The sequence below is a fragment of the Nicotiana tabacum genome, chromosome 7, assembly GCF_000715075.1.
Source record: "Nicotiana tabacum cultivar K326 chromosome 7, ASM71507v2, whole genome shotgun sequence".
Taxonomy (NCBI): domain Eukaryota; kingdom Viridiplantae; phylum Streptophyta; class Magnoliopsida; order Solanales; family Solanaceae; genus Nicotiana; species Nicotiana tabacum.
Genome location: NC_134086.1, coordinates 149,802,954 through 149,875,042, shown reverse-complemented (window position 1 = coordinate 149,875,042; position 72,089 = coordinate 149,802,954). Strand labels below are relative to the sequence as shown.

Below are 72,089 nucleotides of genomic sequence, written 5' to 3'. Positions count from 1 at the left end.
CTTGTAGTTGATGTTCAGGCCTTGGCCAATCAGTTCGTGAGGTTGGATATTTCGGAGCCCAGTCAGGTATTGGCTTGTGTAATTTCTCGGTCTTCCTTATATGATCGCATCAAAGAGTGACAGTATGATGATCCTCATTTGCTTGTCCTTAAGGACAGAGTTCAACACGATAATGCCAGAGATGTGACTATTGGTGATGATGGGGTGTTAAAGATGCAGGGCCAGATATGTGTACCCAATATAGATGGGCTTCGAGAGTTGATTCTGGAGGAGGCCTATGGCTCGCGGTATTCCATTCATCCGGGTGCCACGAAGATGTATCAGGATCTGAGACAACATTATTGGCGGAGGAGAATGAAGAAGGACATTGTAGGATTTGTAGCTCGGTGTCTCAATTGTTAGCAGGTGAAATATGAGCATCAGACACCAGGTGGCTTGCTTCAGCAGATGGATATTCCAGAGTGGAAGTGGGAACGGATCACCATGGACTTTGTAGTTGGGCTCCCGCGGACTTTGAAGAAGTTCGATGCTATTTGAGTGATTGTGGATTGGCTGACCAAGTCCGCGCACTTCATTCCTGTGTGTACTACCCATTCTTCAGAGCGGTTGGCAGAGATCTATACCGGGTGATTGTTTGCTTGCATGGTGTCCCAGTTTCCATCATTTCAGATAGGCGCGCTCAGTTTACTTCGTAGTTTTGGAGGTCTGTGCAGAGAGAGTTGGGTACTCAGATTGAGTTGAGCACAACTTTTCACCCTCAGACGGACGGGCAGTCCGAGTATACTATTCAGATATTGGAGGACATATTGCGTGCATGTGCCATTGATTTCGAAGGGTCATGGGATCAGTTTCTACTGCTCGTAGAGTTTGCTTATAACAACAGATACCAGTCGAGTATTTAGATGGCTCCATATGAGGCTTTGTATGAGAGGCGGTGTAGATCTCCAGTCGGTTGGTTTGAGTTGGGTGAGGCTAGGCTATTGGGGACAGACTTGGTGCAGGATGCTTTAGAAAAGGTAAAGGTAATTCAGTAGGGACTTTCGTACAGCGCAGTCGAGACAAAAGAGTTATGCTGACAAGAAGGTTCAGGATGTGTCATACATGGTTGGTGAGAAGGTTATGTTAAAGGTTTCACTAATGAGGGGTGTTATGATATTTGGGAAGAAAGGTAAATTGAGTCCTCAGTTCATTGGGCTTTTTGAGGTGCTTCGGAGGATTGGGGAGATGGCTTTTGAGTTTGCTTGCCACCCAACTTGTCGAGTGTACATCCAGTATTTCATGTTTCTATGCTCCGGAAGTATACTGGGGATCCGTGTCATGTTCTAGATTTCATCACGGTTCATTTAGATGGTGATTTGACCTATGATGTGGAGCCAACAACTATTTTGGAACGTCAGGTTTGAAAGTTAAAATCAAAGGATACAGCTTCAGTGAAAGAGCAGTGGAGAGGTCGGCCCGTAGAGGAGGCTACCTGGGAGACTGGGAGGGAGATGCGGAGCAGATATCCTCACCTATTTGAGGTTTCATGTATGTTTCTTGACTTGTTAAAGGACGGGCATTTATTTAGGAGGGGGAGGATGTAATGATCTGGCCGGTCATTTCATGAGTTACCGCTTTGTTTCCCGTATTTTTGCTTCTTATTGCCTTGTTCAGCTGTATTGTGTGTTATCGGGTTGGTTGGCTAGGGTTCGGAGAGGTTTTGGTAAGGTTTGAGACACTTAGTCTCTTTTGAGTAAGCTTAAGTTGGAAAAGTCAACTGGATGTTGACTTATATGCTAAAGGGTTCGGATGTGAGTTCCGATAGTTCTGATAGCTTTGGTAGGTGATTTGGGACTTAAGAGCGTGATTGAAATGTGTTTTGGAGGTCCGGAGTAGATTTAGGCTTGAACTGGCGAAATTGGAATTTTGGCATTTTCCGGTTGATAGGTGAGATTTTGATATAGGGGTCGAAATAGAATTCTGAAAGTTGCAGTAGGTCTGTTCTATCTTTTGGGATGTGTGTGCAAAATGTCAGGTCATTCGGACATGGTTTGATAGACTTTTTGATCGAAAGTGGAATTTGAAAGATTTTGGAATTCTTAGGCTTGAATCTGATGCAAATTTGGTGTTTTGATGTTATTTTGAGCGCTCCGAAGGTTGGAACAAGTTTGAATGACGTTATGGGATATGTTGGCATGTTTGGTTGAGGTCCTGAGGGTCTCGGGTGAGTTTCGGGTGGTGAAACGGACCAAAATGCATAGTTGAGAAGTTGCAGATTTTTTTGGCTTTAGTTGTTGCAGGCTTTTGGCCTTCGCATTTGCAAGTGGTCCCTCGCGTTCGCGAAGGGTCAATTTTTGAGGTAGGATTCTTGGCCTTCGGGCTCGCGAAGGAGGTCCCACGTTCGCGAAGGGCTAGGGTCTTTGAGCATCGCGTTCGCGAGATAGCAGACGTGTTCGCGATGGTTTAGGCTGCGGAGTCATCACGTTCGCGAGGTGGTCATCGTGTTCGCGTAAGAGGGATTTTGGTCAACTTAAGTTTGTGCTTCGCGAACGCGAGGCGTTGACCGCGTTCGCGAAGAATGATCTGAAATGACTGGGCAGAATGTTTCAAAGGCCTATTCTAGAATTTTAAGCCTAAGTTCCTCCATTTTTGGGCGATTTTGAAGCTTTTTAAAGAGGATTGAAAAGGGAATCAAGGGGGTGTCACACCTCTTTTTTCTACCCGCGGAAGGGGTATACGGGAGTTTTTTCCAATTTAAGTGACAATCAAAATGAGATTATTTATTTAAAATTCATAGTCGCCACTTGGGATAATTTATAGTGTCCCAAGGCACCGGTTTAAAATTCCGAATCGAGTAAGTTGACTCTATTTACGGTTTGCGAACACAGAAATCCGGTAAGGAATTCTGTTAACCCGGGAGAAGGTGTTAGGCACTCCCAGGTTTCGTGGTTCTAGCACGGTCGCTTTGATCACACTTGGCGTAAACAAATTATCTAATTACTTATTTTAAAACCTATGTGCATTTGCCCCTTTTTATTATTAAGGAATTATCTTAAAACAGGTCATGCATACGTGTACCCATTTGTTTGGCGCGTCAAAAATCATGTCACGCGAACATGTCCACAATTAATAACGCTTTATTATTAAGAAAGTTTGGCCGAAGTTGCGCGAAAGCATACTCTTGTTTGTGTTTAGAAATCGTAATAATGTCACGTGAACGTATCCATAATCACAATGATATATTAAACAATCCTAAAGCAACTAGGAGAATTTGTCATTTTTATCTCTAGGTTATGAAATTAATACAAGGGTAGTGTATGGTTAAATCGGGGATGGCACACCTCGGACTAAATTAAATTAGTAGCCTATGAAATCCAATTTTATTATTAAGGAAGTTTGATCGAAGTTGCGCAAATGCATACTCCGAATTAATTTTTAGAATCGTAATTATGTCACGCGAATGTGTACACAATAACAATAACAACCTTTTGTTACTATTAAGATTGTTTGGCCGAAGTTGTGCGAACGCATACTTCGGTTTACATTGTCACTGAGAGAGCCCCACAACTATATTTAAGAAAGTATTTAACCTATATTGTGCGTATATAAAGTGACAATGTAAAAGAAAATTGACTCTATTATTGTCTGTATTACCACATCAATTGCAATTTACCAAGTTATACCCAAAAATGGTCACTTGTACAGTTTTGTTCCTTGATATAGGATAATGCACATATTCAATCAAATATATTGCTAATTTAGCTCCTAGTCTCCAGAATAGAGCACAACAATCCACTAGAGAACTAAATCAGTGCATCAGTGCAAAGCATTAACAAAGAACCATTGTAAATATATACTGCTCACTATAAAAATATTTTTACCTAAAAGCGTGTGAGAAATTAGCTTCATAATTATCAAATAACTACTGCTTTTCCAACAATACTTTTCAAGCTCAATCAGATTTCTTATGGATGCAAACAAACATTTTGTTATGCCATAAGGAAAGAAGAAAAAAAACGTCAGCAAATACTTTTAGGGAGTCATAGCCTATTTGGAAGAAAAATGAAGTACCTCAACCTAAATTGAATATAATTCATCTTTATGACCGATTCAGCCAAGTAACAATGTCAACAAAATAAAGGTCAACTGAAAAAATTGAAAACCGGTTTTCGAAGATCGATGTCAAGATAATTAGTACATTAAACTATGCACACATCAATGAAAAGGAGATCTGAAATAACAAATGAACAAAGTTGGAATATAACTTTAAATAAAGCAAGGAAATCTGAAACATGGACCACAAACCAGAAAAACAACTCACCAGTGATGAATATCATCAGGATTCATTTGTGAAGATTCAATTAAAATCATAGCCATTATAGGAATCAAACAAAGAGTCAATAAATTAGAGATCAAATAATGGTAACCTAATTTAATGTACTTCAAGTTTACACTCTGAAGGAAATCCGGCAACCTCCGACTCTGCTGGATCTGAACTCCGACTGGTTCAGCAGCGGATTGCCTCCCAGGTTTCCTAGGCGTTACCCATTTAGGTTTTAGCTACCCCTTTCTAGACTTAGGCATTTTTTCCTGAAGAAGATGAAATCTGATGGGGGTCTGCCCGATTTTTTTGTTCTTCGTCGCTGCTCTCTGTTCGCCTGGGTGTGTGTGTGTGTGGTCATTTGGAGGTGAGCAGTGGTGCTATGTTACAGGGGTGGTCGTTTGGTGGTGTAAGGACGGAGAAGAAAACTGGTGCGAGGGGGGGCCTTTGCTTGTGCCTTAGCAATGAAGAAGATCAAGGAGCAGGGGTCCGTTTTTTCTCTTCTTCTCCAAGTGAAGAAGATGAAGTTTCGAGGGGGGGGGTCTTGTGTTATCAGCGGCAGATCTGATTTTGAGGAGTCTAGGGTCTTAGAGTCTAGGTTATTTTTAGACTAGTTTTTGGTTATATAGACAGGTTTTTAGGTTAAAGGGGGTATGAGTTTGGTATTATTCGGCCTTAAAATTGGGCCAAAAACTAAGAAAAATGGACTAAAAGATTAAGATGGGATAAACTAACCCAAAACTAACTCTTCCTTCTAAATATACAATAAAAATATAAAACTAATCTTAATTAATTGAATTAAACTATATTAAAACATGAAACTACTTTTGTGTTTTCAAGATTATATAAAAATAAGAATAAGGTACTATTTCTTGTATATTTTTTATTTAAATTTATAAAAGATATATAAACTAAAAGCAACTAAAAAGAAGAAATATTTTTGTAATTTTTCTCTTTGTGACGAAATAAAGTAAAAGAGTCAAAATTAGTTGAAATAGCTATATTAGACCTAAACTAAATATTTTATACTAAAATGGGCAAAATCTCGGTTAGGGTCAAAAATTACATGTCTACAGCTGCCTCTCTTTGACTAAAAATATAAAGTATTTTCAGACAAAGAACGACTAGACAGGTTTTTTTTGACCCGACCCTTATTTAGGGAGACCAAGAACTAAGAGAAAAGAGAATGTGACCGAGCCTTGATATCTGAGCTGCCTACATATCCTTGGATATAAAGGAATCAGACCACGTGTAGTTTAAAAGTGAGTGAGATGATGGAGTATACCGAGGTAGAGAGCCGGTCGAGGTGTCGTTCCGTCGTGGTTCTGGTATGCGGTCCTGTTATTACATCAAAAATAAAAAAATAAAAAAGACTAACTATGCCTGTCAACTATGAGTTATAAGATTCCTATCTATAAGTATTCTGAAGCTTGATCTTGAGTCTTGAATGGTTCTTTATGCAGACTTTGGATTTGAACCTGGACGCTTGCTAGTTGCAGGTGTTAATTCATTCTTCTTCAGCTTTTCGGATCAAGATCGGACATGTGGTGCTTGTGACTTCAACCACATCTTGAGCAGTTCACATCTTTCTCTGCTTCTGTATTTTGGATTCACTTCTCTTTTTTTTCTTCTTTTTCCCCTTCTTTTTATATTCTGGATTGAGACTACTTCTGTTGGTTATCTCGAACTGTTGGCTCGCATTCTTGCCGCGAGCTTCTTTTGTTGCTGACTTGAATTGCATTCTGAAGTGAATTCCCTTGTTTTTCAGGTGGGTGCCTGATTGCCAAAACTTGAACTGTCTTCCTTCGAAACTTGAACTACCTTCCCTTGTTCTCCAGGCGGGCGCCCGATTGCTGAAACTCCAACTGCTTTCCTTGACACTTAAGCTGTTTTCCCTTGTTCTCCAGATGGGCGCCTGATTGCTGAACTTTATTCTGTCTTCCTTCGAAACTTAAGCTATTTTTCCCTTGTTCTCCAGGTGGGCGTCTGACTGCTGAACTTGAACCGTTTTTCCCTGAAACTTGAGTTGTTTTCCCTTGTTCTCTAGGTGGGCGCCTGATTGTTGAAGTTGAACCGCTTTCCTTTGAAACTGCTCTCCTTCAAAACTTGAACTGTCTCCCCTTGTTCTCTAGGTGGGTGCTTGATTGCTGAAACTTGAACGGCTTTCCCTTGTTCTCCAGGTGGACGCCTGATTGCTGAACTTGACCTGCTTTTCCTTGAAACTCGAATCATTTTCCCTTGTTTTCCAGGTGGGCGCCTGACTGTTGTACTTAACCCATCTCCTTTTGTTACTTGAAACTATTTTTCCTTGAAGCTTGAACCATTTTCCCTTTTTCTCCAGCTGGGCGCCTGATTGCTGAGCTTGACCCGCTTTCCTTTGAACTTGTGCCATCTTCCCTTGTTCTCCAGGTGGGCTCCTGATTGCAACAAAACAGACAAAACAAAAGAAATTTTTCTTCCTAGTTTGATATTGGGAACATCTGTGAGTGTTAACAAATTCTTGTTTTCAAAATAAATTCTAAGCTAAATTCCCTTATCCTGAAAAACTTCAAACAAAGTCTCATCTCAAAAGTGAAAAACTTAAATGCTAAATTATACTTCCCAAAAGTTAAACTCTAGTCTGTAACGACCCGATCGGTCGTTTTGAGCTTTTGCATCTTTGATCGCCAGTTCTCGGGCATGACTTGCCCCGTATGGTGTATTATGACTTATGTAAATCGTGGTTTTGGTTTTCAGAGTAATCAGAATGAAATTGGAAGAACAACTCTCAGTTTAAAACTTAATATTTGAAATGTTTGATCAACATTTGACTTGTTTGTATATGATCTCGGATCGGAATTTTTATGATTTGGTTAGCCCCGTTAGGTGATTTGGGACTTAAGAGTGTGATCGGAATGCATTTTGGAAGTCCGTGGAAGGTTTAGGCTTGAATTGGCAAAATTGAGATTTCAGCATTTTCCGGTTGGTAGGTGAGATTTTGATATAGAGGTCGGAATGAAATTCCGAGAGTTGCAGTAGCTTCGTGGTGTCATTTGGGATGTGTGTGTAAAATTTCAGGTCATTCGGACGTGGTTTGGTTGGGTTTTTGATCAAAAGCGTAATTCGGAAGATTTTAAAAACTTAGGCTTGAATCCGATGTGATTTGGTAGATTTGATGTTGTTTGAGGCGTTTTGATGATTTGAACAAGTTTAAATAAAGTATTGGGTTATGTTTGTGCTTTTGGTTGAGGTCTCGGGGGCCTCGGGGTGATTTCAGATGGTTAACGGAGAAATTGAAATTGTTTTGCAGCTTCAGATTTGCTGCTTCTGGTATTTTTCGTATCTGCAGTTTATGGACCGTAGATGTGGCGCCGCAGATGCGGGTGATTCATCGAAGAAGCGAAAAAGGGTCAGATGGGCAGATACCGTAGAAGCGGTATGGTGATCGTATCTGCGATGTCGCAGGTGCGGGAGTTTAGTCGTAGAAGCGACTTTGGTCCCTTAAGTGATTCCGCAGAAGTGGAGATTTAGACCGCAATGCGGTACCGCAAAAGCGGATTTTTTAACCGCAGATGCAGAAATGGATGGACAGAGCATATATGTTATTTCATTTCGCGAGTTTGAGTTATTCCACCATTTTTGACTTCGACTTGAGAGCTTTTGGACGATTTGGAAGAGAGATTTCAAGGGAACTTCGTTAAGGTAAGAATTTTGGACCTAAAACATATTTCTATGGTAGTATTTCATGGATTAATACTGAAATTAAAGGAATTAAAGGGCTAAAATTGAAGAATTAGGGTTTGAGAAATTGGACTTTTGATTTGGGATTTGGAGGACCATTTGGGGTCGGATTTGAGAACTTTTGATATGTATGAACTCGTGGAGAGATAAGGAATCTATTGATGTGAAAATTTCTGATTTTTGAGAAGCGGGCTCGGGGATCGGGTTTGCTAATTTCGGGATTTGTGCTCTTTATTGATTGTTTTCGCTTGGGCTTCGTTCCTTTAACATATTTTGATGTTCTCGTTCTGATTTTGGATAGATCTGATGCGCGTGGAGGCCGATTTGAGGGGCAAAGGCATTGCGAGCTAGAGATTTAGCCGGTTCGAGGTGAGTAATGATTGTAAATGATGCTCTGAGGGTTTGAAACCCCGGATTGCACATCATAGTGCTATATTGAGGTGAGACACACGCTTGATGACGAGCGTGAGGTTGTGTACTATTGGAGATTGTGACTTGGTCCGCCCTGATTGATGATTTTACCGCGTATTTGATTGAGAAACTATTTTCTATCATCATTAATTGGACTGAATGCCATATTTGGGCCTAGTGCCAGCTATTTGAACCATTTGGGAATTTTTTTTGATATTTCCTCACTGTTTTGACTTTATACTTGAACTCAGTCATGTTATTTTCCACTGTTTTCAAAACTCAGCCAAGTTTATTTTGCTTTAACACTTAAAATGATATTTCAAATAATATTTTGGGCTGAGAATCATGTTTTACTGTTGCCCGAGTGGCTTATGTGATTTTGACTGAGTAAGGCCGAGGGCCTGTATGGTGAGGATACTTTTAGATGGGGCTGCACGTCGCAGCGGTGAGATACTAATTTGATTATGAGGCCGAGGGCCTGAGATATGTACGCCACGAGGTGGCTTGTTGATATTGATATGAGGCCGAGGGCCTGTTTATGATGCCACGAGGTGGCTTGATATTGCGCTTGGGCCGTAAAGGGGACCTCCCGGAGTCTGTACACCCCCAATGAGCGCGGGTACTCATTGTGATGTGAGACTGAGCCCGAGGGGCAGATATTGTCCTATGTGATAGCCCGAGGGACTGGTATTGTTCTATGTGATTTGCCCGAGGGACTGGTACCGTTCTATGTGATTGCTCGAGGGGTTGTTATTATTCTAAGATATTGCCCTAGGGGCGGATTTGTTGACATTGTGCTGAGAGGCGAACCTTTATGTGTTTATCTTTCATATTTACTTGTCATTTACCTGTTAAACTATGGGATTTTTGTCCGAGGGGCGGATTTTTGTGCTTATCTGCACTAAATATTTTGCATTCATTTGCGTAACTGTTGAAAAAGTCATTTTCAAAGAAGTTTAAACTAAGCTAAGATGTTTTAGAGATTTTTACAGCTTCAGTGCTTTCTTACTGTTTTTTGAATTGCTTCTATACGGCACCTTGATATGCTTTACATGATTTCTTACCATTCAGACTTTAGTTATAATTATTACTCATTGTGTTGGAGTACTCACTTTACTCCCTGCACCTTGTGTGCAGATTCAGGTATCTATACACCCGATAGCGGGTTTTGGCTAATCGGAGGCAGAGTCATCGGAGTTTAGCAAGGTAGCTGCTGGTGTTTGCATCACTACTTCTCTCTCTCTCTCTCTCTCTCTCTCTTCAGTCATTAGTCTATATTTGTACACTTTAGACTTTCAGTTGTATTTATACCTTAGTAGATGCTCGTGACTTGTGACACCCCAGTTAGGGCTATGTTGGGTTGTATTTCCGCACTTTATTGGCATTATTCGCTACTTGGTATTGTTATATCATGTTTTAGACTGTTTTTATGTCATTTAACTGTTTTTAAAATGAGAATTTAGGTCAATTGGCTGGCTTTGTCTTCACGAGAGGCGCCATCACGACCGGGTTCAGGGTTAGGGTCGTGACATCGTCAGACCTTGTCACTTGCGAGGGTCTCAGAACTTACTAATCCCGTTGTCTAGGAGGGTACTAGAAACTTACTGCCGAGCCTGTCTGGCACCTGCTTTCCTCACGGAGGGTTTCTCCGGAACAAACAAAATTTCTTGTCCCTATTTCAATCAAAGAAAACTTGTGAGTTTAAATATGGTGGTTGGTTTGTGGCCTTGACTTTGAGGGCGATTTCTCCTTCACTTCCCATGATAACTGCAATTTCAACTCGAAAGACCTTGCCTGTTTATTGACTGACCACTTTCTTTGTCACTCTTATCACGGAAAATACCTCTGATCCGTTCAAACCCAATACCATTCATCTGTTGCATTGTGCTTATGCATTGACATATACTGAACCTTTGTGTTTCATATGAATCCCAAAGTATGTCAATTGCCACCCACTCAGTGCGCATGCTATTCTTTCCTGACTTAACCCACTGGACTTGGCCTTGAGGTCTATTGCTCATTCACTTGCCATGATAACTTTGATTTCCGCTTGGAAGACCTTGCTTGTCATTGGTTAACCACTTTCTCTGTCAACCTTATCACAGAAAATATCTTTGATCTGTTCATCCAACATCCTTTATCTGTTACATTGTTCATGAATTGACATATACAAACCTTTGTATTTCACATGAATCCCAAAGCACGTTGATTGTTACCAACTCAGTGCGCACACTGTTCTTTCCTGACTTGTGCCACCTTGATGTGCTAGCCAGATCCCATTTGTGCAATTGGAAAGCTGGTGGAAAATTTTGAAGTCATTTCTCACTTGTTCTGACCAAACAGACTCAGGAAGGGAAAGTAAACAAGACAAAAGGAACAGAGTAAAGGACAATGGAAAGAGATGATTCCTAACAAGAAAACTACAAAGTAGAACTTATTAGACGTGGATACCAACTCTAATGACCATGACATGCACCTTTGAATTAAGTGGCCTAATCTATCAAGCAAGTCTGATATTCACCTCTTGTTATACCCCAAACCGTGAAACTGGGCTTCAATGCTCCGATTATCCTATCTGATTCATGGTCCTTATTCGACTTATATTGCCCGAAGGGTTTTCACCATCAAGCTCCTCTCATTTTGTTCTTTCTCTCAACTCACCATCGCCTTATGGTGCCTGTGAAGGTTTTCACCGATAAGACTCTCTCATTTTGTTCTTTTTTCTTCCTATTTCCTTTGATTCTACAGATGACAAGGCATTAACCATGGTAAAAAACATCATATACTCTTGGCATGTCTAAACTCAACACTCTCAAAGATTATCTGGGAGGTCTTTTTTGGACTGTAATATAGGCTTTTGGATAGGATTAGAAACAAAGAGTATCATAAAGGCTCAAAAACAGCTTAAAAGGGCTCAAAATTACAAGTTTTTGGAATCAGATCTCTTACAACAACCACAAGTTCTACCCCAATTTCTTTGCTTGGGGACTTTTGAAATTTTATTTTGATAGGACTGAACCGTGAAGCTGCCTATGTATCCTTAAAAGGAATCAGGTCGAGCGTAGTTCATGAGACTACTTTTGTTACTATTTTCCTTTTTCTTTTTTCTTGTTTTTTTCTTTTTTTCTTTTTTCCTTTTTTTTTCTTTTTTTAATCTCTATTTTTCTCTTCTTTTTTTGAATTTTCCTTTTGGAATGAACTTTCTAAAATAAACCTATGGCGACATGATAATTTTTTTTGGCTCTAACTTGATTCTAAAAAAGGGGAGGTCAAAGAAATCAGTACAGACTCAAAATGGTATCAAATGGTATAAGTGTTTGGGTAGCTGAAGAGGGCCTCCCAATCCCTGAAAATGCCAAGTACAACACATGCAACTTGAAATGAAAAAGGAAGAGCACACACAACATTTCTTTTACAATTTCGACATTGATATAACTGGTATGATTTCCACTTTTCTTTAGCGCCTTGTCAAGTACAGAACCCTCGTTGGGTGATTCCTTCTTCACAATGGATATCCTTCGTCAATTCGGAGAAAACTTTCTTGACTTTATCTTGTAATTTGAGATGCGCTTGAACTCAAAGTTGCTTGCTTCAAATTGTCTGGGTTGCACTCCCTTGTAAGAAATTCTTGTCATCCTATTAACTTCCCAAATCATCTGCCCCAGTTTCACACAATTCGGGCTTTAAATAATCTCAAAACATCTAAATCTTTACTTATTTCCCTCAAGTGCCCTTATCATCTTCAAAATTACTTCATTGCTTCATGACTAAACAAAATTTTAAGACCAGGCCTAGAATTATGCGCACATGTCATGCCACTAGAACCAGCATAAAAAGAACTATAAAAGGAGAAGAGAACTAAACAAAAATGACTACAAATAACAAAAAATAGAAAATTGCATTAGACCAACGGTGAAAGGGTTTGAACAACAAAACAAGCAAAATAAACCGGGGTACATCCCTGGAACAAACCTAGATAACACTAAATGATTTACTACGACTAAAGGAACTAGGCAAAATAAAAGGATAAAAAGGTTTGAATCACAAGATAATACCCGGATTACAACCCTGAAATAACCCGGACAACAGAAATGACAACAAAATGAACCACTAAGACTCCTTCCTGGCTAGCCAAGAAAGGAGCGTCTTTCCAATTACGAGGCTCGACATCTTAGTCACTGAGTTCCACATCATATTACCAAAACCATTACCAATTTCAATATCATTAACTTCACCAAATGGCTCATTGACTCCTTTGACCAACCCTTCTGCATTGCAAACCATCCCAACAATCTGTGTGTTATCATGTACCTGTAGAGGATTATGTGTGACACTTGGGGTATTACTGCCTTGGACCACAATTATTCCTTCTTGAATCATTATTTCTATTTCCCTTTTCAAAGCACGACAATCTTCAATGCTATAACCTTGGACATTAGAGTGGTACATGCACCGTACAATAGGATCAAATCCTTTTGCATATGGGTCCGGCGTATAGCTGAGGGGCAACTTAATCAGGCCAGTATATTTTAAATTTTCAAACAAGTTTGTGTAGGATTTTCCTATTGGCGTGAAATTATGTTTTTTCCTTTATTTCTCTCCATGCCCCAGTTTTCTAGAATTGTTGGATGCTCAAAAATGTTGTGAAGGCGCACGAGAATTTTGGGATGCTGGTGCTCGCCCTAGGGAGTGACCTAATGGTTGGACAGATGGCCGGATGTTGTTCGGAGGATAATACTGTGGTGGATTATGTGGAGTTTGGGGATGTTCATAGGGTCGGTATTGAGGTTGAAGGCGTTTAGCAAGAATGCCCACTAGATCCTGTCGTTGGCAGGGCTCAAATACATCTTTTCTATCAATGGGAGGATTGTCCCGAGCAACTTGTTCATTCCATCTGAACCAAAACTCCCTAAAACTTTCTTTGGGTTTCTTTTCCATCTGAGATAGGGAGGAGCGGTCTGGGATAATGTCTTCATTGTGCTGATAGTGCCGAACAAAATCTTGAGTCATGTCACCCCATGTATGCCACTTACTGACATCTTGACGAGTATGTCATTCCAAAGCTGCCCCAGTCAGGCTCTCACTGGAATGCGCCATCAGCAGCTCATCTTTCCCGCCAACATCTCTCATTTTGCTGCAATAACCCCTCAGATGGGCCACGGGATCTCCACGTCCGTCAGACAAATCAAACTTTGGCATCTTAAACCCAACAGGTAGTTGGATGTCAGAAAACAAGCACAAGTCTTCGTAAGACACGCTCATCTGGCTCCCTATCCCTTGCATGTTTCTTAAAGACTGCTCTAAGATTTTCACTTTCCTGGATATCTCTACTTGCTCCACTGTCTTAACAGGCTTTTCAGTTTCATCGGGAGGCTCAAAATGAGTAGTGTAAGAGTATGGACCCAAGACCTTGAAAATTGGTTCTGGAGCATAGTGTTGGGCATCGGGGATTCTGAACACAGTCTAGCTAAAGGATCGAGGAAAGGTAGCAGGTGGATGAGATACAAAAACATGAGTGGTCAAAGGAGCGGGATATGAGGTGGTTCTGGGGGTGGAGTGTGAAAAGGTTGTGGAGAGATATCAACAGTAGTATGAAGCTGGATTTGTGGCAGGGGCGAAACGGTGATGAGGCTTTCAGTGTAGTCAACGGGAACTGATGGCGGAGGACGCCCACTAATCCAGGCTTGGTATATTTTGGCCATCTGTCCTTTCAACCTTAAGACCTCTTCTTTCAACTCAGATTCTGATTCGACAATCCACTTAGACGGATCAGTAACACCTGTGTCCAACTTTTTGCCAGCCATGACTACCTTGCTCTTTGACCTTGTGTTGTATGAATGAGTTACTTAAGAACCACAAACCAACCACCCTTCTGCTCAATGAAGATAACAAAAGGAACAAAATGGGGTCATCCTGTTAGCATTAGGGCATTTAACAGCTAAAAATATCACATTGCCTGCAATGTACCTAGCAACAATTAACGGTTCAAAAATGACTTTGAGGGTCACAAGATTACTTGGCATCATCCCAATTTGTTCCATTCAATCTTCTCTTTTCTTTTCGTTTATAGCATTTCTTGGCTTGCTCATTTTCCTTCCTTTTTTTTCCTAATTATAACTCTTTTCTTTCCTCTCATTTCTCACATCCCATAATTTCATCTCTTTTTTTTCTTTTTTCTTTTTTTTTTCCTTCTTTTTTTTTTCTTTTTTTTCTTTAAATAATAAAAAAATGATTCAATCGAACCCTATGTAGGTTGCCTACGTATCATGACGCCGCATGAATCAGATCTTTGCGTAGTTCGGAAAGATAGAGAATAAAGTAAACAAACTAACGTTCTCTTTTTCTTTTTTTTTTCTTTTCTTTTTTACCTTAATGACTACTCTAATGAAAAGAGAAATAAAAGAAGCGGATCCCCCATTTTTTTTTGAATTTTCTAGACTTAATGTTCTATAACCTATTCGAAACTCAAGCTTATCGAGCATATAGTATATATATATATATATATATATATATATATATATATATATATATATATATATATATTTACTTTTTGAAACAAATACTCTATGGGAAATTATTAAGGAAAAAAACTCTGCAAGAGAAAAATATTTTTTTTGATTCTTTTTTTAGGAAGGAAGTCTAAAGAATAAACCAAACAAAAATATTTTGAATTTTCATTTAATATCCCCGAAGAAAGATTTCGAAACGAGAAATGAACAAGATAAAAAATGTTTATGGATTTCAGTTTTTGATTACCTAAGGAAGAAACTTTAAAGATAAACAAAAGATAAAGTATGTTTTTTTCTTCTATGTACTAATCCTAAAGTTCTAGTGAAAATAAAAGATTTTTTTTCTTCATTTTTTCGTTAATTTCCCAAAGAAGAACCTCAAAAGAAAATCTTTTTGAAATTTTGGAATTAATATCTTAAAAGAAAACTTTTAAAGAGGTACTAAAAGAAAATTGTCTTTTTTTTTGAATTTTAGTCTTAATATACTAAAGGAAATATAAAAGCAATTTTTATCTTGAGTTCTAGATATTAATTTCCTAAGGAAAACCACAAAAGATTTTTTCTGAACTTCTAGAGTTAGTATTCTAAAGAAAAAATCTAACAGAAATATAAAAACGCAAAATCTTTTTTTTTTTGATTTTTTATTTATTACACATCTTATTTCAATACAAAGTAGGAAATACAATAACAAAAGACTCGACATTACTGTACAAAACTAGAAGGTAAAACACGACATAAAAAGAAAAAGAGACTCAAAACATAAAAAGAAAATTCTCCTTAAACAACTCCTGAATGAGCGATCCTGACTGGATGGTCCTAGGGCGTCTGTCGTGCTCAAACTCTGGTAAGTAAATCCACACCTGTATGAGAAAATTTAGGCCAAATAAAGTTAAAGACCTAGGACGCTATGTGAGACAATAACCCTTCCTGTTGGACACATGCAAGACATGATTGTGACTATTTTTCTAAAATTAATCTATGTGGCTAAAAGTGGCTAAAAATGCAAGATTTGGCTAAACCCCGCGAAGTCGAGAACCTAAGACACACTAGGAAGACCAGACCCTATGTGGGATGCTTATGTATCATGCCCCGAAAGACGAGAATCAGGTATGCGTAGTTCAGGCAGATTGAATACGGGCGAGAATTAAAAAAAATAACTAATTTAGAAAAATATGTTTTTTTGGTCTTTTTTTTAAAAATGATGAAACATGTAAACTCTTTTTGGATTTTCTTTTTCCCTTTTTTTGATTTTCGGAAAATGATGAAAAAGTGCAATTTTTTTTTTGAATTTTTCATTTTTTTTCTTAACAAAAATGTGAATTGTGCCCGACTTGCTTTATTTTCACACTTCACCCTCTCTTTTTTCTCTTTATTTTCTTTATTTAATTTGCCTTCAACTATCATTGGTCCGCCAAATGACTCTTTTACCCTTGAAAAAAATGCAACATGTAACACATAAGATGCCTCAAGATGGTCTGTTATTTTGGATACACTTGTCCTAGACGGACCCAACCCCTGTGTTGAGTCTCCAAAGTCAAATGCACGTGATGCAAACAAATGCTCCTACTAGGGATCCGACATGAGGTTATGTTATTCTAAGTTTAAACCTAGGTTGTGTTCTTGACCTGGCTTACCAGAGCGGACAACTCGAGCCGAAGAGGGGGCAACGTACCGGGAGCACTAAAGTCTACCGGCCTTGTTGTTGGCCCAGCCTCGTTCTATTTGGTATAACTTCTACAGAAAAAGCGGGTCACGCGAACGTGTGCACTATTTTTAGAAGACTCAAATGGGTGGCGTAAGAAGACAGTTTAATATAATTCAAATAATATCAAAGCGGTAAATAAACAACATTTAGCACATTAGGTCCACAAATAAGATAATATGAACAATAAATAAAGCCAAGTAAAAATCATAAAAACAAGCTCGAATTCTTGAACCCTGAACCAGAAGTTCTGGGTTATTATCCCCAGCAGAGTCGCCAGAGCTGTCATACCTCATTTTCTACCCCTGGAAGGGGTATAAGGGAGTTTTTTCCAATTTAAGTGACAATCAAAACGAGATTATTTATTTAAAATTTAGAGTCGCTGTAAGCACGTGATTTTTAACCCTCCCCGAGAATTTTCACATTTTTAGCGTGAATATGTGAAATTGGGTCTAGTATAGCTATTTTAACTATTTTACCTTATTTTGTTGCAAAAAGAAAAAATCACAAAATATATATATAAATTTTAGTTTATGTATTTCTCATAAACTTGAAAAATACAAAAAAAATTGTACTTTATTTTGGTACTTTATATAAAATTCGAAAATTACAAAAAATATAATTCTATTAATGATTTGTAGTCATTTTAATTTTGGAAAAATACAAAAAAAAAATATATTACTTTATATTTTGTCTTTATTAAGAACGAAAATTACAAAAAATAGTTTTTTATTAATATTCTATAGTCATTTTAACTTTGAAAAATACAAAAAATATTACTTCATATTTTATCTTAATATTTAAGAAAAACGAAAATTACAAAAAAAAATATAGTTTCATTAATATTTTGTAGCTATTTTAAATCTTTAAAAAATATTTTAAAAAAATATATATAGTTTTGTTTAAATACTAGTCTTATTTTTGGTAGTTATTTTGCTTACATAGGACTAGTTTAAGCAACGTGTTCCTGTTTCTCGGGTCCTGGCGAAAGAATAATATTCGGGTTTAAACTACCCGGTTTTAGGCCTAATTTTCGGACCTAGCCCATAATAAACCGTGTCCAGGACACGTGGGGAACCCCACCACGCGTGGGGGACATATGCCTCGAACCCCACCACGCGTGGGGCTCAATTTTCTGGGCAGAGACTATACAAATACACGGACAAATAAGGAATCAGGGGACTTTTGGATTTTGGTCAGAAAAAAGAAAAAAAAAACGGAAAAAATTCTTTGGCACTGTTCATCTTCTTCTTCACAAAGAAGAAGAAGGGAAAAAACCCTACCGGGCCCCCCCCCTTTCACCTTCCCCACGTCCAAACGCTCCAAACACCACCACCACACGGACCCTCCTCCTCCCAGCTCCACCATCGTCACTACCCAGTCCGACGAGTAGCAGCAGCGTCGTCACCTCCACTGTCCGAACACCACCCCGTCACCTTCCCCCAGCCCGCGAGCTCCAGCTCCATCACTGCGTCGACCACCACCAAACGACGCCATAACCACCATCGTCAACCTCCAGCCCTCCGTCGACCACTACCCAAACCAGTCGACTCTACTGCATCGCCACCACCAAGCGACGCCATAACCACCAAACGACGCCATAACCACCATCGTCAACCTCCAGCCCTCCGTCGACCACTACCCAAACCAGTCGACTCTACTGCATCGCCACCACCAAGCGACGCCATAACCACCATCGTCAACCTCCAGTTCCGTCGACCCTACTGCCCAGCCCGTCGTCAAATACCACCGTCAACAAACCACCAGCCAAATGACCCTCCATAGCCTCCTCCTTCCTCACATCCAAACGACCCCTTTGTTGCCTTTTGTCGAGCTAGTTGTTGCGTCAAAAAATACACAGTAGCAACCAACAATCTCAGGTCGTTGACAGACTTGGTCCGAGTTTTCTTTTTCCGTCGTGGTCGACTTTGGCTCGTCGAGGTCCGGTACGCCGAGTTGCTGTCCGAGGTTCCATCGTTGTTCTTCGTTTAGAGAGGTCCGGCTCGAGTTCCGTCGGAATCGTGTTTGTCGTTCTGAGTTTGTTGAGGTTCAAAGGTTAGTAAACCTCGATGTATTGGATTAAAGAAATTTTACGTTCAATGTTTGAAGTTGCAATATATCAATTGATATGATAATTTTCTGCTTATGTTTCACCGTATGCATTTTCGTTCAATGTGTTATGTTATTATTGTCTTAGTTTATTTGGACAAAATTAGTATTAGTACATGTTGTTGCTACGCCCGAAACACTCATTCGCTTAACTTCCTTTGTTAAATCTTGACAAGTTATGAGATTGTATTTGTAAAGAGGCTGTAAGATTTAGTATGGTTAAAGGCGTAAAAATGGCATCCCTTTAAAAATATAAAAAAAAAATAATAAAATAAAAAAAATAATAAAAAATAATAATAATAAAAAAGAGGCGAGCTTCGCTAAATAAAAATGTACGAATTGCGGAGCCCTCGCAAAATATATGTATTAAATACTTAGATTCCGGGACGGGCCGTTTAGTAAATTTCACGGCCCTGCCCCAAAAAATAATAATGCGCTAGTTGCTTTAGGCGCGCCTTTAATAATGTTATCTCCCTAAACTCGGGTGCACATTTATGTGACCCAAATCCAAATCTCAACGAAATCGAAATGTGTCTCTAATCACGGGTACATTGACTGTGACGTGGTATGAGATGCATTTCCATGACGTTGCAAATTCCTTTTAAAAAAATAAGGATGAGACGAGCCTCGCCGAATAAAAACACAAATTGCGGGGCCCTCAGTAAATACTTGTTTAAAATTACTTAGAATTCAGGAGGGTTGTTTAGCGAATTTCACGGCCTCCGCAAAAATAATAACGCGATAGTCTCTTTAGGCGCACCTTTAATAATCTAATTTTCTTAAACTCGGGTGTGCATTTCATGCGACCCAAATCCAAATCCTAAAACATCAAATAAAATATGTTTCGGATTGTGGGTGCATTTCATGTGACACGGTCCAAAGATATATTTTAAGCGATGTTCACATTCTTGTAAAAACAATAATAATAAAGCGGTTAAAAGATAAACTTGCACATAAGTTCATAGTGTATTAAAAATCAGATAAATAAGCCAAATATAACAGTTGAGCGACCGTGCTAGAACCACGGAACTCGGGAATGCCTAACACCTTCTCCCGGGTTAACAGAATTCCTTATCTAGATTTCTGGTACGCAGACTGTAATATAGAGTCATTATTTTCCTCGATTCGGGATTAAAATTGGTGACTTGGGACACCCTAAATCTCCCAAGTGGCGACTCTGAAATAAATAAACCAATCCCGTTTCGATTGTCCTTTAATTGGAAAAACTCCCCCTGCGCCCCCCGGGCGCGGAAAAAGGAGGTGCGACAGCTCTGGCGACTCTGCTGGGGACAAGCACCCAGAACCACTGGTTCAGGGTTAGAAATTCGAGCTTAGATAAATTGTTATATTTGGCTTTATCTGATTTTTTACATGTTTTAAGCCTAATGTGCTAAATGTTGCTTTTACCGCTTTGATATTATGTGAACTGTATATAAATTGTGCCGAAACCCATCTTCTCTCTGAGTCTTCTAAATCATGAAGAAGGGCGTACTTCGTATGACTTCTTTTCTGTATAGTGTCAAATCCCAATTTAGAACGAGGTTCGGATAAGTTGCTAAGCCGGTGAAGCTTCTGTATTCCCGGTACGCTGCCCCCCCTCGGCTCGAGCTGTCCGCTCGGGTAAGCCAGGTCTAGAACAAACACCCAGGTTCTGAACCTAGTATAACAAAGCCACATGCCGGATCCCTAGTAGGAACGTTTATTTGCATCATGTGCATTTGACTTAGGGGACTCAACACAGGGGTTGGGTCCGTCTAGGACAAGCAACCTGAAAATAATAGACCATCTTATGACATCCTATGTGCTACATGTTGTATTCAGTCAAGGGCAAATGGGTCATTTGGTCATTTCCAGCATGATGTTATTTTAATCAAAAGCATGAGGAACATTTGCGGAATCCAAGAAGCCTTGGAATTCCCTATGTCCCCCACGCTTGCTTTTTGGGAAAACACATGGGGAACATTTGTGGAATCCAAGAAGCCTTGGAATTCCCATATGTCCCCCACGCTTCATATGTTGGAAAAAGCGCATGGGGAACATTTGTGAAATCCAAGATGTCTTGGAAATCCTTATGTTTCTCATGCCACATTTTGAAAACAACAATAAATATAAAAAAAAAAAAAAAAATACATATAAAAACAAGGCATGAAAATTCAAAAGATTTTGTGTGTTGTCATCATTTTCCACAAATTAGAAAATCGTGAAAAGATGAGGAAATGACAGTGTAGAGATATAACTACTTATTTTTAGAAAGAGAAAAAAACGCAAATGTCCAAGTAGTGTCGAAACTCTGCCGAAATTTTGAGAAATAAAAATAAAAAAAAACATGTCTTATTAGTTTGTTTTATTAAAGCAAAGGAAAAGTAGAAAAAAAAATAATCATTGTTTTGCCATAAAAGTTTGTCTTGACATAAAAATGAAAAAAAGAGTCTTGTTTTTAAAATATGTGTTATTTATTTGTTTATGAAAATGACAAAATTAAAATAATCCAAAAATATTTTCTCCATTATTGACTTCTTTAGGAAGTCTTTCTAATTGTTTTCAAAAATAATATAATATATATAAAAAAAAAACAAATCCAAAAATAGTTTGATTCTTTTTTCAAAATTGAAAAGAAAATTCAAAATTCAAAAAAAAACATTTTGAGAAGCATTTCTTTTATTAAAAGCAAAATTCCGAAAAATATTTTCTTCTTCTTCTTTAGAATAATAAAAAAAAAAAAAAGCAAATGAAAATTCAAAAAATATATCTTAGAAGTGTTTCTTTTAAAAAGAAAATCAATCAAAAAATAATATTTCCTTGCTGCTTTTAAAGTAGTTCTTTTAAACGAAAATTCAAAAAAAAAGTTAGTTCATCTGCTTATTATTATTTGCCTACTTATTCTTATTTGACCGAACTACGCGGGTTTGATTCTCACCGGATGTGAGATACGTAGGCAACCCTCATCGGGTCCAACCCCACCTTCTCAAAAAAGAAGGAATGTTTTATGTTTTTCGTTAATTTGTTTGTTTGTTATGAATGAAAAATAATAGTCTATTTGATTGTTGTGGGAAAAATAACAAAAACAAAAAATATAGAAAATGGAAAAGGGTCCTCTCAAAAATAGTTTATTCGCCCGAACTACGCGGGTTTGATTCTCACCGGATGTGAGATACGTAGGCAACCCTCATCGGGTCCAACTCCCCTTTCCATTTTACCAATAATGATATACCATAAAGCATATATGTACACACATGTATATAAATACATATACTGTTTGTTTTGTTTTCCAAGATTTTTGTTTAGAGTCAAAATAAAGGTTTCTGTTTTGGCCTAAAAGGTCACCTTAATAAATGTGCAGGATGAGCACAGAGAAAAATGAACCATTCTCGGCCCTCAGCGAGGTCCCCCTACAACTCCACATGTGGTGGAATGATTTGGAAGCCAATAGCAAAGAGGTAGTAGGAAGAATATTGGGAGGTTTTGTAAATTTGTTGGGCGTTAGGCCAAGGACAGATATTCTTGAAGCTCTAATACCATTTTGGGACCCAACCCGCAATGTATTCCGTTTTGTTGACTTTGAACTTTCACCAACACTTGAGGAAGTCGCCGGATATGCGGGATTGAATGAGAGGTTAAGAGGGCAATATTTGCTTTCGCCAAGGCCAGTGTCTCCGCATGCGTTTCTGGATCTACTAAGCATTAGTCGGAAGGTACAACATGACGATTTATCGAGAGGATATTGTGATCTCCATTTCTTGTATCAGCGGTACGGAACCCCGCAGGGTTTTGAGGAACCGAACCTTGGGTTGACTCACGGAGGGAACAGAAACAAATGGGAAGCAAGACGTACTTTGGCTTTTATCACAGCATTCTTGGGAGTCATGGTCTGTCCAAGGAAGGATAAAAAGATAGAGATAGGTCTGGTAGGGATGGCCGACGTGGCAATCAAAAGAACCAATAGTACTGTGGTTCCTTTGATTTTGTCCGAAATCTACCGGGCTCTGACTATATGCCGAGAAGGAGGCAAGTTCTTTCAAGGTTGAAACCTGTTACTTCAGCTATGGATGCAGGAACATCTCCATCACCGAGTAGGATACATGAACCACGGGTTGACCGAGAGGAATTGTATCAGCGGATTCAAGAAGCGCATGACAGGCGCCAGATTTCCTGAAGGCGTCGAAGCATGGTTTACACGGTTAAGGTCAACAACAGCTGACCAAATTGAGTGGGCATTCGGTTGGTTGGCTGATACTGAGGTGATCTACATGTCGGCTGAAGAATGCCATGTTCTCTTAATAGGCCTTCGCAGCGTCCAGCCATATGCCCCTCATCGGGTATTACGACAATTGGGCAGGTTTCAAGTAGTCCCTACTGACGAAGACATGAGCAAGCATGCCTTAGAATTAAGCCCGGGAGTCATATTCCCCGAGGGGAAGATTAGAAAACTGTGGCATGAATGTAGATTCTTGGAGCCCAAGACCATGGTGCGAGAACTAGCCAAAGGTGAGGTAGACCCAAAGTACGATGCTTGGTTCGAAGGAAGGTTTCAGATTCGGCAAAGACCTGCTAAAAGGGCACACGTCCAACACTTCACAGATGATTCGCAAGAGCAATGGGGATGGTTAAAAAGGGAGGAAGGTTACCGGGTTGAAATCGGGAAGCTAAAGCAACAAGTCGAAAGACTTACATTCGAGAACAATGTGCAAGCCGCTTCGGAGCAGGCTGAAAGAAACAAGCTAGCCCAAGAAAACCAAACCTTGAAGGCCCGCCTTCACCAAGACAGTAAGAGTGACGTTGACCGACAGAAGCGTCGCTCTGACGAAAGATTGATAGCAAGTTTGAGAAGTCAGGTCATCCAGAGCCAAGAAGAATTAGAACAATCAGAAGCATGCATAGCAAGGATGAAGGTCAGATGGGCAAGGCACACAATGGCCCGGAAGCAGCGTTTGCAACAGGTCATAAGGGATTATGAGATGAGCATCGGAATATTGAGGGAGACGAACTCCACTCTACATGATCGGATCGTCAAACAAGCACGAGATGCCCAAGCCGACAGAAGGCGATGTTACGATGCAATGACCAGAACGGAAAGACAAATGGAGATATTCCAGGATCAGCTTGCCAACAATGCGCAAACACTGGGGTTGAAGAACCGACAGATAAGGCATTTGTTCGCAGAAAGGGACAACATTCGAGGAAGGATCGACGAGATTGGGCATTACATCTACATGAGATGCCTGGCATGCGAGCAAATGCCTCGGAAGACCCTCCTTGTTTCCATCATGGGTTGCGTCCACCGAATCATGAATGAGTTGAAAGGTCTGCAGAGAGACCTCACACCAAGGACCGCGGAAAGGCCGAATGATGCCTCGCGGGCCCCTAAGTTGGAAAATTAATCTTTGGTTGAGTCTTGTTTATTTGGTTTTGTTGTTTTTCCATATGTTGTTTTCTTTTCTTTTAGTCAAAACGACTTAAGAACTGTGGAGTCTGTACTATTGCTATTCCTTGTTTGAAGTAATTTGTAATAGCAAAATTTTGAGAATGAATTTAACGATTTCACAAGAATCTTGTGTTTCTTTACTTTGAGGCAGAACTACGCCTGGTCTGATTCACGCAGGGACGTGATACGTAGGCAATCCCCATAAGATTCGACCGCTTTTAATAAATAAAGAAAAAATGTAAATAAAATAAAACGCGGGGTTTCGCAAAATACTTTAAAAAGAAACGAATGAACAAACCGGGATGACGCATGCGATTTGAAGCAAAGCATGTAGAAACGGTTAACTGCCTAGGTGCATTGCATCCTGTATGTGTTATGATCAAATCTGTTAAGCTCTAACACTAACAAAGTTTGTTGTTGTCTGAAACAAGACAGTTAGTTGTTAAAGAATTCTGGCAACACATTCATACCAAACCAGATCCAAGGGACCGGTAGCAACAAGCATGACCACTTCTGAGAATAGTAATGAGGAAGAAAGGCCGATGAGCCAGTTGCTAAAAGAGGCAATGGAAAAGATTGAGAGGATGGGACTGGAGATGCATGCAATGCAGCTAGCCCTGGCCAAAACGCAAAAGAGCCCTGAGACACTGGGACACGTACCGGAGTACCCTCACTCTGGCCCTTCCACAAGCCGCCCAAATCCCCTCTATCATCAAGAAAGAAGCCCTCATGATTCCCAAGCTCCACCACCCCATCAACCTCTCCCAACACCCAATATTCCCATTTTTGTGGGACCTGCATCCGCCCCTTTGCAGCGAACGACCAGTGAGCCATTGTTTCAGGCTCACGATACACAATACTATCCCCCTGAGCCTACATTCCATGCACCCGAACCACAGGCTTACAATCCCCATTTGGAAGTTCCGGCAGAGGTTGAGAAGCCGGTTAAGGCCCCTGAACAGGATGAAGTGTTGAGAAAGTTCAAAAGCCTGGAGCAATCCTTCAGGAACTTACACGGGCTGGGCAACCAAGTCAGCGTGGCATACAAAGATCTGTGCCCTTTCCCAGATGTCCAACTCCCGGCAGGGTTCAAGATGCCCAAGTTTGATTTATATGAAGGGCACGGTGATCCCATGGCACATTTGCGGGGGTTCTGTAGCAAAATGAGAGGGGCAGGAGGCAAGGATGAGCTTTTGATAGCTTACTTCGGCCAAAGTCTGAGCGGATCTGCACTGGAATGGTATACCAGGCAGGATTTCAGCAGGTGGTACACGTGGGATGATCTGGCACAGGCTTTTGCAGGTCATTTCCAGTACAATCTAGAGATAGTCCCTGACCGTCTCACGTTATTGAGAACTGGGAAGAAACCCGGGGAAAGTTTTCGCGAGTTCGGATTCCGCTGGAGAGAACAAGCAGCTAGAGTCGATCCTTCCATGAGAGAGGGAGAAATGGTAGACTACTTTTTGCAGACATTGGATCCAACCTACTTTGGTCACTTGGTGACAACGGTTGGAAAATCTTTCAACGAGGTGGTCAAAATAGGGGTCATGATAGAAGAAGGTTTGAGGTCGGACAAGATCTTAAACTATTCGGCACTTAAGGCCACAACCCAGGCTATTCAAAGCGGCACGGGAGGTGCGCTAAGAAGAAAGAAAGAAGAGGTTGCCACGATCGAGGCAGGCAGTTGGTCCAGGGCTGGCAGGCCGCACTACAACCAACCCAGGCCTCACAGGTCAAACTACCCATACAACCCACCACAAAATTTCTATCCACCTCGAGAACCACATTGTTCCGTACACCAAGCCCAGGTATACACTCAGCCTCCGGTTCGCCCACAATGGCGCGCACCGGCTCCCCAGAACATATATGCACCACCACAAAACACTTACCCTCCACCAAGGGCATATAGAAATCCTTCGGGGGCAGGTTTCCGGGGAAATCCAGATGCCAGAAATGACAGGTTGCGGAAGCAAAGAACCTTCACCGAACTGGGAGAAACCTACACCGCTGTGTTCCACAAGCTGCGGCAATTGGGTTTGGTTAGTCCCGTCCATACTCGGGAACCAAATCCCCCGCCTCAGAATTTGGATCGTTCAATCAGTTGTGAATACTGTTCAGGGATGCTCGGGCACGACACCGAGAAGTGCTGGAAGTTAAGGCATGCCATACAGGATCTTATTGACACCAATAAGATCGAGGTCCAGACACCAGAGGCTCCTAACATCAACCAAAATCCGCTGCCAGCGCACCACGAAGCTCACATGATTGAGTTGGTGTGTGAGGGAGGTGAATTAAGAAAACCCTCACAAACAGTGATGATGGTCCAAGCTGCCCCAAAAGAAGTTTTAACCAGTGGAGGAACAAATGTACAGTCGCAGGGAGAAGGTGTCAAGCCGGTAGTATTATGGGGGAAGAACCCGTCCGTCATAGCAAGCAAACCCGAGCCAAGTAAGTTGGTAATACCAGGGATCCTGCCCACACCGGCGGTCGTGTTAAAAGGGGTATGTAGAGAACGGGTAACCATAAAGCCGGTGGTCCAACTGCCTATGCTTGACAGCAGGGCTGTGCCCTGGAAATATGAAAAAGCAGTGGTGACGTACCAAGGAAAACAGGTGGAAGAAGTCAGTTGTGAAGCGCAAGGGCTGACTCGATCAGGTCGATGTTTTGCTCCGGTGGAGTTAAGAAAAACCAACCCAGTGGCAACCAAGAAGCCAGTGTCAGAAGAAGAGGCTGAAGACTTCCTGAGGAAGATGAAAGTGCAAGACTATTCTGTGGTTGAGCAGCTGAGAAAAACACCTGCCCAGATCTCACTATTGTCATTACTCCTCCATTCCGAGGAACATCGCCGAGCCCTGTTAAAGATATTGAACGAGGCCCATGTACCCAGTGAGATTTCTGTAAACCACCTGGAAACCATTGCTAGCAAGATTTTCGAGGTGAACAGAGTGACATTCTCAGATGATGACCTGCCGGTGGAAGGTACAGAGCACAACAAAGCTCTATACCTAGCTGTCAAATGTGAAGACTCGGTGGTAACCCGAGTATTGGTGGATAACGGCTCAAGCGCCAATATTTGTCCATTATCCACCCTGGACCAGTTAAAGGTTGACCGTGGAAGAATACGGGAGAATAGCATCTGTGTCCGAGGGTTTGACGGAAACGGAACAGCCACTGTGGGGGATGTTGTACTTGAACTAACCATTGGCCCGGTCCTGTTTACCATGGAATTCCAGGTATTGGACGCCACAGTATCTTACAACTTGCTGTTAGGACGACCCTGGATTCACGCAGCTAAAGCGGTGCCTTCTACCCTACATCAGACAGTGAAGTTCGAGTGGGAAAGACAAGAGGTCGTGTTGCACGGCGAGGATACGACATGCACCATGGGCGGAACCATTGTGCCTTTCATAGAGACCACTGATGACAAGGGTCCCTGGGTCTACCAGATTCTCGATACAGGGTCGGCCAACAAAATTTCTGAAGGAGAAATCATCCCGCACCCTAGGGTGACTGCCGGCAACAGTAATGATGGTATCAGAGATGCTGGGTAACGGATTTGTGCCGGGAAAAGGCCTGGGAGTTGAACTTCAAGGGATAGTCCAACCTGTTTCCCTTCCTAAGAATCTGGAAACCTTCGGGTTGGGGTTCAAACCAACCGCAGCAGACAGGAAGCAGGCGCGAAAGATGAAGAAGAGGGTCTGGTTTCTGCCTAAACCAGTGCCACGCCTCTCGAGGTCTTTTGTTAAAGCCAGTGCCAAGGGGTCAGCGATCCCAAAGATTCGAGGACCTTTGATCGGCATAAGTGAAGACCTAAATCAGAGTTTTGAAAGACTATTCGCGGATGTCAGTATGGTGGAAGCTGGAGAGGGTTCCAGCAGAGCAGAGATACAATTTGTGGGGCCTGAGGCCAAGACCAGCAATTGGACGATTACTCCTCTTCCTGTCCGAGGGGAGTCTTGGTAGTAGGCTTTGATTAATGTTTTGTTTGTTTGTTTGTTTGATCGGATTATTCAAGGGTGTAATCCCAATTTTACTTTCGTTTTGTAAAAGTGTGAACCCTTTTTATCCTGCAAATTTAATGAAGTTCTTCTCTTTTGTCCCATTTTAATTTCTTGTTTTGTGCTTTTCTTTCTGAACAGTTCTCTTTTTACTGGTCCTAATGACATGGCATGCGCAGCGGATCTTCGACCTAGTCTAATAAATCAATCTGAATCTGACTCAATGATGCAAGAGGTCGTTTGTGATGATGAATCCGAATATGACGAAGGGGAAGCCTTCGAAGAAGTAAATCGAGAACTGTGCCAATTTGAAGAGAAACCCAAGCCTAACCTAAATGACACTGAGGCTGTAAACCTAGGAGACGCTGATAACATCCAAGAGACCAAAATTAGCATCCACATTGAGCCGAATGTCAAAGCAGAATTGATCGAAACTCTCAGGGAATTCAAAGATGTTTTTGCATGGTCATATGATGACATGCCTGGATTGAGCACCAATTTAGTGGTTCACAAACTACCCACTGACCCGGCATACCCTCCGGTCAAGCAGAAACTAAGGAAATTTAAAACAGAAATGAGTGTAAAAATCAAAGAAGAAGTGATCAAGCAGTTGCAATCGAAGGTCATTCGGGTCACTCGATATCCCGAGTGGCTGGCCAATGTGGTACCAGTCCCAAAGAAGGATGGAAAAATCAGGGTGTGCGTCGACTACCGCAACCTCAACAAAGCAAGTCCCAAGGACAATTTCCCGTTACCCAACATTCATATCTTGATCGATAACTGCGCTGGGCGCGAGATCGGATCCTTTGTGGATTGCTATGCGGGATATCATCAGATCCTAATGGACGAAGAGGATGCTGAGAAGACAGCGTTTATTACGCCATGGGGAACCTACTGCTATCGGGTAATGCCGTTCGGTTTAAAGAACGCTGGGGCAACGTACATGCGAGCAATGACTGCTGTGTTTCATGACATGATACACAAAGAAATAGAGGTGTACGTCGATGATGTGATCATCAAATCTTGGCGTCAGGAGGACCATGTGGCAGACCTAAGGAGATTTTTCCAAAGACTCCGGAGGTATGATATCAAGCTTAACCCGGCCAAATGCGCATTCGGGGTTCCATCAGGAAAGTTGCTAGGATTCATCGTCAGTCGACGGGGGATTGAGTTAGACCCGTCCAAAATTGAATCCATCCGAGACTTGCCACCGCCAAGGAACAAAACAGAGGTAATGAGTTTGCTGGGTAGACTCAATTACATCAGCAGGTTCATCGCTCAACTCACAGCAACTTGTGAGCCCATATTTCGGCTACTGAGAAAGGATGCTGCAGAAGGTTGGACGACAGAGTGTCAAGAGGCTTTCGACCAAATCAAAGGGTATCTGTCTAATCCACCCGTGTTGGTCCCGCCTAAGCCCGGGAAACCCCTAATCCTTTACCTGACAGTCTTGGAAAACTCATTTGGTTGTGTACTGGGGCAACATGATGACACAGGAAGGAAGGAGCAGGCCATCTACTATCTTAGCAAGAAATTCACAGTGCATGAGGTCAAGTACACTCAACTCGAGAAAACATGCTGCGCCCTAACTTGGGTAGCTCAGAAGTTGAAGCACTACCTGTCTTCATATACTACTTATCTCATATCCCGCTTGGACCCATTGAAGTATATCTTTCAGAAACCTATGCCCACGGGAAGGTTGGCAAAGTGGCAAATTCTGCTCACAGAGTTTGATATCATCTACGTAACGAGGACGGCCATGAAAGCCCAGGCACTGGCAGACCATTTGGCAGAGAATCCCGTTGACGAAAAATACGAGCCCTTAAGAACGTATTTTCCTGACGAAGAGGTGATGCACACGACTGATTTGGAATTACCTGAGGAACCGGGTTGGAAGCTTTTCTTCGATGGAGCTGCAAACGCAAAAGGAGTTGGAATAGGAGCAGTACTCATTTCTGAAACAGGACGGCATTATCCTGTTACGGCTCAACTGCGCTTCTATTGCACCAACAATATGGCCGAATATGAGGCTTGCATTCTGGGTTTGCGCCTGGCTGCCGACATGTTTGTCCAAGACGTCTTGGTCTTGGGAGACTCGGACCTCTTGATACATCAAATTCAGGGAGAATGGGAAACACGAGATCTAAAACTCGTACCATACCGACAATGCTTGCATGATCTGAGCAAGAAATTTCGATCGGTAAAGTTCAAACATATCCCGAGAGTTCACAATGAGGTTGCGGATGCCTTAGCCACCTTAGCATCAATGTTGCACCACCCTGACAAACTGTATGTTGATCCTCTACACATCCAGGTCCGTGATCAGCACGCCTACTGCAATGCCGTAGAAGAAGAAGCAGATGGCGAACCCTGGTTTCATGATATCAAGGAATACCTTAGGATGGGGATATATCCAGAACATGCTTTTGGGGACCAAAAAGAGCCCTTCGGCGTTTGTCGAATGGTTTCTTCCTCAGTGGAGGAGTATTGTACAAAAGAACCCCGGATTTGGGATTGTTGAGATGCATAGATGCCGGGCAGGCAACGACGGTTATGGCGGAAGTACATGCCGGAGTTTGTGGGCCACACATGAGTGGATATATATTGGCAAGAAAGATCCTTCGAACAGGGTGTTATTGGCTAACCATGGAACACGACTGTATCACTTTCGTAAGGAAATGCCATCAGTGCCAGATACATGGAGATTTGATTCATTCTCCGCCAACAGAGTTACATACGATGTCAGCACCCTGGCCGTTTGTAGCATGGGGCATGGATGTCATTGGGCCCATCGAGCCAGCAGCGTCCAACGGTCATAGGTTCATTCTAGTAACCATTGATTACTTCACCAAATGGGTTGAGGCTAAAACCTTCAAATCAGTAACTAAGAAAGCAGTGGTGGACTTTGTTCACTCCCATATCATCTGCAGATTTGGGATCCCAAAAGTGATCATCACGGATAACGGTGCGAATCTTAATAGCAGCTTGATGAGGGAGGTATGCCAACAATTCAAGATTACACACCGCAATTCCACCCCATATCGTCCTAAGGCAAATGGAGCAGTCGAAGCAGCCAATAAGAATATCAAGAAAATACTGCGAAAAATGGTGGAAGGGTCCAGACAGTGGCACGAGAAATTACCCTTTGCTTTATTGGGGTACCGCACTACCGTCCGGACCTCCATAGGCACAACTCCTTACTTGTTGGTATACGGAACTGAGGCCGTGATACCAGCGGAGGTCGAAATTCCGTCCCTCCGAATTGTCACTGAAGCCGGGATTGATGATGATGAATGGGTAAAAGCTCGATTGGAACAATTGAGCCTGATAGATGAGAAAAGATTGGCAGCAGTGTGCCATGGTCAACTATATCAGAAGAGAATGGCAAGAGCATATAACAAGAAGGTGCGCCCCAGGAAGTTTGAGGTAGGGCAGCAGGTGTTAAAGAAGATCCTCCCACATCAGGTCGAAGCAAAAGGCAAATTCGCCCCAAATTGGCAAGGGCCTTATATCGTGACCAGAGTATTGTCCAACGGCGCTCTGTGTTTGACAGATATCGAGGGTAGATGTGTCGACATGGCTATCAATTCAGATGCAGTCAAGAGATATTATGCGTAATTTCTTTAATTATGGCAATTTTTGGTTTATTTGTTTGTATTTGGCATTTGATGGATAATGAGATGACGGAGGCAATTCTTTCTTCTATCCAAACACTGTTTAACCCTTGCTTCCCCCTTTGAGCCTTAAGTAATTCTTTCATACCCCTCTTTTGGAATCACTAATGGAAAGGACATGAAAAAAAAAAGAAGAAAAAGAAGATAAAATCATAAGAAATACAAAACCGTGGGAACTACGTTTGACCTGATTCCTCAAAGAGGATACGTAGGCGCCTCACGGCTCGGTCATAGTATGCATCATAGGGGATATCCGATGCATAATGTACATAGTGTGCATAATAGGCACAGTGTGCGTAACGCACATAGCGCAACATAAGTGTAAATAATAAATTCCCCAAGCAAGAAGACTGGGGCAGAAGATGTTTTAAAATTCCAACAAAGGTTCGATTCCAAAAGTTGTAGCACATCACCCATCAAATTATTTTCATTTCTTTCATAGCCTTTCTTTAACCCCACACCAAAACCAACATCAACGTCCAAAAGACCTCCCGATCAATGTTCAAGAGATGTCGAGTCAGGCGAATAAGACCGAGAATAATACACCAAGCCCCAGAAAAGAAGAGGATCGTAAGATTGGGAACGAATTGATAGTCAAAGGAATCTCCAGAAAAGAGGGTCGTATCTACAACACCCCGATTCCTCGAAAGAAATAAAATGAGAGAGTCTCATCGGTGAAAACCTTCGCAGGCACCGAGAGGCGATGTAAGATGAGGGATATAAAATGAGAGAGTCTTATTGGTGAAGACCTTCACAGGCACCATAAGGCGCCGGGAGATGAGAGAAAAGAGAGAGTCTCATTAGTGAAAACCCCTCGAAGGGCACTATGAGGCGACGAAACAGATCAGCAAAGCTACCACATTCGCAACAAGATGAACATCCATTTATCATCCCCAGCAAGTCAGACCGTCGGACAAATCGATTGATACAAATAGACTGGGTCGGGAATCTATGGTGCACGTCATGATCACGGGGACCAGTTGTGTCCTCCAGATAAGTTCTTTGGATTGTCTCCTCCCACAAAATATTGGTTCAGAAAGTTTTTCTTTTTTCCATGTCTTTATTTCTTTTCCTAAAATGTGTCTTGAAAGGATTTTTCAAAGCTTACTACCAGAAACCAAAGGAGAATTCATCCAATGCAGGATGATACAAACAGTCTTAAAGGCCGGTCCCAGGCAATGCAGGGATTGTGCCCGGAAATTTTGGAAGAAGTAAGCTCCAAAAGGGAGTGGTTTCGGGAGTTAGAAGCAGACTCCCACATCATGTGTTTAAAGAGAAAGCAGAAAAGGGGATAAATTGAAAACCAATCCCCAGCAGGCTAGAGACCCCCAACAGGCAACTTTGCCTGCCAACCAATTATGGGGACAAAGAGCAAGAAAAGGGGAAGAGAGGAAAATTGCTCGCCAGAAAGGCACCCTCTACCACCACGATTAAAACTGACTAAATCCTTTTGTCTTTTGCAGGAGAGCAAAGAATTGATGACGGCAACAAGATGCAATGCCATGGAAGTTACCAAAAACCGGGGCAGAAAATTTTCTGCCGATTGTCGAAAATTTTCTCGGAAGAGCGGGAATACATTTTAAGTTCTAAGTTCTAGGTCGCCCACCAGTATAATGCGGGAATACATTTAAGTTCTAGGTCGCCCACCAGTATAATGCGGGAATACATTTTAAGTTCTAGGTCGCCCACCAGTATAATGCGGGAATACATTTTGAGTTCTAGGTCGCCCACCAGTATAATGCGGGAATACTTTTAAGTTCTAGGTCGCCCACCAGTATAATGCGGGAATACATTTTAAGTTCTAGGTCACCCACCAGTATAATGCGGGAATACATTTAAGTTCTAGGTCGCCCACCAGTATAATGCGGGAATACATTTAAGTTCTAGGTCGCCCACCAGTATAATGCGGGAATACATTTTAAGTTCTAGGTCGCCCACCAGCATAATGCGGGAATACATTTTAAGTTCTAGGTCGCCCACCAGTATAATGCGGGAATACATTTAAGTTCTAGGTCGCCCACCAGTATAATGCGGGAATACATTTAAGTTCTAGGTCGCCCACCAGTATAATGCGGGAATACATTTAAGTTCTAGGTTGCCCACCAGTATAATGCGGGAATACATTTTAAGTTCTAGGTCGCCCACCAGTATAATGCGGGAATACATTTAAGTTCTAGGTCGCCCACCAGTATAATGCGGGAATACTTTTAAGTTCTAGGTCGCCCACCAGTATAATGCGGGAATACGTTTAAGTTCTAGGTCGCCCACCAGTATAATGCGGGAATACATTTTAAGTTCTAGGTCGCCCACCAGTATAATGCGGGAATACATTTTAAGTTCTAGGTCGCCCACCAGTATAATGCGGGAATACATTTAAGTTCTAGGTCGCCCACCAGTATAATGCGGGAATACATTTTAAGTTCTAGGTCGCCCACCAGTATAATGCGGGAATACATTTTAAGTTCTAGGTCGCCCACCAGTATAATGCGGGAATACATTTTAAGTTCTAGGTCACCCACCAGTATAATGCGGGAATACATTTAAGTTCTAGGTCGCCCACCAGTATAATGCGGGAATACATTTTAAGTTCTAGGTCGCCCACCAGTATAATGCGGGAATACATTTTGAGTTCTAGGTCGCCCACCAGTATAATGCGGGAATACTTTTAAGTTCTAGGTCGCCCACCAGTATAATGCGGGAATACATTTTAAGTTCTAGGTCACCCACCAGTATAATGCGGGAATACATTTAAGTTCTAGGTCGCCCACCAGTATAATGCGGGAATACATTTTAAGTTCTAGGTCGCCCACCAGTATAATGCGGGAATACATTTTGAGTTCTAGGTCGCCCACCAGTATAATGCGGGAATACTTTTAAGTTCTAGGTCGCCCACCAGTATAATGCGGGAATACATTTTAAGTTCTAGGTCGCCCACCAGTATAATGCGGGAATACATTTAAGTTCTAGGTCGCCCACCAGTATAATGCGGGAATACTTTTGTTTGAGTCATTGAGGTTTTATTTTAGCAGACGCATTTGCTAACAAAAGTTTTGTTTTACCCGTAGGAGATGCACATCCTAGCCTAGTCTTTAGTTTACTCATCATTGCATCAGTAGTATAAATGAGTTACAATTTTGCTAACGACTCACGAATCTTCCTAGTACAAACTGGGTTAGGAAATTTTGTTTGTTTTGTTTGTTTTGATTGTCAGGGACCCGCCTGTAGAACGGAGGTTGTTGCGTGTCAAAGAAAAGAAGAAATCAGGCGTCCACCTGGAGAACAAGGACAAAGAAAAATAGAAGTCAGGCGTCCACCTGGAGAACAAGGACAAAAGAAAGAAGAAATCAGGCATCCACCTGGAGAACAAGGACAAAAGAAATAGAAATCAGGCACCCACCTGGAGAATAAGGGAATACAATTGAAGTATTGAAGTCAAAAGCCCGCTCATATGAGAAAGGAGCACACTCATAATCAATAAAGCAGAGGAATACAACAGGAATCCCCAGCAAGAAGCAATAAAAATCCCCAGCATTCACAAAAGGCTGGTCAGAAAAGAGAAAAACAAAAAGGGAGAAAAACACGAAAGTGGAGAGCAAATGTGGTCTGCTCAAGAACTAGCACCTACAACTAGCAAGTATCAAGGTTCAGATCCAAAGTCTGCGTGAAGCACCATTCAAGACTCAAGACCAAGCTTCAGAAGACTTAAGAGATAGGAATCCTTGTAACTAGTAGCTGATAGGCTTAGTTAGTCTTTTTCAGTTTTCATTTTTGTTGTAATGACAGGATCGCGGACCGGAACCTCGACGGAACGGCACCTCGATCGGCTCTTCACCTCGGTACACTTCACTATCTCTCTCATTTCCGAACTACACGTGGCCTGATTCCTGTATAACCAAGGATATGTAGGCAGCTCAGATACCAGGGCTCGGTCACAATCCCTCCCTTTCCTTAAGTGTAGTCCGTCCAAGCAATGGTCGGGTCAAAAACACGTCTAGTCGTTCTTTGTCGGAAAACTCTTCGTGTTTCCAGTCAAAGAGGGGCAGCTGTAAGCACGTGATTTTTAACCCTCCCCGAGAATTTTCACATTTTTAGCGTGAATATGTGAAATTGGGTCTAGTATAGCTATTTTAACTATTTTACCTTATTTTGTTGCAAAAAGAAAAAATCACAAAATATATATATAAATTTTAGTTTATGTATTTCTCATAAACTTGAAAAATACAAAAAAATTGTACTTTATTTTGGTACTTTATATAAAATTCGAAAATTACAAAAAATATAATTCTATTAATGATTTGTAGTCATTTTAATTTTGGAAAAATACAAAAAAAAAATATATTACTTTATATTTTGTCTTTATTAAGAACGAAAATTACAAAAAATAGTTTTTTATTAATATTCTATAGTCATTTTAACTTTGAAAAATACAAAAAATATTACTTCATATTTTATCTTAATATTTAAGAAAAACGAAAATTACAAAAAAAAAATATAGTTTCATTAATATTTTGTAGCTATTTTAAATCTTTAAAAAATATTTTAAAAAAATATATATAGTTTTGTTTAAATACTAGTCTTATTTTTGGTAGTTATTTTGCTTACATAGGACTAGTTTAAGCAACGTGTTCCTGTTTCTCGGGTCCTGGCGAAAGAATAATATTCGGGTTTAAACTACCCGGTTTTAGGCCTAATTTTCGGACCTAGCCCATAATAAACCGTGTCCAGGACACGTGGGGAACCCCACCACGCGTGGGGGACATATGCCTCGAACCCCACCACGCGTGGGGCTCAATTTTCTGGGCAGAGACTATACAAATACACGGACAAATAAGGAATCGAGGGACTTTTGGATTTTGGTCAGAAAAAAGAAAAAAAAAACGGAAAAAATTCTTTGGCACTGTTCATCTTCTTCTTCACAAAGAAGAAGAAGGGAAAAAACCCTACCGGGCCCCCCCCCTTTCCTTTCACCTTCCCCACGTCCAAACGCTCCAAACACCACCACCACACGGACCCTCCTCCTCCCAGCTCCACCATCGTCACTACCCAGTCCAACGAGTAGCAGCAGCGTCGTCACCTCCACTGTCCGAACACCACCCCGTCACATTCCCCCAGCCCGCGAGCTCCAGCTCCATCACTGCGTCGACCACCACCAAACGACGCCATAACCACCATCGTCAACCTCCAGCCCTCCGTCGACCACTACCCAAACCAGTCGACTCTACTGCATCGCCACCACCAAGCGACGCCATAACCACCAAACGACGCCATAACCACCATCGTCAACCTCCAGCCCTCCGTCGACCACTACCCAAACCAGTCGACTCTACTGCATCGCCACCACCAAGCGACGCCATAACCACCATCGTCAACCTCCAGTTCCGTCGACCCTACTGCCCAGCCCGTCGTCAAATACCACCGTCAACAAACCACCAGCCAAATGACCCTCCATAGCCTCCTCCTTCCTCACATCCAAACGACCCCTTTGTTGCCTTTTGTCGAGCTAGTTGCTGCGTCAAAAAATACACAGTAGCAACCAACAATCTCAGGTCGTTGACAGACTTGGTCCGAGTTTTCTTTTTCCGTCGTGGTCGACTTTGGCTCGTCGAGGTCCGGTACGCCGAGTTGCTGTCCGAGGTTCCATCGTTGTTCTTCGTTTAGAGAGGTCCGGCTCGAGTTCCGTCGGAATCGTGTTTGTCGTTCTGAGTTTGTTGAGGTTCAAAGGTTAGTAAACCTCGATGTATTGGATTAAAGAAATTTTACGTTCAATGTTTGAAGTTGCAATATATCAATTGATATGATAATTTTCTGCTTATGTTTCACCGTATGCATTTTCGTTCAATGTGTTATGTTATTATTGTCTTAGTTTATTTGGACAAAATTAGTATTAGTACATGTTGTTGCTACGCCCGAAACACTCATTCGCTTAACTTCCTTTGTTAAATCTTGACAAGTTATGAGATTGTATTTGTAAAGAGGCTGTAAGATTTAGTATGGTTAAAGGCGTAAAAATGGCATCCCTTTAAAAATATAAAAAAAAATAAAAAAAATAATAAAAAATAATAATAATAAAAAAGAGGCGAGCTTCGCTAAATAAAAATGTACGAATTGCGGAGCCCTCGCAAAATATATGTATTAAATACTTAGATTCCGGGACGGGCCGTTTAGTAAATTTCACGGCCCTGCCCCAAAAAAATAATAATGCGCTAGTTGCTTTAGGCGCGCCTTTAATAATGTTATCTCCCTAAACTCGGGTGCACATTTATGTGACCCAAATCCAAATCTCAACGAAATCGAAATGTGTCTCTAATCACGGGTACATTGACTGTGACGTGGTATGAGATGCATTTCCATGACGTTGCAAATTCCTTTTAAAAAAATAAGGATGAGACGAGCCTCGCCGAATAAAAACACAAATTGCGGGGCCCTCAGTAAATACTTGTTTAAAATTACTTAGAATTCAGGAGGGTTGTTTAGCGAATTTCACGGCCTCCGCAAAAATAATAACGCGATAGTCTCTTTAGGCGCACCTTTAATAATCTAATTTTCTTAAACTCGGGTGTGCATTTCATGCGACCCAAATCCAAATCCTAAAACATCAAATAAAATATGTTTCGGATTGTGGGTGCATTTCATGTGACACGGTCCAAAGATATATTTTAAGCGATGTTCACATTCTTGTAAAAACAATAATAATAAAGCGGTTAAAAGATAAACTTGCACATAAGTTCATAGTGTATTAAAAATCAGATAAATAAGCCAAATATAACAGTTGAGCGACCGTGCTAGAACCACGGAACTCGGGAATGCCTAACACCTTCTCCCGGGTTAATAGAATTCCTTATCTAGATTTCTGGTACGCAGACTGTAATATAGAGTCATTATTTTCCTCGATTCGGGATTAAAATTGGTGACTTGGGACACCCTAAATCTCCCAAGTGGCGACTCTGAAATAAATAAACCAATCCCGTTTCGATTGTCCTTTAATTGGAAAAAACTCCCCCTGGCGCCCTGCGGGCGCGGAAAAAGGAGGTGCGACAGTCGCCACATGGGATAATTTATGGTGTCCCAAGTGACCGGTTTAAAATCCCGAATCGAGTAAGTTGACTTTATTTACGATCTGCGGACACAGAAATCCGGGTAAGGATTTTTTATTAACCCGGGAGAAGGTGTTAGGCACTCTCAGGTTCTGTGGTTCTAGCACGGTCGCTTTGATCACACTTGGCTTAAACAAATTGTCTAATTACTTATTTTAGAACCTATGTGCAGTTACCCCTTTTATTATTAAGGAATTATCTTGAAACAGGTCACGCGTACGTGCACCCATTTGTTTGGCGCGTCAAAAATCAGGTCACGCGAACGTGTCCATAATTAATAACGCTTTATTATTATTAAGAAAGTTTGGCCGAAGTTGCGCGAAAGCATACTCCGGTTTGTTTTTAGAAATCGCAATCATGTCATGCGAACATGTCCCCAATCACAATGATATATTAAACAGGCCTAGAGAAACTACGAGCATTTGTCATTTTTATATCTAGGTTATGAAATTAATACGAGGGCCATGTATGATTAAATTGTGGATGGCACACCTCGGACTAAATTAAATTAGTAGCCTATGAAAACCAATTTTATTATTAAGGAAGTTTGATCGAAGTTGCGCGAACGCATACTCCGAATTGGTTTTTAGAATCGTAATTATGTCACGCGAACGTGTACACAATCACAATAACAACATTTTGTTACTATTAAAATTGTTTGGCCGAAGTTGTGCGAACGCATACTTCGATTTACATTGTCATTGAGAGAGCCCCACAACTATATTTAAGAAAGTATTTAACCTATATTATGCGTATATAAAGTGACAATGTAAAAGAAAATTGACTCTATTATTGTCTGTATTACCACATCAATTGCAATTTACCAAGTTATACCCAAAAATGGTCACTTGTACAGTTTTATTCCTTGATATAGGATAATGCACATATTCAATCAAATATATTGCTAATTCAGCTCCTAGTCTCCAGAATAGAGCACAACAATCCACTAGAGAACTAAATTAGTGCATTAGTGCAAAGAATTAACAAAGAATCGTTGTAAATATATACTGCTCACTAGAAAAATATTTTTACCTAAAAGCATCTGAGAAATTAGCTTCATAATTATCAAATAACTACTGCTTTTCCCACAATACTTTTCAAGCTCAATCAGATTTCTTATGGATGCAAACAAACATTTTGTTATGCCATAGAGAAAGAAGAAAAAAAAACGTCAGCAAATACTTTTAGGGAGTCATAGCCTATTTGGAAGAAAAATGAAGTACCTCAACCTAAATTGAATATAATTCATCTCGATGACCGATTCAGCCAAGTAACAATGTCAACAAAATAGAGGTCAACTGAAAAAATTGAAAACTGATTTTCAAAGATCGATGTCAAGATAATCAGTACATTAAACTATTCACACATCAATGAAAAGGAGATCTGAAATAACAAATGAACAAAGTTGGAATATAACTTTAAATAAAGCAAGGAAATCTGAAACATGGACCATAAACTAGGAAAACAACTCACTGGTGACGAATATCATCAGGATTCATTTGTGAAGATTCAATTAAAATCATAGCCATTACATGAATCAAACAAAGAGTCAATAAATTAGAGATCAAATAATGGTAACCTAATTTAACGTACTTCAAGTTTACACTCTGAAGGAAATCCGTCAACCTCCGACTCTGTGATCTGAACTCCGACTGGTTCAGCGGCGGATTGCCTCCCAGGTTTCCAAGGCGTTACCCATTTAGGTTTTAGCTACCCCTTTCTAGACTTAGGCATTTTTTCTTGAAGAAGATGAAATCTCATGGGGGGTCTGCCCGATTTTTTTGTTCTCCGGCGCTGCTCTCTGTTCGCCCGGGTGTGCGTGTGTGTGGTCGTTTGAAGGTGAGCAGCGACACTAGGTTACATGGGTGGTCGTTTGGTGGTGTGAGGACGGAGAAGAAAACTGGCGACAGGGGGGGGGTCTTGGTTTGTTCCTTAGCAATGAAGAAGATCAAGGGGCAGGGGGCTATTTTTTCTCTTCTTCTCCAAGTGAAGGAGATGAAGTTTCAGGGGGGGGGTTATGTTATCAGCGGTGGATCTGATTTTTAGGAGTCTAGGGTCTTAGAGTCTAGATTATTTTTGGACTAGTTTTTGGTTATATAGACAGATATTTAGGTTAAAGGGGTTATGGGTTTTGTATTATTGGGCCTTAAAATTGGGCCAAAGACTAAAAAATGGACTACGAGATTAAGATGGGATAAACTAACCCAAAACTAACTCTTCCTTCTAAATATACAATAAAAATATAAAACTAATCTTAATTAATTGAACTGAACTATATTAAAACATGAAACTATTTTTGTGTTTTCAAGATTATATAAAAATAAAAATAAGGTACTATTTTTTGTATATTTTTAGTTTAAATTTATGAAAGATATATAAACTAAAAGCAACTAAAAAGAAAAAATATTTTTGTAATTTTCCTCTTTGTGATGAAATAAAGTAAATGAGTCAAAATTTACTATCATCATGTTTTGGGCTGAATGCCATATTTGGGCCTCGTGCCAACTATTTGGACCCTTAGGAGATTTTTACTGCTATTTCCTCACTATTTTAATTTTATATCTGTGCTCAGTCATGCTATATTATATTGTTTTCATAACTCAGCCATGTTTACTCGATTTTTAACACTTTAAATGATATTTTGGGCTGAGCATTATATTTTACTATGCCGGAGTGGCTTTTAGAGATTTCTGACTAAGTAGGGCCGAGGGCCTGTGTTGTGAGGATTATTATGGGATCGGACTACACGCCGCAGTAGTGTTGTACTGATTATGGTTATGAGGCCGAGAGCCTGAGTTGTATGCCACAAGGTGGCTTGATATGAGGCCGAGAGCCTATTGATTATGCCACTATATGACTTGATATTGCGCTTGGGCCGTAAGAGGCCCCTCCCGGAGTCTGTACACCCCCAGTGAGCGCAGAAACCCAGTGTGATATGTGATATAGCCCGAGAGGCTGATTCTGTTGACATTGTGCCCGAGGGGCGGATTTTATGTGTTTATCTTCTCTCGCTGCTTTTCATTTACTGGTTTAACTGTTAAAAAGGTGTTTTAAAGAAGCTTATACTGAACTAAGGTGTTTTTATATGATTTCACTGTTTATTGCATTTTATTGGTTTTACTCTGCCACTTTATAGCATGTTGTGGCGTTTTACGTGATTTCTTATCGCTCAATCCTCATTTATTGTTATTACTCACTGAGTTGGAGTACTCATTTACTCCTTGTACCCTGTGTGCAGATTCAGGAGCTTCGTGTCTCGCCAGTGAGGGTTCATTGCTCCCAACAGGCCATTCGGAGTTCACTAGCTGCTCAGCATTCACAGCGCAGTGTTTCTCCCTCCTATCTTACTTTCTGTTTCTAGTTCTGTAATAGACTGTATAGACTCTTTCAGACTCTTAGACTTATGTTAGATGCTCATGACTGGTGACATCCTGATGTCGGGCTATGTTGTCTTTTCGCAAATTGTACTAGTTCACTTTTATTTTGGGATTATTAGCATGTTAATGACTTAGATTGTGTTATTATAATTGTTTAAAATGAACTGGGTGTTGTGTCGGCTGGCCTTGTCTTCACGAGAGGCGTTATCACGACCAGATCTGAGTTTAAGGTTGTGACACACGTTGTTCATATAATTCTTATTTTCTAACTTTGGAATCAACGTAAAGTTATTGGACAAGGTAAAGAGAGTATCAGTACAACTTCAAAATACTGATTCGTAGAATTCCATAATTGTACACCTGGACAAGTTGTATATGTGACTCAAGCACCTAATAGTTTTCTTTCTATCCTCCAGCAGACCCTTCTCGTCGCTTCCAAACATATGGATACATCTCGCAGTACTAACATACTCATCACATAGCCATTCAGCCGTCACTTCCACTAATAGGGACAATACCAAACATATAAGTTCAAAAACACTTGCTCACACAATCAGCACCTCGGTGCTCAAGTTATAGGCAAAATCCGGCCTCAAGTACTCCCGACTGGCCCAACATCAACTTACAGAGATCACATCTCGCCTCTCGATCAGGGAAGCACAAGCCATCAAGGCACATCTGATGCTGAGTGCTCATGCGTGCGTACGAACGCGTGGGAGGAATTCAAGGAGTTACATTTCAAGCTGAATCAAAGAACGCACGACAAGAGTTCAAGAATGTGAAATTTTCCTAAAGGTTCTGCAGCCTCTCGAGGATAAATACAGACGTCTCCGTACCGATCCGCGAGTCTCTACTAAACCTGCTTATGACTCGTGAGACCTATGTAACCTAGGCTCTGATACCAACTTGTCACGACCCTACCCCGAACCCGGTCGTGATGGCACCTCTCGTGAAGACAAGGCCAGCCAATCAAACACAATTCGCTTTTTAAAACAGTTCAATAATATAAAAGCAGTTTAAACATGATTTAATGATAATAAGTAGCGAAAATACAACTCGACATAGCCCAAACCGGGGTGTCACAAGTCACGAGCGTCTACTAAGGTCTAAAATACAACTAGGTTCTGAAATAGGCTACATACAAACTAATGAATGAAGAGAGAGAAAAGCAGTGTTGCGAACACTGGCAGCTACCTTGCTAAACTCCGATAACTCTACCTCCAATCAGCCAAAACCCGCTACCAGGTGTACAAATACCTGAATCTGCATACAAGGTGCAGGGAGTAAAGTGAGTACTCCAACTCAGTGAGTAATAATCATAACTAAAGTCTGAATGGTAAGAAATCATGTAAAGCATATCAGGATACTATATAGAAGCAGTTCAAAACCAGTAAGAAAGCAGTGAAGCTGTAAAATCTCTTTAAATATCTTAGCTCAGTTTAAACTTCTTTGAAAATGACTTTCTCAACAATTGCGTAAATGAATACAAAACAATTAGCGCAGATAAGCACAAAAATCCGCCCCTTGGGTACAAATACACAATTAAACAAGTACATGACAAGCAAATAAGAAAGACAAGCACATAAGGTTCGCCCCTCGATCAATATCTCAGAACAATACCAGCCCCTCGGGCTCACTCTCAGATCACAATGGGTACCCACGCTCACTAGGGGTGTGCAGACTCCGGAGGGGCCCCTTACGGCCCAAGCGCAATATCAAGCCATCTCGTGGCATCAAATCTAGGCCCTCGACCTCATAATCAATTCAGTATCTCACTGCTGCGGCGTGCAGCCCGATCCAAAAGTATCCTCACAACACAAGCCCTCGGCCTTACCCAGTCAAAATCACATAAGTCACTCGGGCGACAGTACAACATGATGCTCAGACCAAAAATATTATTGGAAATATCATTTCAAGCGTTAAAGAAAAATAAACTTGGCTGAGTTCTGAAAACAATGGAAAATACATGACTGAGTTCAAGTATAAATCAAAACAGTGAGAAAATATTAACAACAATCCCCGAAGGGTTCAAATAGCTGGCACGAAGCCCAAATATGACAATCAGCCCAAATCATGATGATATCAAATAAGTTCAGTCAAATACGCGATAAAAATCATCAATCGGGACGGACCAAGTCACAATCCCCAATAGTACACGACCCCATGCCCACCATCTAGCATGTGTATCACCTTAATATAGCACAACGATGTGCAATCCAGAGTTTCAAACACTCAGAGCATCATTTACAATCATTACTTACCTCGAACTGGCTAAATCTCTAGCTCGCGATGCCTTTGCCCCTCGAATTGGCCTCCATGCACGTTGAATCTATCCAAAATCAAAACGAATATGTCACAATATGCCAAAGGAACAAAGCCCAAGCGAAAACAATCGAAAAATATCAAAAAATCCCGAAATTAGCAAAACCCGAGCCCCGGGCCACTTCTCGAAACTCAGAAATTTTCACATCATTAGATTCCTTATCTCCCCACGAGTTCATACATATCAAAAGTTCTCAAATCCGACACCAAATGGTCCTTCAAATCCCAAATCAAAAGCCCAATTTCTCAAGCCCTGATTCTTCAATTTTAGGCTTAGTTTTGATGATTTTCTAGGTGGAATTCACAATATAATCAAGTTTTTAGGTTCGAAATTCTTAGCTCCAATCGATTTTCCTTGAATCCCTCTTTAATCTCCTTCAATAATCTCCAAAAATGAGCAGTTATGGGTGAAAATAGACCCAAAATCGCGGACAAGACGACTTAAAAACATTCTACCCAGGCCTGCCGCGATCGCGAAGAACAAATTTTCAACTCCCAAAAATTACACTACGCGAACGCGACAAGGCCTACATGGACGCGATGCTTCTTCCTCCTACACCTTCGCGAACGTGCTTATCCCTACGCGAACGCGATGAACAAATGACCTGGAACCCATCTGACCCCACTTCCTCTACGCGATCGCGAATGCTCTCCCGCGAACGCGATACACTGCATCCAGCCCTCCGCGAATGCGAAGCCCCTCTCGCAAATGCGAAGGCTTAATTCCTGGCCTTCCTCAATCCTTCTACGCGATCGCGATACACCCTACGCAACCGTGAAGGGCAAATTTCTCTGCAACCTGAACATGCATTTTCTGCAATCTTTTAAGGCACAAAATGGTCCGATTGACCATTCGAAACTCACCCGAGGCCCTCGGGACCTCAACCAAAGGCACCAACACATCCTAAAACCTTATTAAAACTTGTTCCAATCATCAAAACACCTCAAACAATATCAAATCCTCCAAAACACATCGGATTCAAGCCTAAGTTTCTAAAATCTTCCGAAATACGCTTTTGATAAAAAACCCAACCAAACCACGTCCGAATGACATGAAATGTTGCACACACATCCCAAATGACACAACATAACTATTGCAACTTCCAGAATTTCATTCTGACCTCTAAATCAAAATCTCACCTATCAACTGGAAAACGACGAAATCTCAATTTCGCCAATTCAAACCTAAACATTCCACGAACTTCCAAAATGCATACCGATCACGCTCCTAAGTCTAAAATCACCTAACGAAGCTAACCAAATCATAAAAATTCTAATTCGAGATCATATTCTAACAAGTCAAATCTTGGTCAAATCTTTCAAATTTTAAGCTTTAAACTGGGAACTGTTCTTCCAAATTCATTCTGATTTCCCTGAAAACCAAAACCAACGATTTACATAAGTCATAATACATCACACGGGGCAAGTCATGCCCGAAAATTGGCGATCAAAGTGCAAAAGTTCAAAACGACCGGTCGGGTCGTTACAAAGATATAATAAAATGGGAGCGGGTGGTATGCCTACCACGAGGTACAATGAAATGGGAGCGGGTGGTACGCCTACTACGAGATACAATGAAATGGCAGCGGGTGGTACGCCTACCACAAGATACAATAAAATGGGAGCGGGTGGTACGCCTACCATGAGATATAATAAAATGGGAGCGGGTGGAATGCCTGCCACGGGATACATGAAATGGGATCAGGTTGCACGCCTGTAACAAGATGTGAAAAGAAAGTGAAATCTGCCTTTGTTTTCCTTATTCTTGTTAGTGGTTGGGTTTTGATTCTTTTATAGTTCTCTTGATATTCTATTTTTACCTGTTATTCCACGAAGCATGTTTCCCCCTCCCATCTTTACTTGTTTATTCCTGCTTCACTTTCCATTGTATATTATATAACTGCACAGGTTTATTTGGTGGTCTGGTCCTAGCCTCGCCACTACTTCGCCGAGGTTAGGCTAGACACTTACCAGCACATGGGGTCAGTTGTGCTGATACTACACTCTGCACTCTTTTGTGCAGACCCCAGTGTTGTGGATTTCGGACCGTAGTGAGATTGCTGATTCTTGATCATTAGGCGACCCGAGGTAGTCCTGCATGCGTCCGCAGGCCTTGGCGTCTCCTTCTATCTACTATTCATGTTTCTCTCATGCATTTCTAGAGACAATGTTGTATTTATTTCTTCAGACCCTTTATTTGTAGCATTCTTAGACCGTTTGTGAAACTGTGACACTAATTCTGGGTAGTCAAGACTCAAACAATTGTACTAGATATTTATGTTCAGATAGTTTGTTGTTTTTCTTCCGCTTATGTTAAATTTCGCTGTTCAAGTGCTATTACTTCGAAATTGTTAATGAATATAAAATGGGTAAAAAGGTAAATTGTGCAATTAATTGGCTTGCCTAGCTCGTATTAGTAGGCGCCATCACGACTCCCGAGGGTTGAAATCCGGGTCGTGACAATATACTAAAGTGGTATACATGTATACCATTTTGTTATATAGTATAAATCCATTTTCTTCGCTAGTTCAATTTAATTTCAATTCAATCATAACTCTACTGCAAAATCTCCACCAAATTGGTTCAAGCTTTTGCTACAACTTCTAATTAACGTTTCAAACAAACCCCAAGCAGCATCAGATCAAACAACTACATACAAACTCAACAAGCTCCATTACATGAGTTTCCATCTTCAAGGTCCTTCAATTATGTATTTGATTTTTTATAATAATAAATCTCCAAAAATCTCCAGTATGAACTTTCTAAAGATACTATAAATAACTTTTTAAAATATCTAATTTTAATCAAACAATGAATCTATTCAAAAGCTTCAAGCTCAAGAATGACGGGTCTTTAAAAATTTAATCCCAAGCACCTCAAATAAGCTCCAAATAAAATCAAAATTCAGTATGATTAATATCATTTCTTTTACTATAGCATAGCATCCTACTTAAAAACCACATTCGGGTTACAAGTATAAATGCTTAAGCTCAGACCATTCGCTGTAAGAATCCACAAAAAGAAAATATTCTCATTATATATTTTAGGAAAGTAGTGATTTTTACATATTTTTCTATAAATAGTTGTACTAAATAATGAGTTAAGCACATAAGTGAGAAATGGGGGAAGATGGTCATAGCAACAATGATGTCGTGGTTTGTGAATGCAACGCCTTGGCAGAAGATAAGTGAAGGGCCGGGTAATTATTTTTAATCGTATAGGTAGTCTTTTTAATTAGTTTGAGGGTAGAAAATTAGTTTATATTTTATGGATACTTTGTGTAGATTCCCCAATACAAATACCAGTACTTAGTGATAGGGATCCCTGTTTCTGTGAATTTTTGGGCCATCGCATCGATATTTGGGCCTAAAAACTCATCTGAGTTGGACTAAATGAATACGAATCAGCGGGGGAGAAGTTCAAAAATAGCCAAATTTACAACTAGTCGTTCAAAAATAGCCAAATTTCAAAAGTAATCGAAATTTAATCACTTTTTATGTAAAGATAAATCTGAGTGAAAATACTGTTCAAAACCCGGAAAATACGCCAGTATATTATACTGGAGTTCGGGATAATATACTGGAGTTCCAGCAAGTATAATTGTCCAGTATAATATACTGGAGTTTGGAGCACCGACGCTCCAGTCTCTAGTATATTATACTGGAGTTTGGAGCACCGGTGCTCCAGTCTCTAGTATATTATACTGAAGTCAGCAAAATATACCGGTCCAGCATAATATGCTGGAGTTCATACACAGGTGCACCGAACTCCAGTATATTATGCTGGACTGGTCTCTATTGCAGCAAAATCGTGACTATTTTTTATTGACTTCGGAAACGCTAGCTATTTTTGAATGACAAGTTCAAAAACTGACTATACCATGCTATTTTTATGATCAGCGCGGGCCAAGATAGACTACGAATTCATTGTTGAAACCGAAGGTTCCGATCCCAGAATGGGCCGATTCCCCACATGGACAGCGTGTGTTGTTTATGAGGCCCAATTCTAAGGTAGGCCTTTGGCAACCATTGGTAGAAAATAGGAATTTTTATCTTTCTATACTACATGAGGTTCAATTACATTTGCATATATAATTTAGCATTTATATACAAAAAATTATATTAGACTCCAATATTATCCATTTGGGCTTCATTCTTCTCTATATAGATAAGTCTCTCTCAGTTTCTCTTCGGTTCGACTTTTGCAGATGTACATGGTTAAAACTTTGAAGAATAGTGAAGAAAAATTATTCAATTGGTTCAACACCAAAATGTGATACCAAAAGTTTTTTTGATGAATAAACAAGACACTATCTACAGGAGTGGCGCTTGAAACTAAACTTAAACTAAATGACGGTATAATTGAAATTAAACTAAATTAGACTGTGTATACATGAGCTTAAACTCAATGACAACTATTAGAAAGCTAAGAAGCTTTGAATTTGAACATCGAATTTTGTGACATTGTTATTTGTTTGGATTAAGTGTTATTGCAAATTATTCGAAATATCCTTTGGAGTTTAAATATCAATTGTGAGAGAATTTGGTGAAGATTCAAGGTGGTTTTGGTTGAAATTTCAGATTGAAACTTGAAGAAGAAGAAAACGTAAACAAAGTGTATATATTTTGTATGTGGGTTGCAGAAACGACGTACAAAATATATACAACTAATATAATTGTATATAAATTATAATTTTTTATCGGATTCTGTACTTTAATTACTTTACATAAATAGAAAATTTTAGATAAACTGGGTAAATAAATTTAAAATATCGTATATACATATGAAAAAGTCTCTAGAAAATAGTCCTTTTGGACCAGAAAGCACATATGGAATTGAATTGCTAAATAATTTGGAAAATTTACACTGTGATAGCCGCCCTCCAAAATAATAGTCGGTAAATGTATATTTTTTGTATAGTGAGTATTACTGTGTGTGTGTATACATATACATATATATTCGACTGACGAACTAAATGTGTTAAAAGCCCAAATAATACTCCATACATCCCAATTTGATCACACAAGTGTAAAGCAAATTACACTACTAAAAATCTGGTAATTAGAGACCGCAAAAATCGACCAACGTTGGTCGGTTTTAGCAAATTACCGATCAAAGCGCGTCCAAACACGCTTGGTCGCTATTTTGGTGGTCGTTTTAGTATATCGACAAAGGTTGGTCGCTAATTAACGACCAAGGTTGGTCGCAAAGGTAAAAGGACCAAGGTTGGTTGCAAAAAAAAATGAACAAAGTTGGTCAATATTTTAATTATGTAATCTAAAGATTCGCCATCTGGGAATCGAACCGGTGTGTGTGTTGTGGCAGGATACTGTTCTATCATTAAACCATTGGTGCATTTTGTTTTAAGATTGTCTTATTTTTTATTTATACTCTTTAATTGTATTTTCGCACGAAAATAACTGACCAAAGTTGGTCGGTTTTTAAAATGACCGGCCGAATTTACCGACCAAAGTTGATCTTTTTTTAAATATTAATTTTTATTTATTTTAATTGCAAAAACCGACCAAAGTTGGTCGGTTTCTTGAAAAATAAATTTCACGGGACTTAAAAATAGTTTCTCGCATTTTGGCGCCAAAGAAAACCGACCAACGTTAGTCGGTTTCGTAAAAAAAAATTAAAAATTAAAATATTTTAAAAAACCGACCAAAGTTGGTCGGTTTTTGGCTGGTTCTTTGACCGATCAAAGTTGGTCGGTTTTTGCCGAATTTCTAGCTGTGAAACACAATTAGGGATCATGTTGCCAAAATGATACTACTACTATTATATATTCCAACAGGAATTTCTTTTAATTCGTGCTTTAGTAGTTGTACTTTGATGGTAACCACAAATTTCTAATCTCCATCATTCAAAGTAAGAAAGCAGAAATAATGAAAGAAATAAATGGATGGTGTAAAGGAAGAAAACCCCTTGAAGGAAAAGGGAAACATTCCAAAAACAGAAAGGAAAAGACATATTGGATTTGATTGCTTCTCTCATTCAACAGAATAAACAAAAGTCCTAACATTGGCAATTCAAGGTCCTTAGTCGTAGTTTACATGTATTCCTTTTTCCATCCTTTTTACCTGATACAGGTTTTAAACATTAATTTAATTTATTAATCCATATTGACGATAATAATATATTAAATTATTTTTAAATAGTTAGTTCTATAAAACAAAATGTCATCACAATATTTAAATGTTAAATAGTTTAATGAATTTGAATTCTCGATTTAAAATCAATATAAAATATACTCACCCCAGACTGAAAATTAAGAATTGCAGAATTTAATTTATTAGTTTTCTTACAATCAGGAGATCAATTTTCTTAAATTTTAGTAAATCAAAATTTCAAAATAAATAAACATTAAAAAAAGTTTATATTAGTTTTTAGGATGAAAAACATTTAAATATTTGGAGAAGTCGTAATAACAAAATTTTCTGACTTTTCAAAGAGTAACTGTATAATTTTATACGAAATGAAAGAGATATTATGTGAAAAGTAATGCAAAAATTTTGAGATGTCCAAAAAGAGGTGACAGATTAATCGGTGAGGTGGAATAATACATAAATATAGGAGATTGTAATACTAACCAAGTGATGTTGATTCTTGATTATCATGACACATGGACCAACATCCATTTCCTACCATACAATTCAACTTTAATTTAAAGCTAATAGCAAGTAAATCATATGTGCCCCCATATATGAATATATAGGCCGGTTATAGGTTCTGTCCCAAGTCCTACAATGAAATAAAACCCTAACTTCAAAACTCTAATTATATATGAACATGAAAATCTTATGTGAATGAAAGATATGACAGATGGGATTGGTTTTTATCATATTTAATTATCACTCCTCATTGCTCATTGGCACATTTTATTCAGCTGTTTTTTTAAATATTATGCATGCTCAATGATTTTTATTTTATCGGATAAAATGTTAACTTTAGAACGAATTATACCTTTAAAAGTGAAAATTGTAAAGTGAAGGAAGGAGTAACATTGGTGAGGCTGAAATTCTATTCTTTAATTGGATGGTTTAAGGAGAGTACTTTGCTTATACTGATTCAAGTTTTATTTATACCATATTGTTTAAAATAAAAAATGTTTGTCATTTTTCTTGTTCGGAATTTTGTATTTGGGAAAATGCTTCGCTAAATAGTCGCAAATTTAAGACTCATTATGTTAGGCGTACTTCAGGCAGTGGCGGACCCAGGATTTTGTGCAAGCGGGTTCAGTCGGAGAAGTTCATAACTAACATAAGCGGTATAAGCCGTATAAGTGGGTTCAAAAATAATTTCTATACAAAATTTACCTTGCTTTAACCATAATTTATACATATATACGGTATTATTTTTTGACGAAACAGGTTCAGTTGAACCCACTTCTCACCACTTGGATCCGCACATGACTTCAGGTAGGTACATTTTGGTACGAGTCCGAGATCAAATTGAATACCAGGTGGTAAATTCCCTACTAAACTTCAATATATGAAACAGTGATCAAATATTAAAAAACTTGTTCGGAAGTTTTGAAATTAAAATAGCTTTTTTTATTCTCAACTTCTTAACTTTTTGTTAATATTAGTAATATTCATGTCAAATACAACAACTTTTAAATTCTCTTTTTTTTCCCCTTCCAATTCAACTTAAGAGCTGTAGTTTAAGACTTTATTGTTCAGGCGCTTGTCTTTTATGACCAGAATGACAAGTAGGAATTTAGCAGCCAAGTATGAGAAAGATCGAGCCCCTTTGGCTCTTTATTTTTACAGCCGTAGTTACTGCATACCACCTTATCTTCGATTGTTGGAAACCACTGCATTTTTCCCTACTTTTTTTTTTTAACTCCCGACTGATTTAAAAAATTACTGTCAATCGATACAGCAAAATTAGATTAGTATCAGGGTTATGTAATAATCACTTACTCTATACGTAACACAAATTCAAAAAAAAAAAAAAAACTGTTGTTTTTTATATGAGGTTGTGTTTTGGACTGTGATCTAGAGACCACTCAAATAAGACTTCTAGAAGTATAATAGACCACAGAAAACAATAATATCGTTATTGCTTAAAAATTTATTTAATTTACTTTTGATTAGATTTAAAAAAAAATTTAAATATGTTTTAACTGTCAAAATATCTGGCGCATATTATCTTTTATGCAGTTTTATTCAATGTGTACATTTTTGGCTAATAAAAATAATTAATCCTTAAGTTCACAGACATAGGAGTAGTATCTTTATGCAGTTTTTTACCATATGTAATTTTAGCTAAAATAAACTAAAAAGTTCAGTACTAAACTCTAATTTCGTATAGACGTTTTGACTTTGGTACACATTCTACCTAGAGAAAATGCATATTGGATTATGGAACATATATTAACTTCAACCAAACGTCAGGATCATATAAATAATACTATTTCAATTTCTAATTTGTATAACTACTTCATGAATATACTTTTACCACTTAGATTTTGTAATCAGTTTTAATACTCAAAAATACCAAAACATTATTCATTTCTTAATATAATGATCAAACTTTTGACAAAAATAACATTTATTTCGACTCATTAACAAGACATCCAAATTGATGTTTTGATATTCTTTAACAAATATTTAAAAATCAAATTTTGGTTGTACCAAAAACGGAAAAACGTTGGATCTCAAAATACTACTCTAATTGAACTGCTGAACGCTCAACGCCTGAACCGAATTGCATAGCCAAGAGGCACGAGGCAATATCAGCAAGCATGCAGAGTTCCAAACATTTCAGAATAAATTTAACAAATGTTACATGTACCCTCCTCCCCCCCCCCCCCCGGACCTACCTTTGTCTACAACATGCTACTATAGTCACCTTTTCTTTTTACTCTTCTCTTTAGCTCCAAATATAATACCACCATTGCCCATAACCTCCTTTTACTTTCTCTCTTATTCTGCATCTTTTGTTCTGATTCGGAAATCTTTTCCTTTTTATGGGTTTGTTTCTACCGTCAAAACCTCTCTCACGTTCTCTTTTGAGCTAGATACATATATTCAGTTTCTGTCTCTTTCTAAGCACTACTCTTTCACCATTTCTATCCTTCTATCTCTACAGCTTTTTCTTCCGATCCTGCCTGCAAGATGAAGGTATCTTTGATCATTTATTTATTCCCCTTTGATTCTTTTTTTTTTCCTTTCTTTTTCTCGGTGTCCTCACTTGTGTTCAAGACTTTGCTTTTTCGCTATTCCACTTTTGGAATATTTCACAAAAATGCTCTACTTTTGCTTTGAATTGCTTTTGGATGTTGGAGTTTATAGTTTACGTTGATTCCTGAATATTCTTTTGCTTGTTTAATTTTGTCGGTGGTTGATCCTTTTGCCTAATGATTTGTTTACTCTGTTTTGTTGAGTCTAACACTGCTAATTTGTACTTTGATCCATAATTTCCCAGTCATGCTTCCCACTTTTTCCCCTATTCTATGTCTATGGTTGTTGGTTCTGTTTTTCACCTTTTATTTTGCAAATATTTTAATTTTTTTTAAAAAAATTTATGCAGAAATTTATCTTGAACTTGGAGGTGCATGATGTCAGAGACAAACGTAAGGCCTTGAAGACGGTCTCTGCTCTTCCAGGTATTGAAATATTATGAGTAAATTTCTTACATCTTTCACCAATCAGGTTTTCAAGCTAAAGTGGAATAGAAAAACTACTGATCTTCCAGAATTTTCCTGCATTTCTTTTTTCAAAGTAATTTTTTTTTTGACGTTACAATGGCGATTGGGACACAAACCCGTGATCCTATGGTTCCAATTGTCGGCTGTTGCCTCCACGCGTCTCTTACTACCAGTGGCAAGACACATTTTTTTTATCCCTGTATAATACTGCTTCCGTTTTGTGAAATTAATTCTTCTTTGGTCCATTTCAAAGAGAATAACACCTTCTAAATTTGGAAACAATCTTTTATAACCAAACAAATAATCTAGAACCCTTCCTTTTTCTGACTTGTTTAAAACCACAAATTTTAAATTTTTTTGTTTAAACTATGTATTTTGCCTTGAGTTGGTGGTGACTCACTATTGAAGGATTAGGAGGATCCAATATTGAAACTTTGGATTAGGTATTAGGCCATTCACTTCCTACTAATTTGAAAAAGTAAAAAAAGAAAAGGTCACTTTTTTCACAAGAGAATTCTGATGTGGCGCCACGTCAAGTGGGTCCACCATGTTTGTAAGCTGTTTTCCATTTCAGCGTCCATCTTCTTTCTTTGGCAAGATAAGTGATGAATGAGTGGTTATTGTAGGTTGGAATTCTAGTCATGGTAAGTGCCCACATTGTTGATCTCTGTGATGGGACTTTAAAATAAACTTTCTTTAATTTTTATGTTGTTTTTTTAGTTTCATGATGATTACGAAAGCACTACCTAATATTGTCCTAAGAGATTTTGCCTTGAGTAGTTGTTCTATCAACTTCATTGCTGCACTGTTTTCGGTAGTAGTCAATTTTTAATTTGGTGTAATGGCGTAATGCTCGTTGGAGAAAATAATTTGCTACAGAACTAACCAAAACATGAAGAAAAAATGATGGTTGTGCAATAACAGTTGAAATCTGGTGACAAAGTTGTTACAAAAGTTTGTTTTCAATATAAAGAAAATTCAATTAGTTAGAAGTCCCTAAAGCGCTTCTTTTCTTGTTTTCTTTTGTACGCTTGGTGAAGGGCACTGGAGTTTGATTGAACTATTTTGTGTGACATCTAAAAATTGCAAAATGAGATTAAACAGTGGATGTTCTGATGAGATATTGCAGGAATTGATGAGATCTCAATGGATATGAAAGGTAGGAAATTAACTATCATCGGGACGGTTGATCCAGTAAGTGTAGTGAGCAAATTGAGGAAGTTTTGGCCAGCGCACATAATCTCAGTAGGACCAGCAAAAGAGCCAGAGAAGAAAGAGGAACCAAAGAAAGAAGAAGGGAAGAAAGAAGAGGCTAAGAAGGAGGGCGAGGGCAAGAAAGAAGACGCTCCGAAGGAGGAAGGAAAGAAAGAGGAGGCTAAAAAGGAAGAAGAAGGTAAGAAGGACGAAAATAAGAAAGACGAGCCCAAAAAGGAAGAAGAGAAGAAGCCAGAAGCACAACCACATCCAATGCCAATGCCAATGCCAATTCCATTCCCACAACAACAATATCATCCAGCTGTGGTTGGCATGGTACCGCCTTATCGACCATATTATCCTCCTCCTCATATGCAGGCCATGCCCTACCGGCCATATTATCCTCCTCCCGCGCAAACATACTACCAGGTTCACCACAGCATGGAAGAGAATCCTAATGCATGTGTTATCTCTTAAATTGGTTACATAAGTGGAGTCATATATATTATATATATACATAGCTCTCCGTTCTTCTTGTTTTTAGTTGGTCTTGGGTTATTCTATTAGCATGAAACCGAGACTAATATTCTGAGAACAGAGGAAATCTATTGTGAATACACAATGATGCCATATTTGTCTTTTCAGATTCAAGAATTGTGTATAGAGAATTGAATAAGAGTTTTGCTACCCCTTTTTGCTTATTGTTACAGAGAAATTCAGCTTGATCCCATGTGCTCCATCTGTTCTTGGACTAACTAGGAAACTAATAGATTGTTTATTAGTACAAAGATCTTACACTTTGGGGTAAGGAAGTAGCTAAAAGTTTGAATGATTTTGCTGGCAAGTTGCTTTATGCATATAGTTTTGCATCTCCCTTCTCCCACTCGTGGCTGTTTCCAGACCTTACCCCTACCATGGGTAGAGAGGCTGTTTCCAAATAGATCCTCGACATCCTTCTCACCAAGGACTCCCCACCTTGCTTTTGAGATGACTCGAACTCACAACTTTTTGGTTGGAAGTGGGGTCGTTTACCATTAGAGCAACCCCTCTTGTCTTGTTAGAGTACAAGTTGGTGAGGCAAATTTCAAAGGAGCATGCTCTGGCATTTCTTTACTTTTTCAGAGAAACAAAAATTGGTGCTAGCCATGCTTCATTCCACATGAAAACTAAGCCATTGATTTGTTTTCTTAGATGTTTATTCTACAAACATGTGATTTATAAAAAGAATATACCTCATTATGGTGTACTTTGGGCCATACTCTTGTCAATTAGTCAATGATGGGATTCTCTTTTTTCTTATTAGCAGTTTGGTTTAAGATGAAATAGTACCAAACTTTTATAGTGTATTTAATTTTGTTGAAGACTGTGAACTATAGAAAAATCTTTGACCGCAGGCTTCTATGAAAGTGGAGTACTAAAAATTAGCCATCTTAAAGTTTGAACCATAAATAAATAGAGGTCCGTATTCAAAGTATATACTTGCTTTTCAATATTCTGGATTTTCCAATCTTACTTTAAGCAGGTCCCCCACCATTAGGATATGACTTTAGAACAAAGAGTTAGCCATTGAGACGAAAGATGCGAGAAGGATTACGGATTAAATTGTGTGATGTAACTTGTCACTTTTAGTGTTCCACCTTCTTGTTAGTAAACTGTATTTGTAAAATAATTCTGTAAAACATAAATGAACATAAACAGAAATAGAAACTAATTCGAGCCCACTAAATTTACAGTGTTTCCTTAAGGAATTTAATTCCCTCATAATACCCAAGGTTATGGATTATTTCCTCCCAGGATAGAACGAATTACACACTGGTGTAGTGATACTTCAAACCCTAGTGTTTCAGCGAACACAAAGTTCGGTAGCAAATCACACTTACTGTTGCTTTGTTTGATGTTAAAAGTATGCAGAAGAAGGAGGAGAAACTCAGAAAATCGTATGGAAATTCTGAGCAGAATAGTCTTGTATTTATAGCCAAAGTTGGACTGAAATCTGAAGAGGTGCAACTCTTCAGAATGACTATTTATGCAAAACGGCCACAACATAAATATCATAACATAAATGATTATTTACTCAACAATAAAGAGGGAAAATTGAAGAGGGTAGTTTAATTTTCAGTTACACAACTGTAAAACGGATTGGAGGATTTAATATTAATATTTATTTTAATATTAATATTTTGTTATTAAAACAAATATTTAATAATATTTCTGTTAATATTTTACTATTAACAAATAAATTTGGTCCAAAAAATCAAAGCCGAAGCCAAAGCGACAACGGCGCGAGGCTTGCCTTCTTCTCAACTCTTTAAGAGCTAGAAGAAGAGCAATTGTTTATATACCCATAAAAAACATCTTTCTCTTCCAATATGGGACAATCTTCTTTCATCAAGGGGGAAACTTAAAATTTTATTTTCCTCCATTTCCCATTCACCCTCTTTTTAAGCCTTATTAATACTTAAAAACCCCAACAATTCTAATTTAATTCTAGCCGCAAACTTTATTTTCTAAAAAATATTTCTTCTTAGGTGCAGATGATGGATTTCCCTAAAGCTTCTGTTTGAATAAATTAGTTTATTTTTGGTTATAATTTTATCTTACATTACTGCTAGAAGCTTGTAGGTTTTAATTCTACCAAATGTCTTTCCATCCAATATTTGCAATTCACCTTCATTCGATTTTTTTTTTCTTTTCTGTTAACAAAGGGAAGGCAAGATCGCTGTATGTATGGTTTACTTATCGCACAATGGCATTAAACGTGGTCTCGTTGAATTAATTATTGTTGCGGCCAGACACTCTTCACATTTTTCGAGGAAAAACAATATTTTAATAAATAAGTTAAAGGATATGATGTGATAAACCATTACTATTTACTCTACTTTGTTAAAGTCAGTCCTGTACAATGTTTGTACTACTTACTTTTTTATCTTTTGAAGTGGTCACGTAAATGCATCGATCGGCTTTTTAACTTTTCTATCCTTTCAATATTTGATTCGTTTTCTATTATATAAGAAGTGCGAAGGAGCTGATGCAGGCAGATTTATTTATTTATATATTTATTTTTCGCTTCATTTTGTAGTCGACTGGCCGGGTGCTGGAAGTTTCAATTATATATTGAAATTCTTTGAGATAGCTGAATAATAGTGAATATGTTGACAATTGCTTGAAACTATTGAGATCCCTATTCGAACCTCTTAATAAGAAGTGGATTATTTTTTATTAGTCCTATTAAGCGCGAATTAGAATTAATCAATTCGGTTGAACACCTAAATCTACTTGAACGACCTTACTTTTACTTCTATAGTATATCCACAAAATTACGTATGGGTTTTATATCAATAGATTAGACATTAAAGTAAATAATGTGAGAACAAATGTACGTACTAATAGTCATTCTAGTCGATAATTCTTTGCTCTGGCTGCCCATGTGTTAGAATGATCAATGATTGCTGTAATTGTGCGTCAGCAGAATGTTTTGGGCGGCATGTCTGGACAAAACCAAACGTGACTCTGAGAAATGTGTTTGTTTTGATCATTAAGGGATGTGGATGTTTGACTCACACGTATTAAAATCTTTTTGAACAAATCAATCAAAAATAAAAAAATAAATCTTAGTTGAGGTTAATAATTTCTAGAAAGAGTAGATAGATCACGAGTTTTCTTTTTATTCGTGAATAGTAAATGTTCCAAAATTCTCTCCCTTCCTTATAAGGTTATTATCCCCTATTTATACTAGGAGAAAAACTCTTCTAAGCTATACAAGAGAAAAATACAAGGAATATTCCCGATGTCCCCTAATGGCTATACATTATTACAAGGGTCGTTCAGTCTCTAGTTTGTTTCAGGGTCGTCTCCTTCAGGGCATCGATTCAGGGAGGCCTCATCAATCGTCGTACTCGTCGTCGGTTGTGGTCGGACAAATTTGGACCCATACAGTTAGTCCCTCCACTTGTCGGGGTCGCGTCTGGGTGCGTCCTCGATGAGTGGACACCATGCGTTCTTATGGAGAAATTTGAGCCATTGTGACGTTACGAAATGGCCAATGGGGAAAGATCAGCGTGCTGAGCAAGACACTGGTAATATACTTTACCGGGAAATGATGTCATCTTCACGTGCGTCATCATCACGCATGTTTTCGAGGCAGGATTTGATGGCTCGACGCTTCGATTCTAGCGCTACTATGTGATTTTTTTACTTCGATTCTGGCGCCACCCAACCCTATAAATAGGTGAAGGGTTTATTTTTTTGAAAGTTTTTGGCCATTCCTCTCTTGATATCCTTCTTCATTCTTCCGAGCTTTCCTTCATACCTTCCTGTTTCTTCTTACGTTCTTCATTCGAAGCTTTTTCCTTCTTCTTTTTGTGTTGATATCTCTTTGAACGATATTCTGCCAAGGTCTCGTCGTTCTCGTGAAGAGGTTATTGAGGCCACCCAATTTTTCACGACACCCCTTCTAGCGGTGAAGATACAGTGGTAGAGGAGGGTGATAGCCTTCCTACGGTGGAGGAGCTACTGCCGAGGCATCCCTTATCTCGAAGTGACTTCCTCAAAGATCCCCCTACTCCGGACCCCATATTCTCTGAGACGGAACAAGTTCATATTGATGCTCTTCGTGTGAAGTACGATATTCCCGCTCATGTAGACATGGTTCCGGTGGGGAGAAACTACATAGAGGTCCACAAACTCGAGTACTGTGCTTTCTATGAGTACCCTTTTATGATTGGCTATACTCTTCCTCTCTTCCCCTTAACGGAAGAATTCTGTAAATTCTACCAAGTTTGTCCAGCGCAACTTTCTCCGTATACACTCAAGATACTTCTGTTGCTGACCAAGTATGCGGAATTGGCAGAGTGTAACGTTTCCATCCACCACCTTTTGCACCTGTTCATGCCAGGCTTTCACAGAGGTACCATGGTGCACTTGAAGCTCCGTGGTACGAAAGGGCTGGTGGTCGGGACAGATGACTGGGCAAGTCGCAAGTTTTGGCACAAGTATTTCTTCGTCAGAACCGAACATGTCATTTTTGACTCCGCCAGGTTCCCAGAGCGATGGAATGAAGCTCGTAAGTGTCGCAACTCATTTTACTCTTTTTTTGTGTATTCATTATAAAGTTTGTTCGCTTCCTATCTGCAGCTATGGGACGTCCACCTCGCCCTATTACGGATACCAGGGATTGGGTAGCTCGTCTGTTGCCTCACGCAGCAGAAACTCGAGATTGGCCCGCCTTCATGAAGCGTTACGGCCCTAAAGTCCCCTATGGTAAATGTCTTCCTTACTACTTCATTGGCCGTATGACCTTGTTTATTGATACGACCCTTCGTGATAACAGGTCGAGGAGCTTCCAGGCGAAGGGCGCCAGTCCCTACATTTCGACAGACAGTTGCTACTATAGACATGCGGTTTGTTTTGAGTGAATCTATTCGAGAGGGTCGTCCTCAACCTATTCAATTTGAAGGTCCATCTCGAATCGTAGTCGTGAGGGATAAGGCTTCTTTGGTGCCGGCCTCCCACCCTTTGGATGAATCCTCTAACGGGGACGAGCCGTTGTCGAGAAAAAGGAGAAGACTAGAACTTGGGAAGGGTGTGTCCATGGACGCTGATAGAAGCAAGGCGTCGCAGACAGCCCCTGTGCCCGTATTTATGGCTGACGCCATTTTATCAGGGAGATCTCCTCAAGTGGAAGGAGTTTACCCAGGAGTTGGCTCAGTGCGCTCTACTAAAGGTGGTGAGTCGTCCAACGTTGGAGGACGTCGTGTTGAGGGTTCAGGTTCAGGTTCAGATGTCGACCAGAGGATGTCAATGAGTTTGTAGGTCGCCATACCCATGTGGAGGTCAGAACGGAAGGGTATGATCATCATATAGTCATCCGGGGGGACTACAACTTGCTGCTGAACTGCGAGCAAGTGGCGGCTGCCCTAGCTCCTCTATGCGCCGCTCTTAAAAACTAGGTGCTTAGAGCGATGAGCGACGTGGAGTTATCTCAGAAGGTCGTTGGTATGGCCCTACAGGTAGGTATCTTTTCTTCCCTTTTCGTCATTGGGTTTGTGTGATGATCGTCGTTCTGCATTTTGTTTCTAACTTTTCCTTTTTTGCCAGACCCTCATCATGGAGATTGATCAAGAGCGTCGGGAGAGGAGAAGGACCGGTCTTTATGAGAAGATGTCGTCCAAATATCAACAGTATCGTGCTAAGCATAATGCGTGGCCGACATTTATCATCAGGACCCTGAGTTTCAGTTGTTTCGCGAGGGGCTCAAATAGTGGGAAGATCAATTAGAGCGTAAGATCGAAGAGTTGAAGGAGCGGGATGAGGAGCTCATGAAAACTGTCGCTCGTAACAGTGAACTCGAGACTTCCCTCAAGGTAAAGGGACGACGAGCTTGAGTTGAGTAAGGGGTGATGGGCTCATGAAAATTGTCGCTCGTAACAGTGAACTCGAGGCTTCCCTCAAGGTGAAGGACGGCGAGCTTGAGTTAAGTAGGGGGTGATGGCCGAAAATGCCGACTTGTAGGCAAAGGTGGCTAATTTGACCACTAAGTTGAATGCAAAAGCGGTGGAGGTAGAGGGGCTTAAGGGCGAGCTGAGCATTGGTACTGATAAGTTGGCAACAACTATTTCTGGAATCACATCTTTGGAGAATGCCCTCCGCGTTTGGAAGTCGGAGCTGGCTGAAGAGAAGGAGGCCTCTAGTCGTAAGGTTGCGGGGCTCGAGGGACATGTCAAAGAAGTGGAGGTGGAGTTGGCTGCGTTAAATGGACAAGTGGCCTCGTTGAGGGAGGAGGATGCAAGTCGACATTCTCAGCCTTCTACGTCTCGTGCCTTAGCCGATCCGATCGTGCCTCGTCGTTTATATGAGTTGTGGGTCCATGCTGAGGCTCGGTTTGATGTGTACAAGGCTTTTCACTCCGAGGGAAGGGCAACTGAGGTGGAGCTTCAGGTCGTGCACACCGAGGCTCGTGCGACTCGTGAGACTTGCGGGTATGACCCCCTTACACTTGACGAGGACGACATCAATTCTGATAATGCGAACCGTCTTGTTTCGGACTCATGGTACGAAGATGCTTACCCCACCGGGGATGATGTGTAGTCTTTGTTTGTACTTTGCTTTTGTTTTGGGATTTTTGCAGAGAACGTACTTGAGCCCGTTCAATGTAAATAACATTTTGATGCAATGTAAAATATATTTTGTCGATTTGCTCTTCTTTGCAATGTCTATAGTATCTGTGGTACCTGTCGATGGCCTTGGCCATTGGGATTTTGCTTCGAAATGTCATCGAAGTAGTATCCCATTGTAGTTCGAAGGAGGTCAAACTCATGTTTTTTGTCGATGGACTTGGCCATTGGGATGTTGCCTCGAACTGTCGTCGAAGTAGGATCCCGTCGTAGTTAGAGCGAGGTCGAACTCATGTTTTTGTCGATGGCCTTGGCCATTGGGATATTGATTTGAATTGTCATTGGAGTAGGATCCCGTCGTAGTTCGAGCGAGGTCGAACTCATGTTTTTGTCGATGGCCTTGGCCATTGGGATGTTCTTCAAACTGTCGTCGAAGTAGGATCCCGTCGTAATTCGAGCGAGGTCGAACATATGTTTTTGTCAATGACCTTGGCCATTGGGATGTTGCTTTGAACTGTCGTCGAAGTAGGATCCCGTCGAAGTTCGAGCGAGGTCAAACTCATGTTTTTGTCGATGGCCTTGGCCATTGGGATGTTGCTTCGAACTGTCATCGAAGTAGGATCCCGTCGTAATTTGAGCGAGGTCGAACTCAGTTTTTTGTCGATAGCCTTGGCCATTGGGATGCTTCGAACTATCGTCGAAGTAGGATCCCGTCGTAGTTTGAGCAAGGTCGAACTCATGTTTCTGTAGATGGCCTTGGCCATTGGGATGTTGCTTCGAATTATTGTCAAAGTAGGATCCTATCGTAATTCGAGCGAGGTCGAACTCATGTTTTTGTTGATGGCCTTGGCCATATGGATGTTGCTTCAAACTGTCGTCGAAGTAGGATCCCATCGTAGTTCAAGCGAGGTCGATCTCATGTTTTTGTCGATGGCCTTGGCTATTACTTGGAGATTTGGTCGTATTCCCGTAGGAAGACATGTTGATTTTATTCATGCAATGGATGTTTGATTGAATACTTGCAAGGATCACATGTCGAATGGATGTTTGATTGAATACTTGCAAGGATCACATGTCGACTAATGGAGATTTGATTCTGCACATACAATGGAGATTTGATTCTGTACACACAATGGAGATTTGATTCTGTACACACAATGGAGATGATTATCTATATCCAGTTCCTTCATTACTTCGCCCCGAAGGCCATGTCGATGGGTCGGGGTAATGAACAACACTTCGATCCTCGAGGCGCCTCCCTTGCCGCCTCATTAAAAACCTCTCCGGGAAAACCCGATTAGGACAAAACCTGGGTGAGGGAAAAAGAGTACGACTTAGGTGACGCCTTCTTCTAGAAGTGGAAGTACTTGAGATGAGCTACATTCCAGTTGTTTTGGAGTAGTTTTCCTTCCATTGTTTCTAACTGGAATGCTCCTTTGTTTTGCTGTGGCTGTGATTTTGTACAGTCCGTCCAAGTTTGTTTCTAGTTTTCCCTCATTAGGGTCTTTTGATTCTTGTGTTTTAGCCTTGAGGACGTAATCTCCGACTTTGAGTGGTCGCACCTTTGCCCTCTTGTTGTAGTACCTTTCCACTTGCTGTTTCTGGGCTATAATTCTTATGTGGGCCATGTCTCTCCGTTCTTCGACTTAATCTAGATCTTGTAGCCTATTTTCATCGTTGCTTGGTCCGCTCTCGTTAGAGTATCTCAAACTAGGTTCTCCGACCTCGATGGGTATAACTGCATTAGTCCCGTAGACCAGTGAATATGGCGTCTCTCCTGTGCTTGTTTTTGGCATAGTGCGATATACCCATAATACTTCCGGTAGTAGTTCAGGCCATAGCCCTTTAGCATCCTCGAGCTTCTTTTTCAATATATTCAATATTACTTTATTAGAGGATTCGGCTTGACCATTGGCGACATGGTGATATGGCTTGGAGAGTATTCGTTTGATGTGCCATTTTTCGAAGAATTCAGTCGTTCTCTTTCCAACGAACTAAGGTCCGTTGTCGCAACTGATTTCTTTGGGGATGCCAAAACGGCATATTATGTTTTTCTATATGAATGCGATGACCTCTTGCTCACGTATCTGAGTGTATGCACCTGCTTTTACCCATTTAGAAAAGTAATCAGTTAAAACCAAAAGGAAACGTACCTTACCTCGTCCTGCTGGGAGGGGGACAACTATGTCCATTCCCCACTTTATGAATGGCCATGGTGAAGTGACAGAGTGAAGGAGTTCCCCCGCTTGGTGTATCATAGGGGCGTATTTCTGACACTGTTCGCATCTCCTGACATAGTCCGCGACTTCTTTTTTCATGGTGGGCCAGTAATATCCGGCGCGGATGAGGCATTGGACGAGGACACAGTTTCCTGTATGGGCGCCACAGTGCCCTTAGTGTACTTCTTCCAGTACTCTCCTTATTTGATTTGGCCCAAGACATTTAGCTAGGGGGATGCCGAACGTTCTTTTGTAGAGATCACCGTTTACGAAACTGTATCGGGCTGCCTGTACTCTGAGTTTTTTTGGCTTCTTTTTTATCTTGCGGGAGTGTTCTATCCTGCAAATATGCTACGAGGCAATTACGCCAGTCCCAAGTTAGGTTTACAGAATGTACCTCGACGTGGTCTATTACGGAATGGAGGAGGGTGACCACGTTTTCCTTGTTGATATTTTTGGTGGCCGCAGCTAGTTTGGCGAGTCCATCAGCTTCGATATTCTCCGCCATGGGTATCTGGTCAAGGAGGCATTCATCGAATTCCAGTAGTAGTTTGTGAATTTCTGACTGGTACTTCTGTAGTCTCTGTTCTTTGATTTGGAAAGTCCTAGTGACCTGGTTCACCACGAGTTGAGAGTCGCAATGGAGGACGAGCCATCGGGCACCGTATTTGAGGGATAACTTTAAACCTGCAATTACGGCCTCATACTCGGCCTCGTTGTTAGTCATCTCGGGGCATCGTATGGACTGGCGAATTACTTCGCCTGTAAGGACTTCGAGGACAAGTCCCAGTCCCGATCCCGAGGCGTTAGAGGCCCCATTGGTGTAAAGAACCCAAAGATCAGTATGCGTAGAAGCGTTGAGCACTTCTTGTTCTACTTCATGCAATATTTCTGCGCTAAAATCTGCGACAAAGTCGGCGAGCACGTGTGACTTAATGGCAATTTTGGGTTGGTATATTATGTCGTGCTCGCTTAATTCTATGGCCCATTTGGCCAGTCTACCCGATAGTTCGGGTTTGTGTAGGATACCTCTGAGGGGGAAGGTTGTCACTACCTTTATAGGGTGACATTGAAAATACGGTCTGAGCTTTTGTGAAGCTACGACTAATGCCATGGCTAGTTTTTCAAGGTGAGGGTACCTCGTTTCGGCATCGATTAAGGTCTTGCTAATATAGTAAAAATCGGAGATTACGTACCTTCATTTTCACGGACCAAGACTATGCTTACCGCAACTTCGGAGACTGCTAGATACATAAGTAGACATTCTCCCGGGTCCGCTTTGACGAGTGGTGGTGGCGAGGATAGATACGCTTTGAGTTTTCTTAGGGCGTTGACATATTCTTCATTCCATTGCAGTCCGTGGTCTTTCCTTAGGACATTGAAAAATTTGTGACATCTATCCGAGGACCGCGAAATGAACCTTGACAGGGTGGCTACTCATCTTGTCAGTTTCTACACCTGCTTTTTGCTAGTCAGTACCTCCGGTATTGTGTCGATGGCCCTGATTTGATCCGGGTTGACCTCGATACCCCTTTGTGATACCAGGAAACCAAGGAACTTTCCTGAAGTTACGCCGAAAGGCACACTTTTCGGGATTCAGTTTCATTCCGTATTGCCTTAATATCTCGAAGGCCTCCTTCAGATGGCCGATATGGTCCTCTTTCTTTGTTGACTTTTCTAGCATGCCATCGATGTAAACCTCCATGGTCTTGCCGAGCTGTTCCTTGAACATCTTGGTAACTAGTCTTTGATATGTGGACCCTGCGTTCTTGAGTCCGAACGGCATTACCTTATAGCAATATGTCCCTCGGTGAGTGATGAAGGTTGTTTTCTCTTAATCTTCTTCGGCCATTAGAATTTGATTATAGCCGGTGTAGGTGTCTAAGAAGCTCAACAGTTTGTGCCCCGCTGTCGCATCGATGAGCTGGTCGATGTGGGGAAACGGAAAGGAGTCCTTCGGGCATGCTTTGTTCAGACCGGTGAAGTGTTGACATCCAATTTTGACCCTCCTTTCTTCCAATTTATTTCTTTGAGCTTCTAAGTTAATAATAAATTGAATACCCTATTTTTGCTACTATTTTTTAATTACTATTGTTATTACGACTATCATTAGTATTAGTGTTAGTATTGATATTATTCTTATAATTACTACTTTTACTATTATTATTATTACCACCACTACTACCATTATTATTATTACTACTACTACTATACTACTTTTAGTATTATTATTGTGGTTATTATTATTATTATTTTATTATCATTATTAATACTATTGTTGCAATTAGTATTGTTACTACCTCAAACTATCTACTTAATATTATTCATGTATAAAATTATCAATTTAGGAGCCTAAAGAAATACCCAAGAAGAAAGGAGGCTAAAAGCCCAAATGTTACATTCTAAAATCAGTTAGCCCAACCACATAAATAGCCCAAATCGTAGGCCTGCTCCCACCAGTCCACTTACTCTAATATGTGCCATCATCTCCACATAAGCTTCACGTAACTACCATGTCAGTGCCAACTGTGCGCCAAGAGTAAAAAAAACACACGCCAAACTCACGCTTACACACTAAGCCACACGCTACCCCCACTCTTTTGTCCTCTTCTCCACTTCTTCAATAGAACATGCCTTCTTTCACCAAAAGAAAAAAGCAAACGCATCCCTTTCCCTCTTCCATGTCACTTTTAATCTCTGTCATCTTGACTTTTCCTCCATTTGTTTGGCCAATTCTTAACTTTCAAATCCCTGCGTGCTTCAGGTATAACCGGAAGCATATCAATAAAGAATCACGCGGATGTTGAATCCACCCTAAGGTTCCAACGATAATTTAATAAATCCGTTTGACTTCTTTTGAAATCCGAATTTCAAATTCCCGCTCAAATTAAGCAAGAGCCTTAGTTTTACACCTATAAATACCAGACTTGGTGACTATTTTCAGCACCTTGGTAGCCGCAGCTCGATGACTCATAAAAGCTACTGCTCTCATTTGTTCTCATAATTTTGCCTTGCCAAAAATCTTCTCTTTTCTCTTGCCTCTTGATTCTGTTGGTTTTAAATACAATAGAGGTGCTGCATTTTGTTGACGATTGCATCGTTTAAAAATCATTTGAGTTAGCAAGTTCGAGGTCGAAGTTCAGTAGATCCAAAGCTGACACCTCAGTTCATGCCCCGCAACAGGTCAGTGACTTTAAAGATTTTTCCTCTTCTTCTCTTTATTATTTTTTTTCGGATTCGAAGTTTTGTTTGTTACAGCTTAAAAATCTATTTAATCTGAATGACTTGGCAAATGTGATACATAATGTTATTTTACTGCTTACTTACTTAATTGTTATGTAAAATGAAATTTTTTTTTCTGCTAAAGAGGGTTAAAATATTAGTTGTCCATCTTTGAACTGGTGTGTGATGATTATGTCTTTATTCATCTAAAGAAGATTCATGATTTGCTTACATGAAGTAAGAAACTTGTTTGGATATTCAAAGTGAAGTCTCGTTGTTGTTTCTTTTGAGATTTTTATGTGCTGAGGATGTGATTTTTGTTTTTCCTTTAAAATCATCTACAATAATTAAGGTCATATAGAAACTATGCCTACATGCTTAATAGATTTTTATTTAATTGAAAAGGGATGCCTTTAGAAATCATTTCTGTAGAATACTTATTTGGCTTTCAAATAATTGATTAGAGTAAATCCAGATTTTACTAATTATTATTTTATAAAAATATTTGTTGTTAGGCATAGTTACATGCTCTTGCAATTTGTTAGTATGAGACTGAGTGATTAGAAAGATGATTCTTGAAGTTTCAAATGACATAGAATGGACCATCCTGAATGCCTATGGATAATAAAGAATATAGACTTGTTTCTGATTTGGTATTGATTCTCGTAGTTGCGTCTCTTCACATATTTTATGAATAGGATAATATTTCTTTTCTCTAATTCTATTTTTCTCTCTCTTTGCATGTACACTCCGGAGCAAATGGGGTCTTGATTCGAGACTCTCGCAACGGAGTCGCATAGAGACTCTAACGCTACTACCACCACATGGAGTCATTGCATAACATATCCCATAAATTCATCGTATAGCCAAAAAACAAGCGAATTGCTTGGGGTCACCTATGACGGCTTTTATTTTTACTTACTTTGTCTGATGTTGTTAATTTATATGATTTGTTTCGTTTGAACCTATGATTGATGATTAATTTTAACATTTAAAATTACAACTTTAGTTTTAAGCGAATTTTTTTTAATAAAGACTTAAAAGGATACAATGCACTTAGCGATTTGGGGGTAGTATTTTTTATATATGAAACCTAAGGAAGGAAATTGATTTCTCCTCATCATGTCTTAATAAGTTTGAAAACTTGAACTGCTTTCCATAAAAACGTGAGTCTTCAAGAATTGGAATTTGGCCAGCTTTTTTTTAAAGTTATTTGATTTAGAACTTTATCGCATTTGGAGTTAAACAAAACTGTTTGTTTCAAAGTTTAATTCTAAAGGCGGTTTTTTGCTTATAAATTTATTTAGGCACTTACTTAATAATGCTTTCAAAGTGAATTATTTATTACGTCTCAAATACTTTATTTTCCTAATTAATTAACCTAAGTTTGGACGGTTAACCATTATTTAATGGATCATATAGAGTGCTTAATACCTTCTCTATAAGATTAATTAGAACCCTTATCCATAGCCTTAAAGGTTAAGTAGACCATAGAACAGAGTTAATTTTAAGCACTATTTAGCTAAAATTGGTGTCCTAATTCACCGTTAAAATAATTAGGTGGCGACTCTCTTTAACTAATTAAACCCGCATAATTATCAATATGTTATACTCTAATTTGACCCGTGTTAAAATGAGGTATAACATGAAGTCGACACACATTCGCCATTTCCTGTTCTTCTTTTTGACCATGGCCACATTGGCGACCCATTGGGGGTATTTTAACTCTCTGATGGAACCGTTAGCGAGTAGTTTATCAACCTCTTCGCTGACCGCCTCATTGATGGCGACATTGAACTTTCTCCTTATTTGCCATACTGGCAGATGAAGTGGATCGACATTCAGCCTGTATGTGGCGATCTCCCTTGGGATTCCTGACATATCTGAGTGGGAAAAGGCAAACAAATTGGCGTTGTCAGTTAAAAACTCACGATATTTACCTGGTTCCGTGAGGTTGTGTCTAACATAAGCCCTTTTTGTGCTGTCGATATTGTCCAACTGGACGAGATCGAGATCCTCTACGGTTTCCTTGCAAGCTTCTACGATGTCCGGGTCTTTGATGGCTTCTACTTGTATGTCGGGTCTGGTTCCCGACATGACTGATTGCTATGCCTCCGCACTAGCCCTTTTTAGTTGTTTGGTGTGTGCGCAATCTTGGGTGATCCAGTAGCATTCTTGGGCAGTGCGTGGCTCGCCTTGGATGTTGAATATCCCCCATGGGGTGGGAAATTTGATTACTTGGTAAAAACTTGACAGGATGGCCCGCATGGCATGTATCCATGGGCGTCCTATGATGGCATTGTAGGCTGTTTCTTGATTCATGACGTGGAATGTTGTTTCCAGGGTGACCTCTCCTGCCAGGACGGGTAGCATTATTTCTCCATATGTTCGCTCTACTGCATTATTAAAACCTGTTAGTGTTACGCAACGCGATATTATTTTATCCTCGAGTCTCATCTGCACGGGAACTCGCGGGTGAACGATACACGTGCCGCTTCCGTCATCCACCATTATTCTTTTTACATCCGTATCCGCGATGCGTAAAGTTATAACCAAAGTATCATAGTGAGGGAAAGACAAACCGTCAGCATCTGACTTATCGAAGATGATATTGTCTTCGAGGTCATCATACCATTCGTAGGCAATTGTCCATTTGAGTTTATGCGTGGTGGTGAATTTCACATGGTTGATGTTGCGAACAAAACACCCACGCAAGTGTATGCGATCTTCAAGTAATATAGTAATAAGTAGAGTATCGTTCCCACGAGGACTTGTTATTAACTTAACGACTGATGCAAACTCAAACAATTATCGATTCAAGCTAATTCATCACAAAATACATAAATAACCAATTTACAATTTAACTAGTAGACAAACAATAATACAACGCAAAGTTACTACGCCACTTATAAATTTTTCTTTTAACAATTAATAAAAGAGATATCCCGGGGTTATGGGCTTGCTAGAGATCATGCTACGTTTTTAGCTTAAAAATAATTTATTGAATTATCTGGGTTACTGATTATAGGGTTGATAATATCCATAAGAATCTGTCGATTTCTTATGCGCCTATTCAAATTAAATTAATACCTATATTTCTATTGTATTAATATTAACTCAAATGCATTTACAAATCCTATTTCTCAACCAAACAAGGCAATTAAGTATATTTCTATCTTAATCGCGAATCTTTCACCCGATGCCCAGGATCCAGATCTTGCTCTATTTGATTCTATATGCAATCAAGAATTTTCTTTTTCAAGTTTAACTCAAGATTCGTAAATAATATTTTACTGTTAGCTACGCAGTAAAATAATTAACAGCAGAATCAAATAAACAACCCTTAACGATAAATTCAAGATCATCAATCTAAGATTCAAACAACATAATCATCTAACACCCATAACCCTAGAATATTTGGGTTTTTAGCCACTCATATTTATACAAACATCAACAATATAAGTCATAAACATAATACGAGTAAATACTAGGAGAAGTTTTAGAAAAACTCTTTTAATCCTTGCTCCAAGTTGATGCTCCTCCTTGATTCTCTTCTTCAAGATGAATCTCCTTCCTCTTTTTCTTCTCCAAAAACAGGTCTCTCCAATAATGGCACTTCTTTTGCCTTTTTAATCGTGTAGGAAGGGGTTTTGACAAGTATGTCCTTTTTAGTCCGAAATAGAATAATTTTGTGATTTTTACACACCCGCGACGCGCCCCGTGGTGCCCCGTGCGACGCGTACATGGATTGGACAGAGGCAGAATGCATTTTAACGGAGCAAAATAATGCAGCGAAAATATTTGCACTACCGCGGTGCCCCACGCGACGCGACAGTGCAAAATTTTGCGCTGCTTCGTTTTTTCATTTCTTTTGCTATCCGGGCTTGCTTTGCGACCCCCGAACACGACCCCGACTTGATTTATTTAGCTTTTACTCAGACTTCAAAGCCCCAAATCAATCAAATTCATCCCAAAGTTAGTTCTTAAGTCGGATTAGCTTCCTGCAAGGCATAAAACATGAATTTAGTACAATTCATTATCATTTA

The 72,089-nt window shown here is 39.9% G+C and overlaps 1 protein-coding gene and 1 long non-coding RNA gene across 3 annotated transcripts; one reads left to right on the top strand and one right to left on the bottom strand.

Moving 5' to 3' along the window:
- Positions 1-15,673: 15,673 nt before the first annotated feature.
- LOC142182589 (uncharacterized) lies at positions 15,674-40,948 on the bottom strand. Its single transcript, XR_012711402.1, has 3 exons — positions 40,533-40,948; positions 40,163-40,237; positions 15,674-15,800 (listed from the first exon to the last, which is right to left on the bottom strand). It is a non-coding gene; the product is annotated as an uncharacterized LOC142182589 (long non-coding RNA).
- Positions 40,949-53,520: 12,572 nt separating this feature from the next.
- LOC107761994 (uncharacterized) lies at positions 53,521-56,215 on the top strand. 2 transcript variants are annotated; one of them, XM_016580294.2, is made up of 3 exons: positions 53,521-53,769; positions 54,179-54,254; positions 55,426-56,215. In XM_016580294.2, the coding sequence occupies exons 1-3, from the start codon at positions 53,764-53,766 to the stop codon at positions 55,965-55,967; spliced, it is 624 nt and encodes a 207-aa protein (XP_016435780.1). In that variant the 5' UTR covers positions 53,521-53,763; the 3' UTR covers positions 55,968-56,215. The 2 variants fall into 2 exon arrangements, with proteins under 2 accessions (XP_016435780.1, XP_075073950.1); XM_075217849.1 differs by lacking the exon at positions 53,521-53,769 and having other exon boundaries at positions 54,173-54,254.
- Positions 56,216-72,089: the final 15,874 nt, after the last annotated feature.

Excerpts from the sequence above, each read along its gene's own strand:
- LOC107761994 (XM_016580294.2), top strand. Across the intron at positions 54,255-55,425 it reads GACGGTCTCTGCTCTTCCAG|GAATTGATGAGATCTCAATG; the intron begins GTATTGAAATAT and ends GAGATATTGCAG.